The sequence below is a fragment of the Populus nigra genome, chromosome 5 (genome assembly GCF_951802175.1).
Source record: "Populus nigra chromosome 5, ddPopNigr1.1, whole genome shotgun sequence".
NCBI classification, from domain to species: domain Eukaryota; kingdom Viridiplantae; phylum Streptophyta; class Magnoliopsida; order Malpighiales; family Salicaceae; genus Populus; species Populus nigra.
Genome location: NC_084856.1, coordinates 7,246,275 through 7,318,363, shown reverse-complemented (window position 1 = coordinate 7,318,363; position 72,089 = coordinate 7,246,275). Strand labels below are relative to the sequence as shown.

The window sequence follows — 72,089 nt, the reverse complement described above, 5'->3', positions numbered from 1 at the left end:
GAAGGCAATTAAGAACTTTCCATAGCCTTTCCTTTGATAAGGAGGAAGGGTGAGGATACATGCCAAATTATAGGATTCCTCAGAATGCTTTTCCTGCATGATCCATGAAATACAATCAGCTACAGAATTATTTGAAGTTTCTGAAAATAACAGAACCACGATTTCCAGGAATTCTATCTTAGAAAATTGCTTTGCTGACTGATCAAATGTGATGAAAACAGAGGATTTGAAAAAAAGAATGATCAAATGAATATCCAGTCCTTAAAGCAAAAGAAGCTGAAACATTAAAGGAAAACAGAAGGTGCGCCAATATGCTCGACATGCTTTTCAAGTCAATTTTGGTGTTCCTTAAAAAAATTTACATAGAAGCTCTGAGATGTAATTTTTTTGGTGCCACATGCACTATAGCATAAGAAATTACAAGCAGCAGCATTTACCTTGGAAAAATATCCAACCATGTGGCATCCTCGATCATCACATTCGCATAAAACATAAAATAGAAATAGGTCAACATCATAATAAAGGGTCTTGTGATCAAGAAACAACTTCGCCAAATAACAAAGATTCTGCCCATAAACCTTGTTCTTTTTGCCATCTATCTGAATAAAAAAAAAAAAGTAAAAGAAAAGTCAAATCAACTACAGAATTCAGATCTGCAAAACTACAAACTTAAACCTGTGGGATAGCAGAGATTGAGGGAAAAAAGAAAACTGGATTACTACATTTTCATAACCAGAATCACCAACATAATGCTTCAAGGTCAATTGGCTTTTTTGCAACTTGCAAAAATCAAAATCAACTAGGTTGCGGTGAGTATCATTTATGTTGTGAGAAGTGTAGATTATAAAAAAGAATTGAAAACCACCAAAGCAGGAAAATATAAAAGAAAGAAAACAATTGAGAAAAATACTAGCAGCCCAGTAATGTGCTATGAAATCTGAGCAGGTACCAGCAAACTCAGAACAAGATATTTAAAAATCAGATGAGAGAATAACTCCGTCAACATATAATCAGAAACATTATGACATACCTCAAACATTGATAATGTGCCACTTCGATAAATTTCATCACCAGGCGGGTGCTTGAGATCACACTTCTTCTACATGAACCATATAAAAAAAATTAAAAAGACAACCAACAGCCTCATAGCATCTTATGACTGTCAAAAATAAAGATGCTGATTTAAAAAAGAAAATGATCAAGAATTCCAATAACTGAGTCAAAACATTTCAATAAAAATACTGTTTCGTATACTATTTCAAAATTTTGACCTAAGCATAATTAGGCCATTTGCATGCAGAGTACATAGTGAAGCTTTTTGTGAACTAATAGAAATTTGGCTTAATAAAAACTAATTTTGTTTGTCATCATTTCAAACAGATCAGTGGCAAGAAGCTAGTTAAAAGAATAGCACAAAAAAAATCAGGAAAATAATATCTACAAGCAGACAGATCAAAGAGCACTCAGTAGTCGGTGCTCAAAATTTAAAACTCTATTTGCAACAGATATACCACAATTGCAGCACCATAAATCAAGGCAAGCACAAGAATTTTAGGCACGGCTCACCATATGCCTTTGGAGCTGCTCTTTACGCTTCATGAAATTGAGGCAAAATTCACAAAAGTACACCTGCAGACAATCGTTGTATTCTGGTGGGAAAGGCGAGAAGTACCATGTCTCAATCTCATATCTTCCAAGCTCAATGGTGGCTATATTTTTTACTTTTGTGAATTCCTCATGCTCACGTAAGCTGGCAGCATCAAGCTCCTCATGGCCCTAAAAATTTGAGAATGATATCTTCAAATTATAAAATGCAAAATCTCAATAGTGCTTTGATGGACCTTCATACTTCAGAGGTTCACAAGAACTATGACAACATTAACAGTCAGTAGTTTGCTCTGTGCCTTACTCCATCAATTAAATCATGAAATTTTGCATGGAAAAAGTTATTGTGGACACCAGTAATTGTATGTGACATTCAGACGTTTGCTTATGTTAGAAATCATAGAATATGTAAAAGGCCATATTTTGAAAGGTAAAATTTATGCATCATATATTGCTTAAGCTTCTTGCAAGTGTGAAGCATATCATTTTTGTGTCTTGTAAATATATTGAAGACATGCTTCATATGGTAAGTAACTACCAGCATAATTCTATAAAGCAACCTTTCAACAAACAGTTAAGAACAATTTAAGATACCTCCACATGCGTCTCGTCAATCTTCCGTTTCTGGTGGCGTGTCATTTTCAAGCTTGTTACCTGGAATATCAATTGCAACATTTTATCCAATCATTTCAATAGAAAAGAATGATAGAGGATACTGCAATGAAGATTCTAGAGCAAATGGGTCTCAGAGATGGACAGCATTTAATGTCAATGGCAAGGGGCACATCAATGACTCATGAAACTGTAAAGAAACAAAAATGATTACCTTGTCCTCCACCTTTTCATCAACAACAGTCTCCACTGAATCAAGATCTAGTTGTTCAAGTTTCACCCACTCATCAAGCCTCCTATTGACTGTCAAAGAGTAAAAAAGATTGACTTGAATAAATACAACTTCCAAAATCACTACAGTGTATGGTTAATAAACATGTAGAAAATGAGAAAGTAGGCACACCAAATAATTTATCACTGTAACAATATTTGCATTGATGGAATTCCAATTCACATCTATTTACTAGCTAAACAGAGACAAGAAAATGAAATTATATCCCAATACTACTGGAAATCGCATGCAAATGCACATGCCAGTCTGAGCGCATAGGTTCCTGTGCATCAACGTTTTGCAGTTACTGTCTTCCTATGGAATCGTGTGACACAGTTCTACCCTTGAAGGTGTGAGCAATAGGACCTTGAACACGCACACCCAAGAACTCAAGGTGTAAAAGCTAGAATCTTCCACCGTACATAATATTTTGCAAGCAAAATCACACATCTCAGATCTGAATATCACGACATTTTCCCTCCACTTGAGAGGGGAAAAAAAAAGGATGGATGATAGCTGGTATTCACAGATTCTTCACACACCACTCTTAACAGGTGTTATTCTGAAGAAAACTCCAAAGAATCAGTTCCTTTTTAGGAAAAGACATTTTCCCTCAAATGCAGCTACCATTCTCTTCCGTACCAGAAATTGCCCCAAATCATACTCTTATAGAAATATAATTAGACATTACAAGTTGATAGACCAAGTTAATTCGCGTTCTAAGTTTCACTTGAATAAATCAGAAGAATCAAAGGCCAAAAATGACTCCCGCATCAATTAAACAAGCACCTAAATTCCTAAATTCAAATACAAAAACCCTAACCCTAACCATTGAAAATCCGCAATTAAAACCGACACTTACACTCTGTATAATGCACGTAATACTCGTAGTCGTTGGTCCCACCAGACTGCATCTTACGGCGCTCGATGACCTTAACCGGATGGTATTTGCAGTCTCTCCAACGGCACATAACGCGAGTGCCTACCTCGAGCGGTAACATACTCGTTTTCCTCTTCTTAACCACTTCGGATTCGACCAGAAGCGTCATTTCGGTGACACGTGGAGGCATTCCGTTAGTAGGGTTTTGATCGCCGTCGTAGGTAGCGGAAGCGTCGGTGGCGGGAGGCAGAGTCGTGGAGCCGTTCTCTGGATTTTTGGGGGTGTCAATCGAACCCATAATCGGTTGGTGATGAGAATTTGAGTGGGCTCTTCAACCCTTTCACAAGATTTCAAAAGTTTGAGAGATCTTGTGTCGGCTCCTGGGCCCATGGTTGTTCCTCTTTCTTTCTTTCTTTCTTTCTTTCTTTCTCGGATTACAAATATGCCCCTCAAGCTTTTTTTCCTCTTTTTTTCCCCAACTAATGTTCGATTTTTATTTATTCATAAAACCGAGAGTTTCTTGCTCTATTTTTCTTTAGTTTCTTCTTCTGTTCCTCCTTAGATTTGAATTAAGTTTATAATTTAATTAATAATTATATCAAAATCCAATTCAATGTTCATTTAATTTATAAAATATTAAAAATAAATAACTAAAACCATTTTTATATATATTATCAATCACTTTATTCAACTTTTTGATCCTTATCAAGGATTTTCTCTTTTTTTCAAGAACATTATAAACTTTATAATAATAACAAAAAAAAACATTGAGTGGATGCACTCTTTTGAATACAAGAGTTAACAAACATGAAATAATTTTGGTAAACCGAAGTATACACAATAAAGATTCTTAGCCAAAATTCAAGAAATTAAATTTATTATTATCAACAAAAAAACCCACCACAAAACATATTATTACATGAAATCATTCCAACAAAATATATATATATATATATATATATATATATATATATATAAAACAGTAAACTATCATTTAATCCTTTTATATTTAGAAACATAATGGAATAAATTAAGTACCCAATATAAAGAGTCTCTAGGTATGTGTGAATGAAAGAAATGGCTAGTAGTAAATTTCATAAGCGTGTAAAATGTAAGTTAGTTATGGAAATAGAGAGAATGTATGATTCACTTGAATCAACCTTAACAATTATTCATCATTCTTTTTATTATTTTTCTTTTTATAAATTTTGTTACAGGTAAGCCAAAGTATTCTTTTAAAGAAAATGCAATTCTACTTATCTATTAAGCCAACACATGGCATATATTACGGGACACTAATGAAAGGAAACAACTAAATAAAATGATGTGTTATACAATCCATAAATATTAGATCACATGGAATGTAACATACATATTCATTTGAATTAATTATTCTTTAATTCTTCATTCTCATTCACTAATGTTCCTTTCTTAGAATAAACTTAAGATAATTTCTCCTCTTTCAAAGTGCATTTATCCTTAAAGGAGATTTTAGAAAACCTCAAATAAAGATCATCAATAAACTCTCGAGTTGCATGCGATGGTAATAGACCTTTCCAAAGAACTAGGATCTGTGTGGCAACCTAATTCTTTAGTTTCACTGTTTTTATGACCAACACAGCTTGTGGTTGAGAAACTAGAACACAGGGCAAAATTGGTAAGTCAGCTTATACCATTTTATTTTCCACATGCATTTTCAATTAGGAAACATAGAAAGCATGGTGAATTACAACAGAAGAAGGCAAACACGGCTTGTAAGCCATTACATCAATTCACTTCATGATCTAGTAAAGGTTATAATACTTAGTTGCTAGCTTTTGTGAGCTTCTCTGAGTTACTGAGTTTTATCTATAAGGTTGTGATTTAAAGTAGACCAATCTCCAATAATAAATGTCCTCTTAAATTATTTTTTTATTTGTTGATTATTGCTTATAAGGTTGTAATTTAAGGTAGACTCAATCTTAAATAATAAGTTCGCTTTCACTTCTTTTCTTATTTACTAATTGTGACAGTGTGTTCTGAGCTAATTTCAAATTACTCATGATTAACTTGGCCATATCCTCCCTTTTAGTTAGGAAATCGTCAATTCCATTAATTGTAGAATCCTTAAGGAAGTATGGAATGTGAATTGGAGGAGTCTCACTATAAAGAACTTCGTAAGGAATGGATTTGGTTGTGGTGTGGTAATTTGTATTTTATCACCATTCAAACAAGGGTAACCACTTTGACCATTGAGTAGGGGTCTCACTAGTCATGCATCTTAGATAGTTCTCTAGGAATTTGTTTACTTGTCTTTGTCTGATCGTTTATTTAGGGATGGTAAGCAATAGAGTAATGCAATTCCACGCCTTGGTATGAACAAAAAATCCTTCCAAAACTTGCTCAAAAACATAGTATCTCAATCATTTACTATAATGGCAAGTAAATCATGGAGTTTGTAGACATTATCCATAGAAGTTCTAGCTACTATAGAAATAGTATATGGGTTAGTAAGAGCCATAAAATATGCATATTTACTTAAACGATTCACTATTATAAAAACAACATCTTTACTATTGAATTTAGACAAATCCTTCCACAAAACCCAATCTAATATCAGTGAATGGTCCATGAGGTATGGGTAGAGGTTGCAATAACCCAATAGTGAGGAAATTCTTAGTTTTAATTTTTTTTAGTAGATAAGGCACTCCCTAACAAACTATCTCATGTGCTTTTGCTATTTTTTATAATAAAAAAGACTTCTCATCTTTTTTACAATCACAGTAGCACTAAAATGTCCACTAATAAATGAGTCATGATACATTGAAATTAGCTTATCTTGTAGTGTAGAATCACCATTAACCATTATCTCTCATTTCCTGTTTAGATGGTTATTCACCTACTTATAATGGGGTAAGAAGTAGAATCCTTCTATAAATAAAAAAAATGATGGTCTGTATAGCAATATTTTTCTCCATGACTTTTTGTTCTCCTTTATAATGTTATTAGAGATTGTAGACATTACCATTGCATAAACTTCAGCACTAGAAATCTTAAAAAAAGCATTAGTTACTACATTTTCCTTTTCATTTCTTGTACTTAATCTTATAATCAAACTCTAATAATTTAGCTAACCATAAGTGTTGAGAAGGAAAAAAGATACCTTCTATTCTAAGAAGTATTTAAGACTAGCATAGTCTATGTGAATTTTAAAATGTCTATCCCATAAATAATTTCTCTATTTTACAATTACATATAGTATGGTCATCATCCCCCTCTTATAAATTGGTAGAGCATGTTTTTTTAGTCCTAAAAACTTGTTAATGTAGGTTATGATATGTCTCTCTTGCATTAGCATTGCTTTTATACCTTTTATTTAAATATTAGTCTCCACTGCAACCAACTTGTTAAGATTAGGTAAAGCTAAAATAGGTGGTTGAGTCACAACCACTTTTAGATGTCCAAAAGCCTCTGAAACCTCATCAAACCAAACAAAAACATCTTTTCTTAAAAATTGGGTTGATGGTTTACATATGGAATCACAACCCTTTAGAAGTTATTTGTAGTACCTAGTGAGACAAAAAAAAAACACAACCATTTAATATTTTAAAGAACAAGCTAATCAATAATAGCTTGAATCTTTTATAGATGAATATATACCTTTTTTTGAAAATTATACGACTCAAATACTTTGCTTAATCACTCCCGAAAACATATGTGCTCTTATTTACAACTAATTAATGAGACTTTAGTAGCTCAAATATTATTTTTAGATGTTCTAAATTGTCTACTATAAAATTATTATAGATCAGGATATCATCAAAGAACACTAGTATAAACTTTATAAGATGCCTTTTGAACACATTATTCATCAAACTCTAAGAAGTGGTAGGTGCATTAATTAACCCAAAGGACATGACTAGGAACTTGTAGTGATCATTATGAGTATTAAATACAATCTTGAACACATCTTATAAAGCCATTCTAATTTAGTGGTGCCTAAATCTCAAATCTACCTTGGAAAACACTATTGAACCAACTAACTCTTCCAACAATTCATTCACCAATGGTATAAGAAACTTATTTTTAATATTGAGTTTGTTAAAGACTCTATAATCAATATAAATTCTTTATGAAAGTGCTATTCTATTGAATTATACTTGATTCCAACATTTCATAACCTATTTTCTCTATAATATCTTTTTACAACCCAGAATACCTATAAGGTCTCAGGTTAATAGGTTGAGCTCTATCCTTATGTGAAATAGTATGGTCATATATATACCCTTGGTAATGGTAAGTAATTTGGTTCCTTGAACTCTTCTTGATATGACCTAAACAACTTCTAGGGCAGGATTTTTCTACATGCTAGGTGATAAAGTAGTAACTATATAATATATTGCATTATTAGCCTCATCAATAACCCTTAAGCTATATAGGCTGACTTTTGTTAGTTGTGTGAAACTATTAAGTTGTTCAAACATAATGGTTTATATCTTAGCTGGATTATTACCCTTAAACAACACTTCATAACACTATTAAATAAATGAAATCCACAATTCCATATAGTTAGATACAATGTTTTCTAGCATGACCAACCATTACATTCCCCATATTGTATCATAATTGTTTAAATCGACAATAAACATATGAACTACAAAGTTAACTCCTTGCATTTTCCACCTTTTTTTTTCATATAGTTGTCAATTTATTATTCCACCATTTGTTGCCTCTATTGTCAAGGGCTCAATGGTTATAAGATCATTTTATATTTTGCTAGCTATTTAAGTGTTAATGAAATTATAAGTGTTGTTTGAATCCACCATCATAAAAACTGGAGGCTTATCCACCTTTTTGGTTACTCTAAGAGTATGAAACCATATGATACCCTCCAAAGCATTAATTGAGATATGAGGAATGATTCTTTCAACAATAAGTTCATCCTCATTAATACCATCTTCTTCTAAAATACATCATGAATAAAGCCTCTTGTTTTTATAATTGTTCACAGGTATAAACTTCTCATCACACCAAAAGCATAAGTTATTTGCTCTTTTTTCATCTTACTCCATATTCTTAAGGATTTTGTGGGTTTAATGGTTGATTTGTTGGTGTAGTTTTGGGTTAAGATGGATAATAGGCTAGTTTGGGGTGATTTTTAAGAGTTAGTGGTTAAGAAAGTTAGGGTATTGTTGTGTGTTTGATATGGATTAAATTTCATTTAAGTGGACTGTGTAATAGTTTGAGAAGTGTATTTCATGTTTTTCTTGTAGGATGTCTATAAAAAATGTGTTCTTTTATAAACATGCTAGATTATAGACTTGCTTCAATGCCTTAAGCTCAAACATCTTAACAAAAATCTTAATATAAACCTTCTATAAAAAAAACACCATAGTTTATTTCTCACTAATCTCTTTTATATTACACCATATGTCAAAATCCTGAATATAAGCCTCTAGATTCCCCACTTGCTTAAGATCCATAATTTATTCCAGTGGGTCTTTGACCCTTAAATCTACAACATAATACATCCATATATTCATTTGAAGTAACCTCTTGATTTTCTAGGATTGATTTTCTAGGCTCCTCATAAAATTCTGGTACTAGTAAATAGTCATACCATTAAGGTAATATGAAGCCAACATAAGCTTTCTAGAGTCATCAATTTCTTTAACATTAAAGTACTAGTTAAATTTATAAAGCCATTTGTATACATCATCACCATCAAAATTAGAAAATTCATGTTTAGGCTTATGCACCCTATTGTGGTAATGTCTCTCTTCACAAGTTAAACATGTTCTTAAAGTAAATTCATCATTGTGAAAGACTTGTTTGTCCTTTGTAACATTGGTTTCACTTATAGACTGTTACAACTTTTATGGAATAGAGCTTTATTGATAAGATATCTCATTAATGAGGTCTTTTAGTTCCCCAAATTTAGCTTTATACCTAGATTTAGTGTTTTCCATTTTCCAACCATATGCTTCCAACACCTTTATTACTTGCTCATACTTTTGTGCATGTTTTTTATTAGCAGATTCAAAGAAATATATCATTTTTTGAAATATTAGGATCGAGTATCAAGTGTCATGTCTTGAATCTAAATATTTATGGCTCTAGTACAACTTGGAACAAGCTTAATATCAATGGACCTAACTTGAAGTATCTCCAGGATTGTTTGGATGGAAGGAATGACTAGTAACCAATTCCATAAGTGTGAAATCTAATTTAATTATGAAAATGAAGAGAATGTGTGATTCACCCGAATCAACCTCAACAATTACTCATTATTCTTCTTGTTATTCTTTTCTACAAATTTTGTTACATATAAGAGAAAGTATCCTAATAGAAAAAAATGCAATTATACTCGTTTTTTAAGCCAACACATGGCATACATTATAGGACACTAATAGAAGGAAACATCTAAATGAGATGTTGCGTTTTACAATCTATAAGCACAAGATCACAGGGAATGTAATAGTCATATGTAGTGGAGTTAATTCTTGATAATTCCCCATTCCTATTTACCAATATTCCATTCTTAGAATAAACTTATGACAAGTAATTAGTTGAAATCTTTAATTTGAAAAACCTAATATTAAATATTTAAATTTTTCTATATGGTTGTGCAGCTTTTATTGAATGTTCTGTAACAATTTAATTGTTCTCTCTCTGAAATACTCTTCATTGAGCTTTTCATAATAATTTAATTGTTTTTCCCTTAAATTGTCTTACATCTCTAATCACATTTCTGATCTTGCTAACTATAAAAAAAACCAAAAATGTATTTAAAATGGAATTTATGGGATATATATATATATATATATATATATATATATATATATATATATAAAGGAGTAACAATTAACTTGGTTAAGGACCAACAAATAATTTTCAAAACTATATTATAATTCTTTTAAAAAAATTATCATGCCTTGAACATCACATATAATACATATAATAAAATGAAAGGAAACTTCATCTGAGAAGCTATTTGTTTTGCATAAAATAAAATAAAAAATATTTTACATAATATGTTTAACGAAACATAAGTAATAACATGGTAAATACAATGATAATGAAATACCAGTGGAATGATGATGGCTAATAAATAATTATGCTAGTAGAAGTAGAGTAATGACTGGGGATAAAGTTGAGGTTATATTATAGGTGGAGAGGTGGTGATAGAAAAATAATTGGTTATTGTTGCAAAAGCAAAATTGGTGGCATTGAAAACAATATAGGAGACGTGGGTGTGATGTTAGTTAACAAAATAAGATGATTTTGGAGTGAAGATTGACGACAGCATCAATGATGATAGTGATAGGATGCTAGTGGCAAAGTGGGACAATTTAAATAATTAGTTCGTTAACTAGATTATTTACTTGTGTTACTGTAATATTAATTTTTTTTTAAAAAAAATATTTATTTATTGTTAATATACTTTCAAGAAGGAAAAATATTTAATCATGTAAACATTGACCAAAAGTATTATGTAGGGATTGATATGATATCACCTGATCAACTTGATAAGTCTAAAAACAATATAAACAACTAAAAGAAAACATAGTTTGACTATATATACATATATATAGATGACAATATATTAGATTGACTCAATTCAACTTAGATTAATATGTAAAATCTACGATTTGGGTCATGAGATTATAATAACATTACAGAAAACAAATTGAAAAACATATTGAAACTTAATTCTAAATCAACTCAATATTGAAAAATAAATTTGAAAAAAAAATAATAATTAACAAAAAACAAATAAACTTATATCAATTCAGGTAAACCTATCAAACTTGAATTAAAATACAAAGATAACTTGATAGAAAACAAATCAAAACAAACTATAAAGCTCAATTTTTAATTAATCTAATGTTTAAGAATGAAATTTAAAAAAAAAATTTAAAAATAACAACAAAACAAAACACTCAAGTTAACCCGAAAAAACATTAACTTTAATTATGAAACGAAAATAATCCTATAGAAAAAAAAACAAAACAAATTGTAAAGCTTAATTTTTAATCAACTCAAATATTGAAAGATAAAATTAAAAAAAATCAAATATAAAAAAAAATTCAAATTAATCAGATTAACCTACAAAATCCACAACCTGAATCATGTGACTAGAATAGCCTCATTGAAAAAAAATTATAAAACTCAATCCTCACTCTATCAAAAAAATATTAAATGATAATGTTTTTTTTTTTAAAGCTAAATTTAATTATTTTTTTAAGTCTATTTCAATTAACAATATTCTGTGAGCAGGGAATAGTAATCTCCCATCCTAATAATTAATAATAACATTCCAATAAACAGTAGATGAAAAGGGGAATTTCCTTTACCACCAAATAATACACTGTTGGATTAACAGGACCTGGCACAAACCAGCAGATAATGAGTAGGTCACAATGGGAAAGATAACTTCGACGCTCCATCAAACTAGATGAGCGAAATTTCTTTTGAGAAATAATGCTGAGAATATTTACATCGACGTTACAGCGAAAGCCCAGCAGGCAACACCTTCTAATTCCTTGGATCAGGATACAAGAAGCGTTGCTTCCCAGCCAAGAGGGACAAGCATCTACTTGATGAAATATGAGCCGCTTGGAATACATGGTGCAATGGAATAGACCCTCACCTACTGTACAGTTATTCTCATGATGAATACGATGCCAACCCCTCCCAGAACATTACATCCAGCCAAGCTGCTACACAGTCCAGAAACCCATCTTAGCATCTTTCTGCCATTCTCCCTTCATAAATCAGGTAAATTTGGTAGCTCCAGGCAGAAAGCAGTTCTCCACAATAGACAGCTGTTGATTTCCAGTGGGCAAGTCTAAAATCCAGAATTGGCCCTCTTCTACCTATCATGTTCCAAGGGTTCACCAGAACAAGCATCCTGATTGATCTGCTTCTCCTTTGGAAGGCAATCAACAGGAATATAGAAATATCCTTTAGGTAATTTCTGGTTCTTCATCGATGCTTCATCTGAAGTCATTACCAACTCTTTCTCAAAAGTCTCATAATGCTGTTATTTGATTTGGTAGTGAGTATTGGTCTGAATTTATCCCTAACAGAGAAAACCTAGTGGAACAAAACAGTCAATGATGCAGAAGGAACACGCACCTTTGATTTTGAGCTCCATTCTCCCTCTTCCAAAATATTATAAGATGCAGAAGGTCTTTGAGGTATTTGCTTCCCAGCAAAAGGCATCCTCTCTGAAGGTTTTGGAGTAAATTGGTTTTGAGATGTGGAGCTGTCATCTGTCTTTTGGTCAGTGTCCATGGTCAAAGTCACCTTAATTCTGTGCTTGACAGAAATGGTGCTGTCTACTGTGACATCATCTGACCTTTGGACAGCATCACCACATGACTTGTACCCATCTGTATTCCCTTTGAGGGATGTTGTAGCTGATTCTGAACTAACATCTGTAGGGAAAAAGGGACTGCTAACAAGCACCGATGGAGCAACTTGGTCTCGTTTGCAAGCAAGCATGCTGTGTGAGCATAGAACCAACTCCCGCTGCAAAACAATTATATGTAAAAGGCACTGCTATAAAAGTATATATTCTTCAGAGAATGATTCACTTAAAACTGAAGCAGTAAGATAAAAAACAAAATGAACTTCTAGCAAATGAATGTACTGGGGTGAGTGTTACTCCAAACAATAAAAATACAATTTAGCATATTTTACTCAGTTCAAAGTGTAAATATCAAGTAAGAATGGGAAAAAACTCACCCTGAAGTCTCAACAAGGATGCAGGAGGAAGTTCGAGAGAAGTTAAAAAAATAAAGAAGCAAACACAGACTTTAAAGAACACTTTCAACATGGTATTTTCTTAGCTGACTTGCCTACATAATACTGGGTAAAAATAAAAATCACTTGCAACCACTTTGCTGTTACTGAGAAAGTTACCTTTATTTTTTCACGTCTAACAATTCTTTCACAAAGAAGACGCAATCTCTCCAGTTGACCCTATAGAAATAAATTTAAAAACAAAGTTAATTAGGTCACCGTAATTCTACCCCCAAGAATATGATTAAATCTTTCTAGTACAAATGCAAACAGAAACAAAGTATTGGCTATGAACTTCCTATAAACACAAGATGAATCCTTCACAATCAATGCACATGACATTAGGAAAAATTGCTTAATGTTTCATCAGATTGGAAAGAAGCAAAGCCATAGATTTAAATCAACATCATGAACCAGTTGCAAGAAAGTTATAATGCCAAGAAAAATAATTAAGCCACCCAGGCTTTCATAGAAAATAAGACCTCAATCACACACAAAAATAAAAAATCACTTTAAAAGAAATAATGTCATGACCAATGTAAAATGTTATAAGAAATAAGTTGACTGGTCATACGACTTAGAATTACTTTAAAAGAAACGCAATGATCTTATGCAGTACATGCCAAGAGGATAGACATGTACACAACATCTATGGCATTAAAAGTTCTCAGAAAGACATTTTTCTATTCAATTTTACAATTCAAAATAGTAGACCAGTTCCAAGGAAATAGACCACTGTAAACATACAAAAGTCATTAGCATATATAGTCGAACCAATCTTGGAACAAGAAAAATAGACCTGAGTAAGCATTAACATCCACCTGAATGAAGATTAAATGATTAATCAGAGTGCATGCTTACCCTGACTTGCCTCATGCTCTTTATCTCCTCTTCTCCATGTTTTTGAGTTCCAGTCTACATAAATCAAGCAATGCAAAATTATAAAATGACAAGCTGTCAATACTTTTTAGGTAAAAACAACAAATTCAGACCTTTGCCTTCTGCTCCAAGCTATGCTTTTCACAATATGCCATGTGCTGCATCTTGCCATTAAGTGTCTTAACATTCATGTAAAAACCCGCACTTCTAGCACAAGTTGGATGAAATGTGGTCTGACAGTGACCAGCGCTACACTGCATAAAACCATTAATATTTTATTATATGACTTGATGCTATAGAAAAGAAAAGGATAAGTTCTGAAACAATCAAAGCTGGAACTCACTTTTATGCAGACACCATGTCTATGACGGCAGACACAACAAATGTTAATCTCCTTTGCAATCGTTTCCTGGAATTACATTGCAGATGGTAGCAAATGTCAGATAAGAACAATACAAGAATGGTCATAAACATGCCTAGTCAGAAAAAAAACAAGTTAAATTAAAAATATTATATTCCATCCCAAGAAATCTTCAGAAATGCATTCAAAAACTCAATGGACTTGAAAATTTTGACAATATGGCCACCTAAAATATGCACATACCATTCCTTCAACAGGATTTACTTGTCCCCTTCTGAATGTTGGTTCAAAGACCCACTATAAGAAAAAAATAGAAAAATAATCATAATAGCATTTCAACGAAGATAAAAAAAAAAAATCATGAATTGGCCATTGAAGGGTCAAAGCAAAAAATCAACCTCTGCACAAAAGGCATGAACCCATCTACCATCAGTAGATTTCCTGAAAGCACCAGTAATACCACCACATAAACCACATTCCGCACTATTTGCCCTGTCCCAGAAATTGACAGGAGCTCCAGAGCATCTAGATGACAATAATTCTTCACATAATTCACAATGCCATGGACCATTAGATTCCTTCCCACAACGATAGCAATCCAAGTGAACCTCAACCTGTTGGCATAAAAGCTTTTGTCAACAAGAAGTAAGCAGATTGTGCACCCTTAACAGAGAAGATGGTCCATTCTAGAAAACCTTGCAGCCAGAGCAGACTAGGATGTGGTTCAGTATTGTCTCAAATCGTCTGCATATGTCACATGATCTAGGATGATCTTTAGAAAAACCTGAAACTGACTGAACAAAATCAGAGTACTTCTCTAATGAAATCCTTGGAATTGCCACCCTTGAAAGCATTTCTTTTGGACGTGGCATCAACAGAGAAGAAATGCCAGCCCTCACACTAGCAGTGTTATATTTCTGGAACCAGGTAAAAATGATAAGACAGATTACTTCATCGAATAATTGCAAGCTTTCTTTCGAAGGCAAGAAAAAAAATCCAAAAGTGAATGAAAAAATTACCTCCTGACAGGCAGATTCATCAAAGGCATCTTTCCTAAATGATGAAGACCGAGAAGAAGCTGCTGCTGCTGCAGTTGCAGCAGCTAGAACAGCCTGGGCTTCCTTGTGCCTTCTTTCTTTCCTGCCCCGCTTCTTTGCTTCTCTAACATCACAAAGATATTGGCTAACAAGCACTTCATCCCACCTTTTCCCCCTAGCTGCATCTATCTCCTGGGGTAGATGCCTGGCAACCTTAGATATTAAATTATCTGCAAGCACATTTCATCAGATAAAAAAAGGTCATGTAGATGTACATATCAATATGAAGCTGCCTTATTCTTAAATAATTTGGGATGGAATATGAGAATAGTGCAAGAACAGGAAGGTAAAAAAGAGAGCCAGCATATCACAAATAAAAAAAAAAAGGAGGAAAGATAAAGGCGAAAAAGGAAAGGACCAGTGAAGTGCTTCCTTGCAACTGCATTGCCAAGTAGCCTCTTCTGAAAATAAATAATTTCTCCTTCCACTTCATCCACCGGAGACAGTTTGAGAATTCCCAGTTTCTTAGCCTTAGCCAACTGCTCAAAATTTACTTCACTGGAATTAGAGATCAAGTCATTGCATTTTGAGTGTTTATTCTGATGATTACAGAAGACACTGGGATTGGAAGAGGCCTCCAAATGAGAGATTTCTCTGTCTTTTGAACCTGTCCAGTTAGGTTTACTCGTAATAAAATGGTAAAAGTGCTTGGAATTATAAGCAATAAAACAGAAGTACAATTCTTGACCATAAAATTCATGTTAGCGCAACTTCTACCTTCAAGTTCAGAAATTCCTTTCTGTAAAAGCATTCCAATTTGTATATGTGACAGCTTCTCATGGACACATGAATGGACATAAAAATTAGAATATTCTTCTGGTTTTCTGCAGCAAGAAATATATAATTTTGCATAAGAACTCATCAGATATTGTTAAATCAGTGTCCAATACTGAAAATAAAAACTTTTTAGAGCTTCCAAAAAGTATCAGGCGGCACAAAATTCTGCATTAAAGAGCTTTCAAAAATTTTACATGAAATTAGGGATGACTAAATTAACATCTGAATAAAGAGGAACTCCCCCATCTGTGTTAATTGAATTGCTCTTCTCTGGAATAGCTGCATGAACTGCCTTGATTTTTTCAGAAAGGCTCCCACCTGAGACATTATCTGAACTGCCTGAGCAACATAAAAATGCCAACATGTTCGCTTTCATACAGAAGGGGAAATCGGAAAATACATGAAAATTATGCCTTCTATTTTCTTTTCTTTCTTCCATTTGCTTTTGGTCATATTAACAGAAATCTCTGGCTTTTAATATCACTAAATCACATCAAGTAACTTATGAACTAAGGAGCAAACAATACTTGACAACTGAAATTAAAAAAAAAATTCTTCACATGCATATCGTCATCCATGAAGAGAGAAAGGAATAGATGAGAATGAAAACCTCACTTCCTCAATATGAGATGCATACTTGTCATCCTTCTAGAATAAAAAGAAACACTAGGGGTTTCCGATCCCTCCAGAAGGACAGCAAGCCTCCTCAAAATCCCCCCACTATCATACTCCCTAGCAAGTGAAAACAAGAGAGCACAAAATATTTAATCCCATAACAATTACCTCATGATTGATCCTAGACGATCATAAAATTCCAATCCCCCTCCCACCAAAAAGAAAAGGTGTATATCACAGATTTTCACAAGATTATAAAAAATGCCAAACCTTAAAGTATGTGCATACATAAGATTTCCTTCTCAATTTGGTACCCGCCCAAAACTCAATCAGAAAGATGAGGTCTTGCAAGAGAAATTTCCATATGAAGGGAGCCCATAACTAAGATGGTGTTAGTTAAAAAATCACCATCACATTCCATGACATTTTCACCTAATCTATATGCTTGATCCATTCCCTTGAAAGAGGAAGATGGCTGGATTTTTAAAACAAGTGCCATTGCTCTTATGTTCACCAACTTTATGAGTGAAAAAAGAAACACGATCTGATAGTAAAATTTAATTATATCCTAGACTGTCCAAACACATCCGATCAGTGCAGCATTCAAATTTAATTATATCCTTCTATTCTTTTTCTACTTCATCTCTAAGCTTCTTATGGAGGAAGGTGGAGGTTTGGGAGGAAATGGTTGTAAATTAGTTAGAAAGTATCTAGTAAGCTTCCCCAAGGCATAGAGCACCCTTTCTAGAGCAGGAATATTCTTGTTATTTTCTCACTCCAACGAAACAAATCTATGAAGGTAGTAAGGGGCCAACAAAGAAAAACATCTGCTTGGTAAAACATCATACAGCCAAAGAGGATGCTTTCCTAATTTATCAGCAGTAGCTTTACTCTAATGTTAAGACTATACCTTGTCATTGTCAAGAAAAGTAAAGAACAGGTTTAGAGAGTTGAACTCTTCTTCGAACCAACCAATTTCCAGGAAGTTAAAAAAAAAATCAACTGCCTTCTCAAGTAAAGAAAAGTAGAAAAACTCACACACAAAAGCAGTCCAAGCAAAACCAATTAACCAGGATAGGGCAACCTTCTCCAATAGATAGGGCATTGATTGGAAAAACCAAATGCAAAAGGATGATTCTGACAATCATACCTTCACTTTTAGGCAAATGCACCACTGAAGAGTCTTGAAACGCATCAGGGATCTGCGTAAATTAAAAAAAATGGTAGAAATATTGTTAAAAGAGAAAGGTAAGCAGAAAGGATTCATCTATATAAGCACTCCAAATCACCAAATGGTGAGTAGAACCTAAAAGCAGAAGGAACGAATAGAACATAAAGGCAGACACATTGGATCTCAGTACAAATTTACAAATAGCAGTAACTCCCACTACTGTATAAGATAACCGCACCCTGCTTCTTCCCACTCCTTCCAAGATGATATCTTAAAGCAGATAAGTGATTCAGAAAAGGAAAATGACAAATGATACCATAATCACCCTCTCCCAGTCCAGCATAAAATAAAACTCACTGCTTGCTCTTATTGCAATCATTACAAAACCTTCTGAAAGTTGCACATTTAACATGTCTAATGAATGGACAAGGCACCAACTCTATGTCCAACAAACCTCAGATGAGAAACCAGGAAATGTCCATAAAACAACATAATGGTTCTTCGAGAGGATTTCACTACCCAAACTTCTTTCGACACAACACAGCATTGAACACTTCAATTGCTACATGTTTTTTTTCCTTCTGACAAACAAACTTTTTTGCGTGCATATTTTGATGCTAAAATAATTCACAATTTAAATTTAGCAATTCTTACTCTTTTTCTATTTGCATATCAAAAGTGTGATGACAGCGTGTTCATAAGTTCTACACTGTTCAAAAGTGTGAATATCATCTATATTTTTGCAAATACAGCTGAATATATGGATGCTTAAGCAATCCGAACAACATATGCACAGGTCACAGCTGCCTTGGCTCACAAATGATAAGTTGAACAATTTGGGCAGAAACAATAAATAGACAAAAGAATGTATGCAGTCTAGCAAAACAAATTGCTGAGCAATCAATAACTAGGAAATGAAAAAATAAGCATAAACTATCAGTAGAAAAGAAATAACTTCAGTCCCTAACACCACGCCATAAAATGATAAATGGAAGACATAGAAAAGCTAATATTTTATAGAAATGAACTACAAATGGCAGGTGCCTCTGGCATCAGTTTTGCAATTGTACACAAGCATACACTGTTAATAGGAGAAAAAATCTAACTACAGGCAGATGAAAACTACAATCTATTATTCATACCTTCAACAAATACAAGTAATCAAAAATATAAAAATAAACACTACACGTTTAAGCATACAAAAATTGAAAGGAGGATAGTGCTGATGTGTGATAGCTTCTGCATTCTGCCTCATACACGAAGGAAAAAATCGAGTTCACAGGTGCAATCAACAATGTAGCAGTCACCAAACAAGATTGCTGCAAGGGCCATATGGAAAGTCAATTTTGTTCTCAATCGCTATGCTACAGATGTTTTGGAGGTGTTTCCTAACAATATTTCAGAGAGACTGAGGAGCTTTAGTATTTTATCTTGGTATTTTTGTGTTTCAGATTCTCTTTCTGCTTTGGGGAAATTCTCATCCACCATCTCTCTAAATTTCCCCTTCTTTTTCAACAAAAAGTTTTTTCTATATAACAATGTTCTGGATTACCTAATATTTTGAATAAACAAAAAAACAAGTCACTTGAAAAGAAATATAAAAAGCATGACATGAAAAACAAACACTCTTCAAGGTTCTTCTCAGAGCCTTATAGCATAGGTAGATGAGAAGATTTCAGGAGGATGGAGGATGAGGTTCTTAAGAAGGAAGATAACTTGCAAAAAAGAGTTGGCAGAAACCAACTTTCCAAAGACATAATAAATCATATACCTAAAAATAGAATATTCATAATACAGACATCAAAATTAATATCTATACCATTGATTAGGAAAAACAATTACAAGAAACAGATGCTACCAGAGTTTTCTTTTTCCTTCCAAATCAATGTGGTAAACACAGAGAAATTTCATTTAAGCAATGGAAAAAACATGTGGTGGTCATATCATCCTTGTTATGCAAAGTATTATTTGTATTATAACAAGAACAAGTTAACTTAAAAGAATATAATCAGGATACTTTGAGAAAGGATGGCCTACCGTTAAGAATGAGTTACAGTAAGAGAAAAACTGGAGGAGAATCAAAACACAAAGGAAACCACTCCTTAACATCTTCACCACATTCGCATACACAACTGCCAAATTAGAGATCTTTTCCGATACTTTTGTTGTGTGACACGAAGGTAAACTAAGGCAAACAGGAGAACCTAAATAGCACTACAGATATGAACTGTTTAAGGGAAAACAACGGGACCAGAGAAAGGAAAGACATCAGAAAATTGAACTAGAAAATATGCAGAAAAGGAAAAGGCTTACTAATTCAAGTAGTTAATTAAAAACAAGCACAAAAAGAAATTCCAAATATAAATTAGCTCCTAATCACAAAGCAAGTCACATCTTCAGATGGTGACTCAAAACAGACAAAACAAATCAATTAACCTCCTCCTATAAGAATCTTTGTAGCAAATAATTACAGTGCGATAGGACTACCTTTTCAGATACATCAGGGAAGGATGCTTCACTAGATTTTTCAGGTTCTTCACCTCTCAGTTGACTGACAACTTTCATATCTTCCATTAGCATACTGTTGTCACTAAAATCCTCGTGTGAGCAAATTACTCCATTATCCCTCAAAACTCTAATGTTACTTTTGGTTCTTCTCCGAGGGGGAACTGATTTAACAGCAACAGCATCTGTAATATCAGTCTCAGATATAGTTATACCATCAGAATGGTCTGCTGTTACAATCTCAGCCTTTGGGAAAATCATGGATTTTAGTTTAACTTTCAAATATTTACGTTGACTGGCCACGTAAACATGATTCTGAAACCACTTGACTAATTTGGACTGAAAATCAGGGACCAAATTAACTTCCTGCAGAGAAAAGGTCAAGATGCAAAAAGTCAGCAATGATTAATGATGAACACTTGATTCAGAAAATGAACAGAAAGTGAAATTCATGGTCCAGTGCATTACAGCCAATGTTGAATTTATCAAATCAGGTGACGTGCCGATTTCCATTGCCAACTCTTCAGCATTGACTTTTCCTTGGTCAATTAACTACACCATTAAAATTTCCAAAGAGGTCAAATAAAACAATAAGAGGAAAATAACCAAAGAGAAACACTACATGGATGCATGTATGTAATACCTATATATCTCAAAAGTCAAAACCCATGCAAAAAGCATGAAAACTTAAGTTTTTTCAGTACCTTCTTCAAAATCAGCAAAAGATTTCGGGAGTCGGTGCTAGCACCCTCATAGCCACCTCTCTCAAATATCCCTATATCAATGAGTTTGTCCACATCCCCAGATTCTGACAAAGGTTCAGCATTTGATCTGGAATCAAACAATCCTATTTCCCATAACTCACCATCACCAGGTTTACCAGAATTAGTATCAGAAGTTTCTGTGTGGACTGCAAGTTTGTCTCCATTTTGGCCAATATTTAACTTACGCTGTTTGTCCATTTGCAACATTGATGGATTATGGCTGGCAACAGAGCAGTCATGGCTGGCAGACACAAAAGCCTCTCCTAATTGATGGGTATCCCTATCATTAGGGAGTTCAGTGTGCTTTGAGCAAAAGGCTCGTAATTCAACCTGTTGACATATACAGTAAAGAAATTTAGAGAAGATGTCTGACAAGATGTCATAGCATAAAGTCAATAAAGTTCTTGTAGCACTGGTGGTTATGGTGATGGTAACCGTAGTTGTTGTAGTAACATTAGTACGAAAATAGTTCGCACATTATATCTTCAGTGTGATGAAGAGAGAAAAAAGGCTTACATTATCAGTACCATATTTCCCCCAGACCTCCATCCTATGTCTTGCTTCCCTTGCACATATAGGATGGAAAGCAGTTCTACAAGTTCCTGAATAAACCACATGAACAGAAAGGCATTACCAGAAAAGCTAAACGTGCTAAAGCTAAATGAGACACAAGGTAACAGTGCTAAAGCCAAACGAGACAGATGGTAACAGTGCTAAAGGTAACATTATACGACTTATTGATTAATGTATTTCAAAAATAGCTTTGGAAACGAGAAAAGCTGCAGCTATCAGTGCAAGAATGGGCAAGTTAGAGACCTGAAAACTAAGGACATAACATTGGCTCATCAGAGAGAGAAGCAAAATGAGCACAAGTGACAATTGCATGAAATGACTTCAACGTTATATTGTTAAGTGATCTCAAAGATTCCAGAGCAAGCAAGTATATCTTTGAGTGATCTCAAAGATCCCACAGCAAGCAACCCTCAGCAATCAAAATGCCCCCATTGGGTGCAGTTAAAGCATATTATGACAGCTTTGTTTCCCCTCAGTTTTCTACTTCACACCATAATGCAGATTTATCATCGTTCTTGAAGGAAAAAGCAAACTCATCCTTCCAAGACTAAGACAAGACACTGGCGAATGTAACAACTAAATTAAGAATATTACACACTACAGGTAAGTGAACAGCCACAGTAAACCATCTGTGGTCTCCATTATGAACCAGGTGCTTGTGCAAGATCTGCTTTCAATTCTAGTGGTGAAGTAACCATAATCAGAGGTCTAATCACTTAGATATTAAGAATAATGGGACTCTGACAAACACATACGTACTTTTACAAGAGCACTCACACATAGAGGGGACAGATAAAGAGCAGTACTAAAAGGGCCGCTGGAAACTAACTAGGAACAGAAGAACAGCAAGCAGCAGGGCCCTTAGTGGTTTACAAGAGAGCCAAATCCACACCAACCCTTACTAAGAATAATGGCAACTAATGCCAAAGGCTTTAAAAAAGATTTGAGGATAAAATACCACAAGGAATAAAATAGGAATGGTGGCTGGTAAAATAAGTATAGGGAGATAATATAATGAGACATCCAGCATATCTTAGCAATGCAACAGCCATAATAGCCAAGAATTTTTAGGTAAACTCTCAGGCTAAAAACTGCCAAAGGAAGAGGGAGCAGCATCCAAGACTAGCACAACAATGTTAGCAGTCATCATCTCGATTGGAAAAAGGTGAAAGGACCATGGAGAATTGACTCAAGAGTAGAATCAGGAACAAAGAACAAGCCCCACATTTTGTCCTGACAAAAGCCATTACACAGAGTCCAAATCTCAGGGTGTAAAATAGCAGCAACACCAGCTAAAAACCTTAGCAAGGCCCATGAAACAGAAGTTTCCATAACTTGGTACATACTAAAAAAACTTGACCACCAGAGAGCAAGATCCTAACAGACATTGACCACCAGAGAGCAAGATCCTAACAGACATTCATTAAAATAACCGGGGCAAGAAAGTAAATTCATAAGCCAAACCTAATCACAGCTAGAGATACAAACATCACCAAACATGAACCAGTGCTAAATACATCACCAAACATTTTACATAGCAAGTCCTCAATGCACCCAATCAGTGTGTTCTCTGTTAAGAAAATGCAGAAACAGGTCTATTAAAAGTATTAGACTTTAGACCAAGCCCTCGACCTTGTTTTTGCAAAAGTGTCAAAAAGAACTGTGTTAGAGCACACCAACAGACTTCATCACATATGAAAATAACTAATGTCATTAAAAATGATTAGATTAATTGACTTCGCTTACAATTAAACAAGATTCATGTGATCTTCCAGATTGTGCCGATCATTACGTAAATTGTGGTAATAATGTGGGATGTTCACCTAACAGAAATATTTTTATTAATTAATTAATTTTATTGATCAAAATTTAACATGTGATCCAGCATTCAGCAAAAATGTAACTGCAATCAGTAGGCATTTGCATACAGGAAAGAAAGATTCACAAGAGACTAAATTCTAAGATTTCAAGCAATATTGAAGTTGGGCCTATTAATGTCAGATTTCCATAAGTGTGAGATATTTTATGTTTTTTTTTTTTTTTTGAAAGTCACATTGCCAGAAACAAAACATTCCTGAAAAGCAAGCATTCCCATCAAAGAATGCACGAGTTACTTTCCTGGTAATCTTACAGTCCTGCAAATGGCATCTTTTGCATCCTTCTACAAAGCATTAAACTGTTTCAACCCCAATCCCTCTCCAATCTCCTCCCAGCCTCATGAATATGCAACAACAACAACCATGCCTCAATCCCAAATTATTTTGGGATGGCTAAATGGATCCTTTTGTGCCATTCCGCATGATCATACACCAAATTGTCCCATGAATCCAGTTTGAAAACCAAAATATTGGATAAAGTAGCCAGGCTTTAAAGGTAAGTGAGTTAAACAGTGTATGAAGTCATGAATCAACAACCTGATTGCACGTCCAAGGAGAAAGAAGCAAAAGATTGAGAAATTTACTTTGATGACACCATATGATTCAGTTCAGGAGCAAATCACAATTTAAACAAGCCTATCAAACGTGAAAATCATCAACTTGACTTGACAAAATAACAATAAAAGGACATTGTCTTTTGCGTACAAGAAAAATAAGTGAGATCAACAGTGCTATCACAAATAAAAGGAAACTGATTCAATATCAATAATCATTATATATTTTTATAACAAGGGGCATAAATTATCTGTCTTGACTGTTGTTAAATTTCATTTTCATTCCAATAATAACTTGAGCTATAAAATTCAAAAGGAATTCATTCAATGTTGGAGAGACATTATCTCTTATTGATTACTATGATTGTATCCATCCCTTTAAGAAAGAAATATGGTGCACCATTCTATGATTTAGTCCAGGAAGAAAAAACCGGGAGAATATGAGATGCAAATGATCATAGACACATAATCGTTGAGAAATATAAACCAATTATAAGACAAGAAAAAAATAACACTTCTCATCATTCTTTGATTCAATAAAAGACAAATACAATGTAGATTAAAGAACAAAAAGGCATTTGCACAATATAACAATATGACTTGTAAGCTGCATTAGACACTGGTTCTGCTGCCAAACAGGCAAAAGTTGCGATAGACACCAACCCAGTGTACCAGAGGACAATAATAAATGCATAATGTCATAAAATAATGGAGCAACAAAACATACCATGACTGCACCGAACACAGGTACCACACTTCACCTTGCATACATTACACACTAATTTTCTTCGGGTTTCCTTAATTCCACTCACATTCATAATTGGCTCCATCTTTGCTAAGTCCTCTATATAGACCTCAGGCGTCCACTGGGAACAAAACAAGTGCACAAAATCCAGAACAGGCTTACCATTGTCTACATCAACAGGTTTCAAAGCACCACCCTGCTTCGGACAAAGTACACAAGACTGCTTCGCTAAATCACTGCCATCACTCTTCTGCCTGCACCAGGAACACAACCACGACTCGTTTACATCTCCTTGCACACCGTAACACTTAAGATGAACTGCAACCTTGCAAGAAGAGCAAACAATCAACCGGTTTGAATCATTACCCATCTCGCTCTTGCAGCAAAAATCACATAATGACAAGTTTCCTTCACAAGGACAACCAACCAAAACCTTCTCCAACCCTGCATCACTGCCTAAAAGTTTCCGCTTCTTGGAAGGCTTTTCAGAGGTCAATATATCCCTATTTCTACAACCTAAAAGCCACTCTACACTGCTAGACAAATCAGAAACAGAGCACGTCTTTGCTTTCTCCTGGGGAAAACACACAGCTCCATCACTTTGAGTCACAACGTCGATTTCCATTAACTGCTCATCCTCTTGATTGACTTCGTCTTTCAAGACGAGTCCATTTCCATTTCCATTTCCACCCATACAATCCATTTCAAAGTTACCATTTGCATTCTCCACATTGGCCCTTGTGTCAGTTTGTTCATTAGTCTCGCTTTCTTCAAACTTCCCATTCACATTTTCCCCAGTTTTCACATTTGTCACAATGGTCTCGATTCTCTCAATTTTCTCATTTCCAATATATGGAATGTAAAAACACTTACTATAACCTAAAGAATTAAATAAAGAAGATAACTCAAACAAATCATCAATATCAGGCAATGTCAATTCCCTAAAGTAATCTTCAGTCTCAACCCAAATATTCCCTCTTTTAGACCCGTCACTTGCCCGCGAAGAAGACTTCTTATCCGCTCCAGAATGAGACCTTTTATGTCTCTTTGTACTCCCATTTGATTGCCTCAACAAACTAGCCAACCTGCTTGGCAAAGTAGACGCACTTGGAAAACTCGAAACACCAGAACCAGACGCATTCCCTGCAGCATCAAATGGCGAGCGCACACTTAAGACCTTGTGAGCTTGGGAGAAGAAATCAACCTCGAGTGGATTCGATTTCTTTACTTTTGGTTGAGGTATTTCAGACTCCTTCATGAGGGAATTGGATGCCGGAACCCTAGAAATTGGACGGCAAGACCTCTCGCCAGTGCCGCAACCTCCGTCAGGACCCCTACCCATCATCTTCTTTCGCCGGTGGCATCGGCCTTCGGTCATACCCGACACCAGACACAACAACCTTCTTTACCACCGTCGCGTTCCATCACAAAACCACCCTAACCCTAATTTGGCCTCTAGTGAGGCTAATACTTCACGTGCGTAGAGACATGTAGAGATACAGAAGGATAAAGAATTTAGCGGCTAGGTTTAGGGTTTCAGTTAGTCAGGTTCGTGAAGTTGGAGATCCGTTTTGTTTTTTTTTGTTTTTTTAATATCCAAGTGGTTTTTGTTTTTTTTATTTTTTCTGGATTTCGCTGTCGAAGAGAGAAGAGAGAGAAAGAGCGATTAGCTTTTTTGCAGGCGAGAGAGGACTGTCAGTTCTGGGTGTAGATATTTTTATAGTGGGTTACAATACTATGGAGTGACGCGATAAAGTTGTACCAGTGTGGCTGCTGGAATGATCCACGTGGCATCGTGTTATATGTTAGTGTGGACAAACGTCTGTGACCAATAACAGTTTTGTGGTTTCTTTTTTATAATAATTTCATATCCGTTCTTTATTTTTAGAAGGATTCCTCCATTTAACTTTTGGAATGAAGTTTGATAAACCACGGTATCTGTTCAGTAGCTGAAAAATAGTTTTTTTTTTAATCAATTAAAAAATATTTTTTGGTTTTTGACTTATACATATGAAATAAATCGAAATATAAATTTTTAATTTTTTATATTTTTTTATATATATTAAAAGAATAAGGATGAAATCTTATATATAAAAAGGCTGAATAACGATAAAATTAAAGAAAAAATTAATTTCATAAATTATTTTAAATAAAATAAATAAATAAAACATGAATCAAAATAGACATATAAAAAATTAAAAGATAATGAAATTACAAAACAAGTTTTAATTTTATAAATTATTTTAAATAAAATAAATAACAATTGAAAGATTAAGGATCGAACTTAATAGATAAAAAAATAAGATAAAAACAAATAATAATTAAAAAAATAAAAACCATATAAAAATTAAAATAAATCCAGTTTTAGAGGATAAAATTAAAAAGAAAGATTCAATATATATATATATATATATATAGCAATCAAGACAATTCAAAATCAAACTTGATATAAATAATAAATAACAAGATACTTTTTTTATTTTTTTGCAACTTCTGAAAGTTTATGACGTTTAAAATAAAAAAAATACTTTTTTTTAAAACTAAGCTAATTTTTTTTACTAGAAAGTATTTTTAATTGATCAACTTTTTTAATAATAAACAAATATAAAAAAATTTGAAAAGTGGTTTTTAAAGAACAACTTTCTATTAAACAATGAGGGCTAGGATTAAGCAATTGTTTATTTTGCATTTAGAATTATGTTTAAGTGTGTTTTAAAAATACATTTGATTTGAAAAGGTATCAAATTTATGTTTTTTTTAGATATTTTTAATAATTTTGATATGTTGATATTAAAAATAAAAAAAATTATTCTATTTTTTCAATAATTATATATAAAATATATCGAATAATTTTATATCGACAATTGTTCTAATCTAGACTATTTTTTCATAGCATTATAAAGATTAAATATAAAATCACATCTAATCAATTTACTTATTCTATTAAAAGAACTCTCGACATGTATAAAAAGTTTTATTAAAAAAAAAGGACCCTAATTATCCGATGAAAAGAAAACTTATAGCAATTGAGATGATTTTTTCTAACTTTAAAATCTCGGATGCTGAAGAGCATTTTCACCGTAAAAATAATTCACGACATCACACCATTTATCAATAGAATTGACTAGTTTTTTTTTTTTTGGGTAACAATCAAATTTTTATTATTATAAAAAATAAATGTGCAATTATTGTCAACATATTTTTTAACATTGAAAAAAGAATTAATTGGGAATCAAAAAATATAAAATGTATATATTTGATAAATAAATAAATAATTATATATACCAATAAATATAAAAAAGAGTTGTAAATACTAACCAAAATTAAATAGGAAAGTTGAATGATAAATGCAAATTAAATTATCTAATCTTACACCACTAGAGCTCTTAATTTATTTATTGTTTACTTTATTATATGGAAATTGAATGATTTTTAATGAAATATAATCTTATCTATTTAATACAAATATTTCTAATTAAGCTTTAAGAAAAATACGAAGAACTATATAAAAAAAAAAGCGTTTTCTAATATTAAAGAAATTATTAGAACCTTATTTGAAAATAAATTTAAAATCAAAAGCATTTAATGGAATAATGTCCTAAATATTATTTTAATTATTTTAACCTATTGGATTTTATATAAGAAAATTTTAAAAATTAACATTCATAAATTGGATTGGCCAACCTCTAGCTAAAAAAAATAATGTTACGTGTATGAGGTTTTGTAAAGTTAGGCCTGCCAGCCTAACTCTCTAGTTTTTTTAAAAACAAAATGGTCAAACAACATGTCATCTTGAAATATACAAAACAAATTATAAGAGGCAGCCAATCATGTGTTGTAGAAATGTTTTGGCCATCAAAGATGACCAAGAAGTTGGGCCAAATGTTTTTTTAAAACTTTATAGCTCATTTTTAGCCTATTTTTACCATAAAAAAATATTTAAAACACCCTCATAAACCTAAAAGCTATCTAAGCGTAGATCTCTTTTATGGTATTATTGATGAAAAAAACTAACTAGCAATGAACTCTTTTCTCTAAGAGGAACTCACTAAAACCAAGTTTGGTTTTTTTAGTGATCAAAATATGGCCGACTAAACATTCTCTTTATTTGTTATTTTCCGATGATTATCTCTCTCTTCTCTCAACCTCGAAAATTAAAAATGAACAAAATAATGTATTTGACTAAAAATTAAATTTCAAAAACTAAATGAACTAAAAATGAATGAAAAGGAGATTGTTGGATCAAAGAATTTTGTTATGTGCAAAGTTGTCATTGGCTACTAGTTTCTTTGTTTTTTATAATTTAGTCATGTCGCGTAAAATTTTGACTCTCAATTGCAAATTACAGAAAATTGGTTATTAATTTGGCCATAATAGGATGCAATAAAAGAGAAAAAAAACTTTAAAAATGAAATAATTTGTTTTTAAAAAAAAAACAATGAACCCATAATGTAATGTGTTTGTGTCTATAATAAATAAATAGTGAAAACTCACAGTGCAAAAAAGGCATGTTGTTCTAGTTTTTTTTTATAATGGAAGGAAATTTATTCTCTAAAGAAATGTTATTTTAGATTCATTGAAACTTGTTAAATATGTTGTTTTTACTCCCCAAAACATGTTGTTTTTACTCCCCAAAACATGTTAATAATTTCTTATTCATTTACTCTTCACTCATTTAAAATCTTTTATTTCTGCATGCAAACAAAAAAAGTAAATTCATAGCAAAAAAAAAATCAATAGTCATTATAATTTCTTATGTGTTGTTTTTTTCCATAAACCATTCTAATAATTTTTTAGGCCTTTATTCGCCACTTATTTAAAGTTTTTGTTTCCACGTGCAAAAAAAAAATTCAAAATTTTTATCAAAGAAATCAATAGTCGATAAATTTTTATATATATTGTGAATAGTCAATGTAATTATTTATTAGCGATATTGTTATGATCTAAAAAAACTAAAATTACCTAGTCTTTCACAGTAAACATAAGCACGATGCAATGTGAATTTGCACAATGTATTCTTTTTTCTTATTTTTTCTCTCCCGAAAGACATGACTTAATGATTACCATGCATATTTTTTTTTCTTTTTCTCCTCTCTTTCTCTCCTGCTAACAAAAACAGATAAGTGTTTACTTTTCTTTCTTTTCTCCCTCCCTCTTAACACTCTTAACACCAACAAAACCTATCTTTCTATATATCTTCTTTGTGTTTTTTTTTTCAATTTATTAGTTGATATTGACGGGTTTTGTGTTTATTTTTGTCGACATGGATAATCAAAGAAAAAAAAGGCATCTTTATTTAGCCTTTGCCATGGTTGGAGACATAATTAGAGTTGTCTATTTAGAATCTCTAGCTTTTTCTATCATGGTTGATGATTAGAACAATGATACATACAACATGTATAATTTGTTTAGATTGTGTTTTGGTTTTCCTTTTATTTATTTTGGTTGTTTTCTAATTTCATAATCGAAAGAAATTATAGGTTTAATAGGTTATGACGGGTATGGAAAGAGATGACGAGGCAAATAATAGAAGTGGGGTGGGCATGTCAAATCAAATGGAAAAAGGTTAGTTTTGGTATTTCTCTATATCTTGTAATCAATTTTAATTTTCTTCTTTCCTCAATTTGACCTATACGTAGGACAAATTATGTTTATCATTATGGCTTTTTTTTAAATGACAGTGAAATTTCAAAAAAACTTTGTAACAAGCATTTGGTGTTGCCTATTGTTGTCTACCTATTATGGGTTTCTCTCTCATCCCGGTATCTTTCCTACCTTCTTCTTATGATTTAAATTTGGATTAGGATTGATTATTCTAATTTTGTTTTGGTTAGTCAAATTTCATAGATTTTTATCTTTTGTAATGTTTAGAGTCGTGTGTCAATTTGGATTGCAATTAGTTTTCGTTCTATTTGATTTGTGTTTTTTCTTTGGAATCATAGATATTGTGCATTTTTTTTGTCTTTTTCTTGCACAGTTCATGTCTGTGTTGGTCTGTAATAAGTCACCGAATTTGTTATGTGTTTTTGGCTGATGTTCTAATTTTGATGTGGTTTTATTTATTTGTAGAACAAATAATTTAAGATATGATATTATGATAAAGCTCCAACTTTATCACAAGGTCTATGCATCTTGAAATTTAATGATTTTTTTTGTAGATATTAATATTATATAGTCTTTGTTAATTGAGAACTTAACTCCTATTCTTTTAAGCATTTGTTTGTTTTTCTGTTTGATGAAAAATTTATTTATTTTTGTGTTTTTACATGCATTTCACTTCAGTTGTCAACCTTTGAGTAACATACTGGTGCACCTTTATTATGCTCTTTCATTTTTGTTTATTATCTTTTCATGTTGTCTTTTCAGCATCCAATGCATAATTTTATATGTGTAAAGGACGCTTATGTTTGTTTGTTACTCTCTTTGTGTTTCATTTGCTTGCATATATATTTGTTTTTTCTTGTGTGATTGGTGGTCTTTCCTTGAATGAAGATTCATACAAACATTATATGCATAAAATGAAGGTAAGTGTAAAAGTTCATGGAAAGACAATTAAGTACAATATTAAAATCTTTAATGTTCATATTTTTCTTTTGTTAATGCTATTATTGTGTGCTCTTGCTTAGTTATTTCTGACATATAATTGGCTAATATAATTTCATACCAAGGTAAAATATGGTAGGGTGATAAATCTAAAGCCAATTCAAGGTCTATAAGCTAAGGGAAAAAAGAATGTGAAATATTGGGATCAAAGGCTGATTTTATAAAAATGTTGCTGGAAATTATTTTTTTCTAAAGAAATATTTATTGTTATGTGATAAAAATCCAACGCTTGATTTTATAAAAATATCATTGCTTGATTTGAGAATAAGTATATTTACGCTAGACATGGAATTTTAAAGAAAATATTACCAATTTGTAGAGTTTTAGTGTAGTTGTGTTATACTAACAAGGAATAAATCGACATATAGAAGCATACTTTATTCATAAAAGCTTAGTACATATCTCGTTAATTAGACATTAGAATGAAGAGCATAGGACTATGTTTTGGCGAGTCAAAACCAGATTGTTCTATTGACATGAAATCCAAGAATTGCACTCACTTATTATTAATATGGTCGTAAGTCTAAAAGTTAAGGAATTTGAAGATAATTTATCAAAACTTAGTTTGTTTCAACTATTTAACCTTCCAACAAAAGTAAGGTAGAGTGAAGAAGAAATGTGACCACCCTTGCATTAGGTAGCAAGTAAACTGTACTCTAATTGCTTTGCAAAAAAAATTTAAATAAATGAGAGAATTATGACAATATAACACTAAAATGAAAACAAGATGCATTTCACCTTTCCCTAGGCGATTGAATGTATAGTTATAAACATTTCAAATATATCACTTTTGATTTTCACAATTAAAAGGTTAACATGTCCTAACAAAAAGTAATGAGAATTTTGAACATTTTTTTAATGAAATTCATATAAATGTCAAATGATATCACTTAATTTAACTTTCTTTTTCTTCATCATCAACATTCATTTTTTTCATATTTATTTTTAATAGAAAACCTTAATAACAATTTTTAGAAAATAATCTAAAAGAGGTAGAGAACACTATATAGCCACACACATAAGCAATGTGAATTGAAACAATGCTTTCACTTTTTTTTCTCAGCTCTTAAAGCAATTTATACTTCAATTGTTGAACCTTTTTTTTTTCAATTTTATTCTTCCACTTTGCATTGACTGAGAATTCAGCCTAATAATTTCTCTTGATTAGCTTGCTATAGGATTATCGCGACATTAAAAAAAACTTCTCGATATTAAGTTAATGCTTTGCAAAATAGATTTCAATTTTATTTCTTAAATATAATTGAAACTTCAAGGATTAAATTCGACATTTAAACAAAAAAAAAAGTCTTTTCTTTTTTTATTGTTCAATTTTGATCCATATTTATTGAGGTTTTGATATTTAAGTCTTACATTTTATTTGTTTTGTATTTCAATCCATGGTTTTTGTGATGGGAAAGAGAAAGTTATCGAAAAATAATGGAGAATAGAGAAAGTAGTCGGTTGGTCAAATTCCAGGAAAAGAAAAAAAAGCCAAATTTGGTGTAAATATGTTCTCTTATTGAGAAAGTGTCTTTTAGGTGTTTTTGAATTTTTATATTGCTGAAAAAAGTAAATTGGGGTCAATAAAGATTTTTATTTATTTAATCTTGTGTTTTTTAATTGATTTAGGGTTTTTTTTTAAGGTGAAAAATTGGTTTATTGAGATTTTTAGGGTGTTTATTAGGTGTTTTTATATGAAAATATGTTTTTAAATCTAAAAAATATGGGACCTAACTTTTCAATCTTCTCTTTTAGAGTTCATGTTTAGAAGCTAATGGTTTCAGTAATCTCAACTAAATACTATTCAATCTAGGAACCTTACTTAGATGCCAATTATTCCAACATTTTCATTTGGAAGCCAATAATTCCGATAATTTCAACTGGATGCCAATCAATTATGCGACCTTACTTGGACACCGATTATTCTGGTAATCCCAACTAGATACCAATTAATTCAGCAACCTCACTTAAATGCCAATTATTCTGTTTTTCATTATAATTTATTTCTTCGACAAATATATTGTCAACTCAATAAAATCTTGAAATAAAAGAAAACTTCAATTATTATTGACTTTTAAAGAAATGATTTAATAGTTATTGAGATATTAAGGACTTATATGAGATCTACTATTGTCTAACTGTCCTCAATAACCGTGCAACTTCCACTATCTTTCCTATATCATCATAATAAAAAAATCATTTTCAATTCAAGGTTGTTATCATAAAAGTCTCAATTTCAGCTTTCGTTCAATTCTTATCTTATATCTAAAGAACTTCACAATTGTTTTTACTATAACCATAAATGCTTTCATTTTTTTTTTCTATCTTTAGGCCAAACCTAGGTTTAATTGGTTCTAATACATTATTCTCAATCTTTTCATGAATTTTTTCTTCTAATTTCATTTAATAATATACTACATCATTTCTTCTTTTTTGTTTGGCCAAATGTCATATAAAAAAACCGTGGTTTCCAATTAAAATTTTTCATTTAATTTAAAATAACTCATGCCTAAGTCATTTTCTTTTTATCCAATTGAATCGTTCCAAATTCTAGTGTTTCAATTAAAATTAAATGTCCTCTTGATTTACCATGTAGGTCAAACCTACTTCTTTTTATCTTTCTTCTATTAAAAGGTTCTCATTTTTTGATTTTACATAAATTGAACTTAAACTCATTCATTTTTCATTATATTATTTATTTAAACCATGAAACGAATCCATATATGTCAAGAACCCAACCAAAACATCAACCTCTTTAGTTTTCCTTCTAGGCTGAAGTTCTCCCTCTCTAAATTAAATGGAGTATGTTTTTCTTCTTCAATTCTTTTAATTAATATCTTTTTAATGACTTTTCATGCTTACTACCCTCAATCTAACATACAAACATCCATTTTATCATTTATTCATTCAAACACAAATTTATATGACACTTCTTTATGTAAAACACACATTTTTTATTTATTAATAATTCAAACCTAGCTTAAATCAAGGTTCTTTACCTCTTAAGCACAATAGATTGAGGGAATAAAAACAAGAAAGAACAAGTTTTATTCATTTCTTTTCCTTCTCTTCTCTTTCAAAACCACCCTCTCTAGTTAAATAAGTCTTGGAGTTATTCAACTTTTCTTGCTTAAATCCCTTCCCAATCTCTTTTTAATCCTTTAATTCATCACTCTTCGGTGTTTTTAGCAAGAATTGATTTTTGATCAAATCTTTACTCTTTTTCTCTATAATGTGACCGACTAACTTGGCTTCCTTTCTATTTATATGTCCCTCAGAGTTAATATTTATGACATTGCTATTGTTCTTTAATTCAATTATTTTTTTTGTTTAATCGGATATCCCGTCTCAGGCTTCTTTCAAAACTTATCATATCTCAAAGTTTTAAGTTCATTAAACTTCATTTTTGATCATTTAATTTACATATATTTTTCTATTATTATTTATTTCTTTTGATCACCTAGTTAAATTTTCAACACTTCACCAACACCATAATATTTTAATTGGAGTTTTATATTTTTTTATATTTACAACAACGCCACTAATTTAATATATAATGGGGTATATCTATCAAATCTTCGATTATCGTTATTTTTCACATATAAATTTATTTTTTTATTTTATCCAAGGAATTTGTACCAATTAACTAAGAATTTTCACCACTAGTCATAAAAATTCTTTTCTCAATTTATTATTTTTTGATTGGAAATTATATTATTTAACATTAATTTACAATATTTTTTTCATTAAATAAAAGATAATAGCAATTATGTAAATAATCATATATTTTTGTTGATTTTTTTTTTCTTGAATGTTAAGGGTTAATATGCGTATAAAATTTAGGATACAAACTGTAATTTTTTGAAACTCGGTATAATTTTGACCAAAATACAGGACATTGTGGTAATTTCCTTTTTAATTTACAAATAAAATTTGCAGGAAGACAAAAAATGTGTTGACAACCTGACACCATCACTAGCGTATCGTGTAATTGGCCAGTAATCATTCTATTATAGACAGCAAATTAAACGCAATTCATAACAGCCTGGAACTTCAAGCAGCAACAACAGTCAATCACTAACCAGCGTCCAGTGTTTGTTTGTTTTTTCCTTTCTTTTCTTAATTTTACATAGTAGCCAACAAAAAAAGGCAATCGAGAGAGAGGAAAATGGATTTGCCGGCGCTGTGGGCAATCTTCGGTCCTGGAGTCGCTGGCGCGGTATTTGGCGCGGGATGGTGGTTTTGGATCGACGCCGTCGTTTGTAGCTCTGTTACAGTCTCCGTCGTTCACTACCTCCCTGGTCACCCCCCTTTCTCTTTAATTTTCTCTCTCTCTCTCTCAATTTCAATATACAATTACATGTGTTTTTATTTAGATTGATTGATTTTTTAGGGCTTCGCAACTGCAGGCATATTTGCATCTATTGCTTCTCTGATGTTTAATTGCGTTAGAAAAGAGGATATTGATTACTCTCCTTACGAGGAAGGCGAGTGGAGGTCTGCAATTTTCCATCTCTCGTTGTTTCTCAGTTGCTTATTCCTCTTTTTGTTTCCTTTAGTTGATGCTATTTTAATTTTTCAATTATTTTGATTTTCTTCTGTTAGAAGCCCCAGTGAAAATTGGATTGTCTTATTAAATTGATTTTTTTTATCTGCTGGTTCCGGGGGCTTTACTTTGAAGGGAGATTTTTGGACTCTCAGTTTATGTAGCACACCGTGTCTTGTAACACCACGAGCGTTTATTTACTATTCTGATAATGATTTTGCTATCTTGTGTTGATTCCTGCAATGCTGATGCGTTAAAAGCTGTGATTTTAATATAAATTAGCGTTACCACTCTTAGAGTGGAGTTTAGTGGTGACCATTGCACATATTTTCTCCAGTGTATTTCTTAAAACCCACTGCTATGCTTAGTGTTTTTTAGTGGACTGCCTGCCCGCAGATGGGCATCACAATCTTTCTGATGATTGTTTTGTTTTCTCTTGTTGTTTCAACCTGTACTACTGTTGCTCTTGAGATTTTTGGTGCTGTTTTAATCTTAGTAAATGATGGCTAAATGGGATCTTTATCACGTAATTGAATACTACATTGATGTGATACACAAGTATGACCCTGAGAACTACCTGTTCTCATGTACAGGAATTTCTTATGTTGTTAATAATTGTATGAAAAAGAACAAATAAAGGAGATATGGCAGTTTTTGTTTGAGTTTGATGTTATTTTCTCTGGATCATGACTGCTAGAAGCTCTTGTTTTTCCTTCCTTTCCAAGGGCAGAGGTTCTCAATGGAATTGACTGTGGTTATGTTAGAATGATTTGAAACCTTTGATGATACAGCACAATTAATTTATTATGTCTATTCTTTTATGCTAGAAGATTTGGATAAAAAATTTAGACTCTCTCCCCCTATCTCTTTTTGAAATAATTGTGAATCTCTTCTAGCCATTACCACATTTGTTTCATTCTGTGGTTTCTAGATGGAAATGGTTTAACTTTCCATTTGGCTTTTGGGCTTCCTAATCCTTCTCTTAATTGCAGATTGAAGCTCTGGCTTTTCTTTGCATATGTTGTCTCCTTCGTCTCTTTAGCAGCATCAGTGGGCTTATTGATACAAGATTCCATTGTCAAAACTGGCCCTTCAGTGTGGACAGGAACTGCTGGCATCTTGCAGTGCGTGTTTGTGCTGATCAGGTAAATGGTTTACTGGCGTCTCTCATCTGTTGCATATCTTTAGGTCGTGATGTTAGCGCCTTTGCTTAGCCATAAACTGCTTCTCCTTTGCCTTTATTTTTTAGAAGTGCCCGAAGAATTTCCCGAGTTATTCAGGTTCCTGGTCTGACATCTTTGGATGGTCTTGTTAAAGTGGTCCTTTAATTTTTCTTTCTCATAATTACTTTGGCTAGCCTTTGATAAACATGCAGTTTTAGAATTTAGATGATAAATCTGTGCATGTTGATTTGAGCAATGAAAAGGTTGCCATGTGGATCTGCTGGTCCACCTCACTGTGTGACGATAACACATTCACACAGGAGACACAAGTAGGCATAACGCCTGCATGGAATTCACATGCACAATCATGTCCATTTTAGAGATGTTATTTGACATTGCCTGAACGAATTTGGATTTACCATTTTCCTCCTGTCTTTCTCATTTTTTAATCGACATCTCCATTCTTTCTTGTTTTCTGCAGTGGGCTAATTTGTTGGACTTCATACTCGGAATGAGTTATGTGATATGTGCAGCCTGTTGGAGCTTGGAATTATGACAGAGGGAGTTGGCTGTGTATGTATCAGAAATTATTCAATCCACAGGACAGAACATAGTTCCACCTCGTGCAAATGTTTATCCTGTGCTCACATTCTCGAGCATAAAAAAAAAAAAAGACCCGTGCAACTTTTCTGGAATTTGAGATGTTTGGTACATAAGAAAGTGAAATCTCATAAACTCTGGTGTTTCTTCAATGCTGCCTTTGTGCAGAAGCCAAATTCAATTGTTTTCAGGTTGGTCACACGAATCATTTAGTCTCAGTTTGAACCGAGAATGCTGAAAATAGCCATGTCCACTTTCAATCCTCCTTGGATCTCATGCTCTTATTCTTGTCTGCTCCCTGTTTTGTAATGTCGTTTTTGTTCTTGTTATGGCCTTTCCATGTGAATTCTAATTGCTGGTATCTTTTTCAAAGCTGCAACTTCATATTCGACAGCCAAATCCCCCCTTTCCGGTGGAACGAGTATATGATGAAATATTATATCTTGAATTCCAGTTAAGTTGTGACAGTTAACAAGCCTCAGCTGCATTTCTTACGCGCGTGAAAGAGTTTGATTCTCAATTTTATAGTCAATTCCTAGATGTTGACATTAGCTATGCGGCACGGTCGGGGTTTTCCCCCCGTAAAATATAATCGAAAATGAATTAGATTCAGATAATACGATATAATCTCTAAAACTTACAGTTAAAATTATGAAACTGTTATAATCTGATAAAAAATAATATGAATAAAACCTTAAAAATAAAATTTTTATTAAAAAAACTAATGCCACATAATAAAACTAAAAAATAAAATAAATAAAACGAATAACGTGAACTCGTGTTAAGTTTTTAAACCCATAAATTAGATTATTAGATCATAAATCACTCCACCTAAAAAAATCATGAAGTCTAATCCCCAATCAATAAAATATTAAATAATAAAATTAAAAAAAAACTTTAGAATGATAAAAAATAAAAAAATATTAATTAATAGAACGAGAATCAACATTGAAAAAAAATAAAAATAAAGGATAAATATTTTTTTTTATTGAAGGTAAAATTAAATAATTAAATATTAAAGGATATAATTGGAAAAAAAAATTGTTTACAATTAATTTTTTCAAGGAGTTTTAACTTTTGTTTTAACTTAAATCTGGGTGATCAATAGTTTTTCAAGGAGTTTTAACTTTTGTTAATTAAGAGTATGCTATATATAGTTTTTAAATTATAATTTTAAACTTTGAGTTACAATTAATTTTTTTCATAAATAAATTATGTGATAAAAATGAGTTTAGTTACAAATATGTTCGGTAACAAATAATTTAAAATAAATTTTTTAACGAGAAAAGGTAGTAAAAGGTCAAATTTATAAGTACGAAGTAAAGATTTTTAACTTTTGATTAAAAAACATTTTTAACTAAATTTTGTAATTTTTTTTTAATTTAAGTCTAAAATTAATTCTAACCAAATATACTTATATCTTTTTTTTAAATCAAAATTCAAAAAACAACTTAAATCAATTTACAAAAATCATATCAAATATAGTATAAATTCACTACGATTCTATTTCCAAATAAAAGTCGTGTTTTGAGAATGTGCATAATAGGCAAAGTGATAAATGATGGATGAAAGAAGCATTTTACTAGTTTTGGAGGAGTTAAATTTTTTATGTAAAAGAAGTGTTTAAATTCAAAATTTCAAGTTGTTGTATGAAATTCTTGAAATATTTTATATTTATTTTTTACTATACATTTATCTTCAAGTAAATGTATTTTTTAGTTTAAAATTTCTTATATTGATCTATTTTGAAATTTATATGGATGTATCAGTAACTTATAATGAATTTTTAATTTAACAAAAATAAATAAAAATAATATGTCTTGAATGTTAAATAATCATTTCAATTTAAAAATTCAAGAATTTGTTTAATTTCTACTTACCATACTATAACTATTTTAATATGTTGTGCTGTATTAGCACTAAAGTCACCTAATTATTTTGTGATTTATAGTCATAATAATCAAATTAAAATTACTATTATAGATATAACTTAAATTTAATATTTTTTTTAAAAAAAAAACAGCACGAATTCTTCTTTCATTGACAAATTAAAATTTCTTAAATAATACAAGTAAAAAAAGAAAAGAAATACAAGTTAAAACATTATAAATAGGAATAGTGTATAATTTAATAATTACTTTTAATGGCACAAAGAATCTATCAAATAAAATAAGCGAAAGAAGAAGAAGAAGCAAGAATTAATACGTTACATGTTTATCCAAGTAAATAAAAATATCGTATAATTTAATTAATATCATTTATGCACTGTATTTTTGTTTTTAACGATTTTCAACGTTATTTCTATCTTTTAAATATAATAAATAACTTTTTATCTAAAAAATCATAATTTCTCATTATTATCAAACGAAACTCTAGAATGATTTGCTATTAATTCTTTAATATTATTTGGATTTCGGTTTTTGTTTATTTACTGATAAATCATTTCCAGATGGTCAATCCAAGCAGGATAGACTAAGGGCATGCATGCACCTTACAGCATTAACAGCTCGATTGGGTACAGCTTGCTCTCATTTCCTTGTAAGCAAGAATGGAGCTGGACCTCACAAAATCTAAACCAGAAGCCAGTAAATAGTTAAATTTCATAATGGTCTTGCTAGAACTGGCACTAAACTTAATTACTCATGTTCAAAAGCAGAAGATGATGATTTAAGGATGTACAAATCATTAAAACACATAAACACACAATCTAGAGTGCAAGCAATGGCATTAAATTGTCAGAAACAGCCGTCTACAGGGGTAAAGGGCACTCCTTCTCCTATATATACACTGCTAAATGTAGATGGAGAGGCATGCGGTGTTCAGTTACATCCCTCGCATGCTTAAATTAGAGGTTGAGGCTAAAAATAAACAGATGGGGTTGATGAGCTCAATGTGCAGGTTGATTCTCGTTACAATAATACTGGCGGCTCACCAGTTTTCCATTTCTAGTAAGATCTCTCTCCTGCAACTAGTACTGAAAACACGCTCGACTTTGTTTTAACCAGATAATCACAAGTTTTCAATCTCTTGTTTTCACATAATTAATTAGTTTATCTACCAGCATTAGTACAGAAAGAGTTTATATCACAGATTATCAACAGAAAGATACTTGGTTGGAAGTTCTTCTCTTAACGTTTGATATATTATGTTGCAGGTTCTCTCCCCATTGGTGTTTGCTATGGACTAAATGGGAATAACCTTCCACCTCCAAGTGAGGTGGTAGGTCTCTATAAGAGATCTGGAATCGAATTCATTAGACTTTACGAGCCGAGATCTGATGTGCTTGAAGCATTGAGAGGATCAGGACTTGCTGTTGCTTTATGTCCTACAAATGAAGACTTGGCAAACATTGCTCAAAGGCCTGATGCAGCCGACGCGTGGGTCAACACAAATATCGCCCCTTACATGAGTGATGTGCTATTTCGTTGGATTATATTAGGCAATGAAGTGATCCCAGGCCCGCTTGCCAATTACGTCCCCGCAGCAATAGCCAACACCCGCAATTCACTTGCAGCAATCGGGCTGGCTAATGTCACAGTGACGACTGCAATACCAGGAAATGCACTTGAGGCCTCCTACCCTCCATCGGCTGGCGCTTTCAGTAGCGATGTAACTGATGTTATGATAGCTGTTGCTGGCATCTTAGCCAGTTCTGATGCACCACTCATGATCAATGTGTATCCTTATTTTGCCTATGCCTCAAATCCATCACAAGTTCCCGTGGACTATGCCTTGTTTGCTGCAACCACTCCTGTGGTGACCGATGGGAGCTTCCTCTATTATGATCTCTTCGATGCCATGGTTGATGCGTTTCATGCTGCGTTGGAAAAAATTGGCTATCCTGGTTTAAGAGTTGCTATAGGGGAGAGTGGATGGCCAAGTGCTGGGAATGATCCTTACACAAGCATTGATAATGCAATGATTTACAATCGGAACCTAGTGAATCATGTGCTGACAAACGGGACTCCAAGGAGGCCAGGAGAAATCATGGAAACGTTCCTGTTCGCAATGTTCAATGAGAATTTGAAACAAGGCGCAGTTGAGCAAAACTTCGGCTTCTTTTATCCGAACATGAATCCAGTCTATCCGTTTTGGTGAAATGGTTGCGGTATTTGTTGGGAAACGACCACCTCCTTCTAAGACCTTGTAATCAGACCATTTTAGAGCAAATAAACAAACAGAATAACAACAGTTTTTCATGTACTCGTGGTTGAGTCAAAGCACTTCCATTCTTGTGTGAAGATATTTGAGCTGGCATCGGGAAGTAATGGTTTAGTTGAAATCTTTCTTTAAAAAAACTTGAATTTTTCTAGTTAAAATTAATTATTTATATATTTTAAAATTATTTTAATATATTAATATTAAAAATAATTTTTTTAAAATAAAAATATTTTTTTAATATATTTTTAAACAAAAATAAGTATAGTGCTTGTTAATGGGCTTTGGAAGCTGAAATAGATTCTTTAGATCAAAAAGCCCATAACGTAACCTCCCAACTACCATAGGTTTTTAGAGACTGACGAAGCTTTTATGTCCCAAGCAAATTCATGGTAAAAATGTTATCATTTTTTTCTTGGTTGATTATATTCTTCAAGAAAATGGTATTAACAATCACTTGTTAAAATTAAACTAACATGGGAAATTTATATTAAAAATAATGCTCCTGGATATTTATTAAAAATAAAGTATTTATTTTGTTCCAACTTTTTTAGATTAATTGTTCTTCGCCTTTTCTTTTATCACCATACCTAAACATGACCTGAACAGAGGAGGGTGGGCGCATCAATCTCTGCAAGCCAATTGAGATTTTTTATTTATTTATTTATTTTTTTTTGGGGGGGGGGGGGGATGTCTAAGAACAATAGGGTAATATGATAACGGAAAATAAATTAAATTTAGGAGTAAGATTTCTTCTTATTCATTTGCAATTTGTGCCTAAGAAAAATATTGACAGCACCAAAAATACTTGGTATAAAACATGAACTAAACTAAAAATGGAGCCCTTTTGATTTCCTTTTTTTTTTTCCCGTAAAATTGACAAAAACACCATAAGCTTTTCTTTGTAAAATCAAACCCTCTAGAGATGTAAAGTAAAAAGACCAAATACCCCCCCAAATGACGCAGCAATCTCTCCCAGACAAAACAGCCTCTAACCTACCCTTCTCCCGAACCAACCGTAACACCTTGAAAAATTACCCTCTATTGGGAAGGCAGGATTGGGGCATCTGTAACTTATTGCACTATTTGCAAAATGCAAGGGTTCCAACCAAAAATCCACCCCCTTCTTCTATTCGCAACTTACCAGCCTTCTTAAAAAGAAAGCAAAGGGAAAAAGAAACTAGCCACCTGTCATCAAAAAATGGAGTTTCTGGGTCTACTATTTCAGAGAACAGCATTAAGCATCTGATCCAGAGTCAGAAGAGCTGGATGCAAGGGAAGATCCACCCAAACTCGCAGCATGACATTCATTCAGCTTTAGTTCCATGCCACGACACACTTTCAGGGATGGCTTCTTTGTAACATACTGCAAGATGAAATCATGAAAATGAGTACAGCAGCAATTAAAGATTCGTAACAAGAGACTTCTCAATACAAGCCCCTGACCAGGATGGTTTTAAATAAAATTCGCAATCACTGTTACAACTCTCACCCCACGAGTCAAGTGACTGCACTTGGTTGCATGAAACTAAAAATGGGGTTGACAACCTGAAGCAGTTGCAACCAAAAGTTTGACAAATTTATGCCCAAAGTAAAAGTGGAAAAGAACACAGACACTCCACATAAAATATCAAATGGGCATTTTTAAACTTCTTAAAACCTAAGCAGAACGAGGACACCTAAGCAGAGTGAAATCTTGATGGAAAAACAAGAAATAAGCTCGTGGTATTTACCTCCTGAATGAAGGCATTGATTTCTTCCTCTGTGAGTCCTTCATCCTCCCCTGAATTTTCCTCCCACCCAAGAGAACGAAGGAACTTAGCCTCTTCTTCCTCGGAAAATCTTTGAACCTCTTCTAAACTCCCACCATTGCTAGTCAATTCAGCACCATTCTGAATAGCATGAGGACTTGTCGGGGCACTGACAGCTTCCTTGTTTACTTCACAAGAGTTCTCACTGGTGGGAGACAAAACAACAGACGCTGAATATGCAACCGAAGAAGTGTTCATAGCAGTTTTCTTCTTCAGGTCATTAAAGAAATCATTCCTGCTCTGGGCTCTCTTTTCCCCACCAAATCCTGAATTTAAATTCAAGCTAGTTGGCTTGCGCTCCCCTAGAGAAAGCTTTGGGTTGTTTGGACTCCTCACAGGTGCAGATGGAACTGAAGGAGCAGCAAGTTGGCTATTCGCGGTTCTGCTGGAAGTATTTGTCGGACTAGCAACATCCTTTGGAGAAGGGGAGACACCATTTTCCCATACTGGTTTGAGAACAAAAAGCTTCCCATGAGATGTCTTTGGAGCATCAGATTTGACATTTACCCCTACAGAAGATTGATTAGCCAGGTGCAATGAAGAAGACTGCTGGTGTAAGCTCTTGGCAGCCGTATTCATCTCAGCAGGTCTGATTCCTGTTTTAGGCTTTGATTTATCAGAAGAACTGGGAACCTGAGGAAAGAAAATTAGCAAATGGTTACCCACAATTTTTGTGGTTCACAAGGTAAGGAAGAAGAATCAAGGGCTGCAGTAATCACAAATGTCAAATAATCAGTGTCTGCACGTGTCATCATTCAAACTTGGTTATTGACATCTTGGACAACTAGCTAACTCCATACAAACCGATGCATTGACATTCAAACATGGTAAGTTCAGTGTAGTCAAAGGCGACAGACGTTAAAAGGCGCCATGCATGTAAAATGCCCGAGGCACTCGCCTGAATGAACCAAGGCGATATGCTATAGATTAAAAAAAATATTTGTATAATATCATATTATATTATATAAATCTAAAATATATATCTTCCCAATTAATATTAGATCATTAAAAAATCAAAAGAGAATATAAAATACCATAACATTGTCGTATAAAGTTATATTTTTCATCCTTAAAACAAAATAGGTCAAAAAATATATCAATTAAAAGAAAAATTCAACATGGAAAACGAAGTATTTCCATCAGGCGCTTGCTTTAACACCTAGCACCCACTCACGAGGCGCTCGCCTAGGCAGCACTTCATTGAAATTCATTGCCTGAGGCTAATAAAGGCATTGTGGCCTCGCCTGGAGCGCCTCGTCTGGAGGGCATCAAAGCCTCTTGATAACACTGGGTAAGTTATAAACCTGAATCATAAAGGTCAAATACAAAGCAAAAAAGGAACCTAGACAATTCACAACTCGGAAATCAAGCAGGAGGAAAAGGCTAACTTTAGTAGACAAGGAACTATTGTCTACTATAGATAATAGTTCCTCAACATTAACAAAGTTTTCATACTTGCACAAACAATACACAAGATCTGTTCGTGAAAAAAAAAACTTTATACTATCCTCCAAACATCATTCTGTACTCCATATACATGGTTATCTAAACCCATACCGAAACTTGAGAATTAACATAACCTAAGCATCAATGCAGAAAGGCAACAGAAACTCAAAGGTTTGCAAAAGACACAAAAGTGAGAACATGCTTCAAGCTTTACCAGTCAAAAACACACACAAAAAAAGATGTATTAGAAATAAATGACATTAATTAAGGTTTCATGTCCCATGCTTGAATATCCTTTACTTTCAGTGGTATAATAATGAGTCCATGCTAAAAAAACCTTCAAAATAAGTAGACGGGGATACAAAAAGAGGTGACCATAAGAAATGCGAGCTAATGAAACTTATCCCAATCATTTCTCTCCTTTTCAATTAAAAAAAAGAAACTCAAATGAACACTAGAAAGAAGGTTTCCACAAAAGCCAAAGCAAATCACACCCAAAGAACTAAGAGACTGAAGTGCACTAGAAGCCTAAACTTCCAGCATTCTGAGAAAAACATAATTTGAAATCCCCCACGGCAGTTTGATCATACAACAGAAACACAAGCATTCAGGTCTATAACAGAGCATCAAGCCAGCAAAATGCATTTAATCATAAAATACCCGCTGGATGTTTGAAGATGGAAATGTACAGTGCAGAGTGCAGCATGCATGCATGTACACATTGCCTGTATAGATGAGTGCAAACTACATGAAGAAGAGAGCAACAGAACATAGTCTCATACTCAAAAGGATAATCGGGTAGCCTAGATAACATTCCATTAAAAATAATCATAACGAGGAACTACAGAAATCATTAAACTAATCCAACTAAAAGGTATGCTGTCAAAAGCAATTGTATTTGTGGTTTTGATCAAAAGTAGTTTTATTAGCAGGCAAAATTCAAGATCAATTATAGATCAGAATTGGCCTAAATTCCTCGCAAAAGGAACTACGGCAATCAATCAACTAATCCAACTAAAAGGTCTGCTGTCAAAAGCAACTGTATTTGTGGTTTTGATTAAAAGTACATTTATTAGCAGGCAAAGTTCAAAATCAATTATAGATCAGAATTGGCCTAATCACACAAGGACTAATATCCAAAGTTCCAGATGAAGACCGGAATCTCTATTAGTGAATGCTGATCAGCATGCAACATACAAGATGTTGAAAAATGGTAAATTAGCAGATAAAATGTAGAGCACATGGTATGATGATTTATCAGTGACCTACAAGGTCAAACTACCAAATGGGACAATTATGAAACAAGCTCTCTTAAATATCAGATGCTGTTCTCTTACCAAATTCTTAGGCATCGAGGGAGTCACAGGTATTAACTGCCTTGATTGCTTAATAGCCAATTCCTCAAGCCTTTGTGTCTGGACGGACAGCTGTGGATTTGAAATATATCTCATTAGACAAACTATGGTCTATAGTTATGAATGACATGATAGAAGGAAAGGCATAGGAACCCTGCTCAGTTACCTGTGGTGCAGTGCGAGTTCTTGATGGAGCCTGAGTCAATGTTTCAGCCATATTGAGACCAGCCAGTCCACTTGAAGTCCCGGATGAAGAAGCAACAACAGTCTGAGCAGCAGATGAAGAACTTGTACTGCTGTTTGCAATAATAGCCGGCACCTCTGCCAGAGCTGATGTCCATCCCTCCCCGCCGATCAAAGCAGAACTGCCAACAGGCAAGCTCTGAACACTCGAGCTTAAACCAGGAGATGAAACTCTTGCTATATCAGGCACTCCTTGCCTATCTTCACTTCCAAGTGAAGGAAAATCCTTTTCAAACACTGCCTTCTGACTGCTACTACCAAAACTACCCCCGGAAATCAAACCATTGCCGTTGGTGTGAGTGTTGCCACTCCCATTTTTTAAGTCCGATGCAGCTCTGCGAGGCATCAGCTCAACATGTTTCCTCGATACCATTGAACTGGAACGTCGCAAGGTATCCTTCTGAATCCTGTTGGTTAATAAGCCTCCCAAGGGATCAGAAGAGTCCCTGTCCCAATTATCCATAAAGCTAGACCTCTCTTTGTCCCTTTCTCGATCTTTATCGCGGTGGCTTCTACTAAAACTACTGTAAGGATGCTTTGCAGATCCATTGCTAAAACTTCTTCGTGAATTAGATGAAGATGTCCGGTCCAGAAAACCAGGGCGAGGGGAATCAAAATCATTTATGCTCTTAGAGCTCCTATTTCTCGTGTGATTTGCCAATGAAGGGACATCTATACAACAAATTAACCAATTAGCACCCATAACAAAAGCTATCAATTAATGCAAGCCGCTTAACATGACCAAACACAAAAAACGAAACAATACCATATGAAATTTATCTAACACAAAATTGCAAAATACCTGAGTGAGAAGAAGATGATGCGAAGTGGTGGGCTAAACTGCCAGCCCCAGAGACAGTGCCTGTACTTTTCAGCCATTCTGGTACTAAAGAGGGTTCACTTTTTTCCATAAGGACGAGCACTGACCATCATCAGATTCAAAAAGAAAAAGAGAAGACACTTCTTCACCCCCTCCAAAGAGAATTATTATCCTTCCAAAGAGAACTATTATCCTATACAAAACCACTACCTTGTAGCCCCTAACCCTACTTTTCTCCCCTAAAACAACCACCAATCTGATTGAACAATCACCAACAAACCAACGCACAAATTATGTAGCCTGTGGCAGTTTCCACCACAAATTAATCAAAAGCAAACAGAATTCAAAACCGGCACCACGCCACTCTCTCTTCACACCTCTGTCTTTTATCAAAAGATGTATTTGCAGATGTATATAATAACACCACACACTCAACAGGCCCTCGTCTTTAACAAGAGTCCCAGTTCAGCAAAAAGCCTAAGGCACCAACCAAGGAAAACCAACAATTATAAACCAATAATACTTCACTTGAAATGCAATGAAAACCCCCAAAAAAGCCAAAAAAGAGAGTAGAAACCCTAGCTAACACACTTGAATGTCTCTATTCGCGTAACTGCAATATTCTAGGGTCTGTTACATGAACAAATTCAACAAGAAATAGAGAGAGCGAGATGAAGGCACAAGGTCAGAGAGATAACAGAGAGAAGTGCTAACCCTAACAAAAGGAAGGCTATATCCCAAAAACGCAACCGTTTAAATAACCGCTCCACAAAAAGTAAAGTGTGGGTATCTTGTATTTTAAATATTCTCCCTCAGAAATCTTTAACCAATAGGTTTCGGAAGAGAGTTTCAGTGTTATAGAGAGAAATAACACAGACAAGGAAGAAGCAGATTTCAGTGTTAAATGCGAGAGACGATGGGTTTTCTTTCTGCTGTTGCTGTTGCTGTTGCTAAGAGGAAATTAGGGTTTTGTTTCGTTTGTGTGCTTATATGAGGAGGGGGATGGAGAGAGGCGTAATTTCTGTTAGTTTTGGATACTCAGAATGGAACGTATGAAGAACAGCCTCCCCTCTTTCTCTTCTTCTAAAATATCATTAATTCAAAGGAAAAAAAAAAACCATATATTTTTTTTCTTTTTTTATTTGTTTCTTTTATGGGCCTAGTCCGAATATGTACATTAAAATTGACCTGGACTTTCTGGATTGTACTGATAGATTATTATTTGTTAGATGAAGTTTGTTTTTATTTTATAAAAATATTTTTTTTATATTTTAAAATTATTTAGATGGGTTAATATTAAAATTTATTTTAAAAAAATAAAAAATACTATTTTAATATATTTTCAAATAAAAAAATATTTAAAAAAACAATTACTATTATTTGTTTTGATATTTTTCATGGAATATATTATTTTTTTATTTTTTTTAACATTTTTATACAGGAAATAAAATCCAATTATAATGTGGGCAGTTTTTTTATAACTAAAAACGGTGGCGTGCATGGTGTTAGGTCTAAATAGGTGCTTGGCTTAAAAACAAATAATGGATGGTTATCTGTTTGGTTAATGTCGTACATTAACTTGCACGTGCATTGCACGTGCCATGATGCTGTGCTGGTGTGATTTCGTTTTGTGGTGTTAGAACTGGCTGCGTCTGGTTTTCGGATCCGAAGATAAACCTGTGTTTATTAACTACAAAGGTAGTGAAAGGTTGTAATTAATTTGAGCGTCTTTTATTTGTTTCTTCAGTTGGCAGAGTTCATCTATGGATGGGTGAAATACAGTTAACAGTATAATGATGCTTGAATTACGAGGTTTGAAAGGCTATGTTTGTTTTCTAGTTATTGTTTTTTAAAAGTTTTTGAATTTTTTTTAGTTTTAGATTAATTTTTTTTTATGTTTTTAGATTATTTTGATGTGTTAATATTAAAAATAAATTTTAAAAATAAAAAAAAATATTACTTTAATATATTTCTAAGCAAAAATTACTTTAAAAAACAATATTTATCACATTATCAAGTGCTGCCTAAATTTTACCATGGCGTTGTGTTTCTGTGTCGATGGAAGATGGCGGTGTAATCATTTACTAGAAATGCAGTAATACATTAATGACAATTATTTTATTTATTTATAATATAGCTGGCTAGCGCTCCGCTGCAAATCAAACCAAAAATAAATTTAACATAAGAAAACATGTTCAAGTATTGCTAATGAATTTTAAAGATGCAAAAAATATCCTCGGCTCAGATCACCCATTAAGTCCAATAAGATAGTTTCATTTAATTATATGATAAAAAAATAATAATAAATGGACTGAATTTAAAAAGAAAAATAATCATGATGACTTGTACAAAAAATATTTGCTAAAAGAAAAAATCATGAAACTCAATTCCAAAACATCTCAATACTAAAGGATGAAATTGAAAAAATTAAAATAACAAAAAAAACAGCCTAAGTTGGCATGATAGACTCGCGACCTTGGTCGTTAGGCCAGAATAATCTTATAGAAATGAAATAATAATAATAATAATGCCCAATTTCCAACAATTCAAATATAAAAGGATGAAATCGAAAAAAAATCAATCAATAAAAAAATAAAACACCAACAAATCCTAGTAAGACCATCAAGTTTTTTGAGTCGGATCATGCGGTCATGATAACCAAATAGAAAGCAAAATGGAAAAATATTTATGAAATCCAATTTTCAAACAAAATAAAGTGTTGAAGGGTGAAGCCGAAAATTTATTCAATCTTGAAAAAATTACCTAAAAAAGATCAGAGTCAACTTAAATTAGCCCACCAAACTAACGACCTAGGTCATAAGACTGACATAACTTTATAGAAAGAAAAGTAAAAAAAATCATGAAACTCAATTTTTAATAAACCCAAAGTTGAAAAAGAAAATCAGCGTCAAAATAATATCTAAATAAAGGCTAATGTCAATCTGAATTTACATTTTAGACCCGTGACCAATGTTATGAGACCAAGGTTATTGCACTGAAAAAAAATCATGAAGCTAAATTTCTAACCAACCTAATATTAGAGGATGGAATTGAAAAAAAAAAGTAATTTTAAAAAGCATCTAAAGCAAAAAAAAAATAGCAATTAAGAAAATAATGATTAAATTTCAAACAAAAACAAAAGGACAAGATATCTTTTATTTTTTGTAGAGCAGTGGAAATCCTAATGAGAGGAGAATGAAAAAAAGAAGAAGAAAAAGGGGTCGCCACACGCTTCCAACATAGACACTCGCATCTCATCAAGAAGATCTTGCCTCGATCATCTAACACCACTACAACACAGTCGTGTTCTGCCATTATAATTTGCCTCATGCGCTGCTAAAGCACATATGTCATCTTTTACATGTTGAAGCGTGCACCACATGTGCCAGCCAAGTTACCCTGCTTGCTTCCCTAGTCCATCACATATGTTTTAGTTTTAATTTTGATCCCTTTAACATTTAATTGTTTTTTTATAAACATAATTTTATTTTATTTTTCCAAACTAAATATCAATCGAGCACCAAACTTTTTCATCAACATTGGGAAAAATCAATATCTAGGCAACCACAACACATTATCATGTCAAATCTCAATTAAAGTCGTTGTGAAATAATTAAATTAGAAAAAAAAAATTGAGTGATAATAAAAACTTCATAATATTCCCCTAGCATTGAGAGGTTCCTATATGGAGTCATCAAAAATTACTGTGATCAACCCTAAACCAATGTATGTTTAAGAAGTAAATTTAAAAAATAAATTAAGAGATCAAAGTAAAAAATAGAAAAAAAAGCTTTTTTTACTATGTAAATCTATAATGAAAACTCTCCCGAGGCACAATGAAACACAACTAGAGGGCTAATAACCAAAAACTTTAGTAGAATTGTGCATGTTGGTAGCCATTCGGTCTATTAGTTGAGAGTTACTTTTCTTTTACTATGACACTGTGCATGTGTTTTTTTTTTTGGTTTGTGTTTCTAAAGCCATAGTTTTTTTTTCACTTTACAATTATATTATATTTATAATTACATTACATTACCAAAAACACTAAAATGAAACCTCTTTTTACCGTGGGTTTTATCTTAAAATACTATTTATTTTATAATACTTTTATTTCATCCAACACTTAATGTTTGCTTAGATTTATGTATTATAATTCACTTATATTTGCATTATACCACATATGTGAAGTCTCGGGAAGTGTTCAATCCATGAATTAAACATCAATTTTATATATATATATAAAAATTTAGTTTGTTGCTGAAATTTTGTTTTTGAAATAATAGGGATCGGTTTTATATCACATTTTATTTTTACTATTCAAGAGCAGTAGAAAAATACAATTTGATTCCTAGAGTTTCAAATTTATACATATATGGTCCCTATTATTTGAGAATTTTATGATTAGATTCTAACTTGAATCGATATATGATGTTTTGATGTTAAAAAAAGTTTAATTGGGTTTCTATGATGTTTTTTTTATATGTTTTTGGAACAAAACAAGTTGAAAATAAGTTTATTTTTCATCCAAAAACCTAAAACCCAAGTTTTTGCTCATGGAAGGTAATCAAAATTTAAATCAAGTTACAACATGTTGTCTATCTTTTTTTAAAAAAACTATTTGGTGGATAACATGTCATTCATCCATTTAAAAAAAAAGAAAAAGAAAGAATGAGTCAAGTAAGAGAGCTTGGTATTACATGCTCAAGGACACCCAAGCTTTTTTTTAGACTACGCAAGCAGACCAATCCTCTGGGTCTATCTTTTGGCCTCTTTTTATATTATGATCAATTAATTTTAATTTTTTTCTTAATCAAATTCACTATGAATAAAATAATTAAAATGATATTTAAAATATTATCCAATTTTGCCATACTTTTCAAATAAGATTTTTTTTTATAATAATATTAACCATTACTTTATGGATTATTATATATGAACCTAATATGAAAATTTTTAATAAAAAATACTCATGAAGATTAACTAAGAATATCATTTTTATTTTTTAGTGTAAATTTCTTACATGATTTTTTCAAATTAGTTATTCTTTTGTTTTTTTCTTTTATCGTATACAAATTATTGAGACATGATTTTTTTTTTATTGAACTTGCTTTTCTAATTATGATAAGTTTTTCTTTATTTTTTTTAATTTAATCATTCAACAACTTTTTTTTTAATTTTATCCTTCAATGTTAAGTTGTTTTGTGAATTATGCTTCGTAATTTTTTTCAATTTTCTTTGTGCTAGGTTATATATCAGTCTCATATATTAAGTTTTTTTTCCTTCAATTTCAATATTTAATATTAGATCGGACGGTAGATGGCAATAGAAAAGTAAGGGTTGGCTAAGCACTAGCTACCTAGCTAGAAGAAGAGAGTTAGGAGCTAATAGAATTGGAAATGAGACTTCATAATTTTTATCGATTTTATTTTTATGAATTTATCTCAATCTCATGATCTAGGTCGCAAGTTTAACAAGTTAACCCGAGTTAACTCATGTCATTTTTTGTTGTAGCCTTTTCTAATTGATTTTTTATCTCATGATTCAAAATTGGGTTGGTTGAAAATTGAGTTCGCAATTGTTTTTTATTTGCTTTCTATGGAATTATTCTAATCTCATGACCCAAGTTGCGAGTTTGGTAGGTTGACTTTATTCATTTTTTTTTGTCCTTTTTAACTTGAATATTTTTTAATTGGGCTTTATAATTTCTTTTATTTACTAGGAACCCTAACTGGTCTTAGAGATCAAGCATGAGGACTGGTTGCGTAAAAAGAAGGTATTAGCACCCTAAGTACGCCCTACCTAAGGTAAGCTGCAATGTTTAATTGTTTGATATATGCTAAGGTGTTATTGTATTTCTAATTGTTGGTCCATCTAAGGTTTAAGAAAAGTCCTTCTTAGTAAGGAGATCCTTATCTTATCAGGTAAATCCTATTCATTTTAACATCAACAAACAAAAAGAACTAACTACTATTTAATATTAGGAATACGTCTTACGTATAAGTTTGTAATCCCAGATATTAAAAGAAAATAAAATAATTTTTTTGAAATGTTGGTCTGGTTCTCATGGCTTTAATAAACTGGTTATTAAAGTCAAAATGCATGTTAATACATATTTTTTGATTTTTTTTTGTTATATGAAAATATGATATAAAAATTTCTTATAAGCTTTAAGAGACATGGTTGTATACATGAAAATAAAATATTTTTTTTGTTTTAGATTTTTTTTACGTTTCGAAGAAAAAACTAGATATTTTAATATCGGATTTGTATTTTTACAGTATAAAAATACAAACCGATATTAATAAAAAATGGTGGAAAATTCTACAGGAAAATCACAAATTTTTCCAAAGGATTTTTGTATTTTTTATTAAATATATTATATTATAAATATATAATAGAATGGGTTGGCTCAAATGTAAAGGTTGGGCCGACTCAACTAACCAACCTATTGGGCCATCATCGGCCCAATAGATCTGGGCTTTTCTTTTTCTTTTTTTTTTGTTCTAGGCTGGCATAAGTCCCGTTCAGATGCCGGGGGGGTTAATTATTTCCCTACCCCCCTGATGCCCTGCATGCAGGACGAGGGGAAAACAAAGAAAAAGAGGGGGGGTGAGAGAGGATACCCTGTGTGGGGGAAGCCTGGCTGTGATGAAGAGGTTCAACTGATGGCTCAAGAGGCTCAATTGGAAGGAATGGTGGCCGATGTCGGTTGCTGGTAAAGGAAGAAGAAATGTTCTAGAGGAGAGAGAGAGGCTTAGTGATGCACTCACTATATGAGGTGGTCGGGCGGCTGCTTGTGATGGAGATGGAGGTGGTGAAGCCGGTGGTGAAGATATTGGTGGTCGAAGGCCGCAATGGAGAAAGAGAGAGAGAGGAGAGAAAAGGTTCGGCTGGCAGCAGAAATGAAGGGGGAGGCTAGTTTTTTTATTGATTTTAACCTAATCCTCTCTTCCTACAGGCCATGAAAATCAAATCTATTTATAAGAGATGGAAGAGGGACACATTTTCTCTTGTGGTGCCAAATCTCAGCCCTTGGTTTAACCTGAAAGCATCCCGACCATTGGTCCAAAGTAGCAATGATGAATTGTTAGTTTTGTGCAGACAAATAGCTGGTCAGGTTGGCCACTTTGGGACGGTGCCACCGTATCTGAAGCCTCGATCAGCCTGAACGGTTCACACTAGCATGTAGTAAGGTGTCTGGTGATCATTTTGGTAAATATTTTGTCCAATTTGGGGGAGAAATGAGGTGTCAAATGTCTTGGGAAGGAAGCCCCTTGAACAGCCTCTCTGAAGAAGAAGATGAATAGTCATCTTCAAAACGACACTGTTTTGGCCAAATGCATTTTAGTCCCTTGATGTGTGATATATTCCTAATTACACCCCTGATTGGCTTCAAACTTTTGATTTTATTCAATTTTACCCATGTGAACTTCAATACAAGCCCTGAATTTCAGAGCCTTTTTCTTTTCGGTCATTGGTTTCAAATTTATACAATTTGACCCTCAATTGATCAATAAACTTCAATTTTCTTCAATTTGGACCCTGATTCGGTCAATTTCAGTCCCTCCATTTACGTGCATTTTCCAGTTTGATCCATGGTTTAAGATTTCTTCAATCAAGTCCCTAATTAGCTATCAAACTTCAATATTTATGCAATTAAGCCCTTGTTTTGACCAATCAACTCTTAAAAATTATAATTTGACCCCTGAACCTTAACTTCTTCCAATTAAAACCCAAATTGACTTAAATATTAGTTTTTCTTGTAATTAAAGCCTCCATAAAATCAATTAAACCTCCAATAAAATTTAATTAAGTCCTTGAACATCTGATTTTTTACTTTTCTTCCTCCATTTGAATTTTCTTTATTAATAGGGCTTTCACCAGTCAAAATATACAGTCAAATTTCATTTTTTTTTTATTTTTAAACCTCTTCATCCAATTTATGGGCGCTTCAACATCTTCTTCTCACTGCTATTATTTCTTTGGATTTCTTCCGCATATATTTTTTGATTTGTTTGTATTTTTTTCTTTTTTATATGGGGACCCAAAAAAGGATAACAACAATGATAATGTTCAAAACCAAAAAAAGAAAAAGGCCAAACCTGGGGGGGTACCATTTTGCGAATCTAAGGAATCCATGAACTAAAAAAGGAGGTTGGGAAATAAACGCTAGTGGTTTTTAGTCTTAATGTCCCCTAAACACCAGTTGAGCCTATAAATATCCTTTTTTTTTCATAACCAAGAGCCCAAGCCTACGTCACGTGCCCAATCAAGCCTTTTTTGATCAAATACAAGCAATCTGGATCGGTAAGCAATGCTTTCTCTTGCGAAACAAGCTCCATTATTCATACAAAATGAATACTTTGAAGAATGGTTATTTGAAACCCTCAAATTGAAGTTTGAATCTCTTTGACCAATAAAATATCACTTTACATTTTTTTTCCAAAATGGCAAAACAAAGACTTTCCAAACCTGCCCATGAGAATCACTTGAATTTTCCAAGACAAGTTTGTTTTAAACGAGCATCAAAATGATTTTTTGTTTGGAATAGCTTTAAAATTCCAAAAATTCTTCTAAACAACTACTTATAAATAATCAAACTTTCTTTCATACAGCCTCGTCCCTTAAAAAACCTGAATTGAATGCTTGAGGGTATAATTAACCTAGAAGGCAATCCGAAAAACACATAATAAGGTTGGCTCTTTGATTCCTTTCTAAGAAAACAAAAAAAGTAAGGCAGAGCTGACAACCCTTTAGATAAAGGTTTGTGGGCAAAAAAGTATAATGATGTCATACCCTCCTAGAGGTCAAGATCACAAGATGTAACTCAAGTAAACAAGAGAGAAAAAGCCATCAAAGCTTACTATTAGAAACTCAAACATTTGAGAAAAAGGAAAACTCCATGAAAAAAAAGGGACCAATGTATCTTAGGATACATATAGTTTGATTATATTGCATTGCTTTCATCATTGACAGATCAGTGTCTTACCATCACCTCTCGGGTGGTGTGTTTTCCAACTCTACCTCCTTCTTTTTTAGTGCACCTTTGAGCCTTTAACCATTTCAGCTAGAGTGCTTTATAACCCCACCTCCTTTCCTTTAAATGCATCTTAGAGCCCTTGACCATCTTAGCTAGTGTGCTTTACTGCCCTACCCTTTTACCTTTGAGTGCGCCTTTAAGCCATCCACCATCTTAGGTTTTGCGCTTTACAACCATACCTTTTTTTCTTTTGAGTAAGCCTTCAAGCCCTTCACTAGCTTAGGTTTTGCGCTTTATAGCCCTACCTTTTTTCTTTTAAGTGTGCCTTCGAGCCCTTCACCATTTTAGGTTTTACGCTTTACAGCCCTGCTTCTTTCCCTTTTGAGTGTGCTTTTGGGCCATATCATCATCCTTTCGCGTGTGCCTTATAGTCCTCACTTCCTAGAAAGTGTGCTTTCAAGCCCTACCTCTTTTCGAATGTGCTTTTAAGCCATCATCTTCCAAATAATGCGTTTTCTAACCCTACCTCCTTTCAAGTATGCTTTCTAGCCCTATTTCCCTTTCGAATGCGCTTTTAAGCCCTCATCTCTAGGTTGTGTGTTTTTTAACCTTACCTTCTTTAGAGTGTGCCTTTAAGACCTCATCTTTCAAGTGGTGCGCTTTTTAGCTCGATCTCTATCTCTATATCTCATCTCTTTTTAAGTTTGCCTTTGAGCCCTCACCTCTCAAATAGTATGCCTTTAGGCTCTATCATCTCCTAAATAACATGCCTTTGATTAGTACTTAAAAGTGCATTTTTATCAAGGTTTTATATCATCATATTACACATAAAGTATCATTAAATTCTCTAACTTAAGCATGTTTTATAATAACAAGTCTGATAATATAAGATATCTTTAATTTATGATAAATGCTCATATCAAATACAGGCATATTATATAATTCAAAGAATTGATTGATTTGTTTAACTATTGAAATTGAGAAGACAAAGAGAGGTTAAGCTTGGAGAAGAGATATTGGTTCAATTCAAACTGGAACACCATTCGGTTATTAGATCATAACTGGAGCTGTAGAACTTGGATTTAGGTCTGGTTTATATGGATAGAAAGCTAAGACATAGACCTAAAACTTTCATGAATAGTCTAAGATTCTAGACGGCCATTTTCAAGCTCAAATTGTAGCAACAAAAGAGATGTCAGAATCTGTTCTGTAGCCTAGACACTGTTCAGTGTTCAGACCATATCTTGAGTTCTAGAAGTCTAAATGAGTTCATTCTTGTTTTGTTAGAAAGCTGAGACAAATGCCCAGAACTTTCATGAAGACTATTTGTTCAAATTCAAACGTTAGGAATGTGTTTTGTTTAGACAAGAAGATAATGGTTTTCACCAAGTCAAGAGGTGGCCATCCACTCAATAATTAGTCATCAAATCAATAGTTTTGAATTTTAGCCTATAAAAGGAGGTATTTGCCATACATTTAGACATCTTGTTGTTCAGATCAAGATCTTGCTCTTGCTCTTTTTCTTTGTATTTTGTAATGTTCAAGTTTTATTTCATGTTATATTAATATCTTGTTTATGCTTTTCATTTCCTTTCTTTTTCTTAGTTAATGTATATCATTATTATGTTTTTATTTTGTTTATTTATGTTTCTTTTCTTCATTATGTTTAGCTAAGTTTATTTTGTTAAGGTGAAAAGGGTACACTAATGGTGAAAGAATAAGTATAGTATAAACTCAACATGGATTTTCTTGTTTGATACTAACATGTTTTGTATTTGTTATGTTACTCGTAATACCTTGTTTGTTAAATGGTTAATCTAGATTTGTGTTGTACAACCCTTGGTACAACAAATACTTGATCCTTTCATAACTGATGAGGACACCAAACTCGAAATATTATTTATGCGCGTGAATGATCATAGACGATAGAGGATAGCCCAAACAATTGAGAGATTGGGTTTTACCTTATGTTTTGGGTTTAATTTATATGAACTTTTAGTAGAGTTCTATTAATTTGTTGGGTTGGATTTAATTATTGTTGGATATTTTATTTAATGGGTCATAAGCCCAATTGCTTATTCTAGTTAGGGTTTTAGTATAAATACCCTACTTTTCTAAATGTTAGGATTATTATTGACGATTAATGAAAATTTGTAGATTTTGCATATGCCTACTCTCCTCTCCTCTCTTCTTTGGCTTTCCTCTTCCCCTAGGCTTTTTTCTTTTCCCCGCTTTAATTCTTTTGTTTGTTGTCCCGCGTCAATAACCAACTGTATGGTATAACCGACACTTGTGTTATGAAAGGAACTTGATTTGTTGTTAATATAAGTTATCATCATGAATACCTGACCATATTTACAAGTATTGACATTACTCAAATAAGATAATTAATATAATCATGTTAATAATTTATAATCTGATTGGAACCTCCTTTGTGTGTGGTTTCCAGTTAAGTAATAAAAGGAGTTTATATTATACTTATTTGAAATACTATTAATGGATCATTTAACCTTGACATTTGTTTTATCCTAGTTTAATCCTTACATCAAATCATATCTCAAAAGTTCTCTTCAACGCCTTTTCATTTATTATTTGTAATTTTATATAGTTGACCCTAGTTTTACCGGGTTATTTATTACTTTGACATTCCTGCACTTGGGATAAGACATCAATCTTTTGATCGTGTCAGCCTTCAAGCCCTTTCCTGTCATCCCTTCAAGGCATCTCTGGCCGAATCTTTTCAAGCAAATTGCATTTTTCATATGGGTAGGTCTCCCATTACAAAGATTACTTTGAAAAATCTTCGTAATTTTTACCACTTTGGAAACTCTTTTCACTTTCCACTTGGACAAGTCACCCATTATAACAAGACCACTTTGAAAAATCTTCGTAGTTTTCACCACCTTGAAAACTCATTTTCATTTTTTCTTCGGGCAGGTCATCCATAACAATTCGACCATTTTGAAATCTTTAAATTTTACCAGAATCTAGTCTTCTTCTCCCAATTCTTATGTAATGGTCTTAGTTCAACCAACAAGCCCCTCTTGAACATGAATTAGATTAATTACGGCTTGCTCCTCATTATTTAATATCCTCTTGAGGTCCACCTTAGCCCATGTATCTTGAAGAAGTCCATTAAAAGCCTCTCTGAACCTCTTAGCTCTAAGCTTTGTAATTGGACCAACTGGAACCTCCAATAGATCCTTTGGTGTTTGGATCACATCATCTCATCTCTCCTCAAAATGATTCGACCTCGAATCATCACCTAAATCAAACAAAGAAAGATCAGCAACATTGAATGTAACACTAACACCATACTCACCTGGTAGATCCACTTTGTAGGCATTATCATTAATTCTTTCTATGATTTGAAAAGGACCATCTCCTTGAGGCATCAACTTTAATCTCCTTTGTTTAGGGAACCTTTCCTTCCTCACATGCACCCAAACCCAATCACCTGGTTTAAACCTCACCAATTTCCATCCTCTATTAACCTTATGTGCATATTATTGATTTTTTTTCTTTATTTGTTGCCGAATCTTTGCATGTAAATCCTTCACCACTCATGCTTTTTAATACCATCAAGATTAACCCTTTCATCCACAGGTAAATGAATCAAATCTAATGGTGTCAAAAAATTAAAACCATAAACAATCTTAAATGGTGAATAATTAGTAGTAGAATGCACATTACGATTATATGCAAATTCAATAAATGGCAAACAATCTTTCTAATTTTTTAGATTCTTTTAAATGATAGCCCTTAACAACTGAGTTAAAGTTTGGTTAACAACTTTAGTTTGGTCATCTGTTTGTGGATGACAAGTAGTAGAATATAAAAACTTAGTCCCTAACTTACCCTACAAAACCTTCCAAAAGTAATTTAAAAACATAACATCTCAATCAGGCACAATGCTCCTAGGAACACCATATAGCCGAATAACCTCTCTAAAGAATAGATCAGCTATATTTGTTGCACCATCAGTTTTATGGCAATCAATGAAATGTGTCATCTTAGAAAATCTATCCATAACAACAAATATAGAGTCTCTTCCTTTCCTAGACCTAGGTAGACCCAAAATAAAATCCATAGAAACATCAACCTAAGGTTCCTTAAGAACAGGTAAAGGTGTGGATAACTCATGAGGCATTACTCTAGACTTAGCTTGTCTATATATTATGTACCTATCATAAATTCTTTGCATATCTCTTTTCATGTTAGGCCAATAAAAGTGTTCATGTAAAACATCCAAAGTTTTAGCAATTCCAAAATGCCTCGTTAAACTACCCCCATGAGCTTTCCTAACAAGTAATTCATGTATAGAACAATTAGGCACATATAATTTATTTTCCTTAAACAAAAATCCATCATGCTTAAAAAACTTATCCTTGGCCGAAACTTTGCACTCATCATATATAGAACCAAAATCATTATCATCAAGATACAATTATTTAATATACTTAAATCCTAATAATTTAGTATTCAAAGTATTAAGAAGAACATACCTTTGAGATAAAGCATCTGCAACCACATTTTCCTGACCTTATTAGTACTTAATCACATATGAAAAAGTTTCAATAAACTCATTCCACTTGGCATGTCACCTATTTAGCTTATATTGACCCTTCAAATGTTTTAATGACTGGTGATCAGTATGTATAACAGACTCTCGGGGCCATAGATAATGTTGCCAAGTCTCCAATGCTCTCACTACTGCATACAACTCCTTGTCATAAGTGGGATAGTTAAGAGCTGTACCATTGAGTTTCTCACTAAAATAAGCAATGAGGCGTTTCTCTTGCATTAGAACAGCTTCAATACCTATTCTTGAAGCATCACATTCAATCTCAAAAGCTTTATTAAAATCAGGTAAAGATAGTAATGGTGCCGAAATTAACTTTTATTTTAACAAGCTAAATGCATTTTCTTTGTAACATCCCCCATTCCAGGATAAAACGACAATCTCATGTCAATCGAAAAACAGAGTAATATATATATATGTTCATGGTCTTCGTATTAAAATCTACAGAAATTTTGATGGAGTTCCCCTTATACCAGAAGGTCCCAAGTTATTGACATGGAATCTTTTTACACTTCTAATGGCTCGCATCTCATAACTTAATTCCCGACCCAATCATCCTGGGTTTCAATTCCACACTCGTACTCACACCTATCAACCACAATATTTATGATATGCATTATATAACAAAATGTCATTATGGATGGATAAAATAAATAAATATAAATACATAGACATGAAATATGGTTATATGAACGACAGGGTTAAATTCATTCAATCAAGGTTAAACATTAATTATACAAATTAAGTTATACAAACATTTTCATGTTTACAAAATACAGGGGTATACTCCCTAGAACCTAGATTACAAGAAGGGAACATAAGCTAGGATCTACTCCTGTCATGCATGCGATGACCCTGAAACAAAATACATATTATTGAAAGGTCCATATAACAATAAATATAACAACACAAATATCTAACAATTTCAATAGGGTAAAATGCATTCATAGTTTATTCGCTTCTCCTCTCTAGTTTTTATTAGAATCTCTTCCTTATTCAACTATTAATAAATGTTCCTCTGCCACTTTCACCTTCATTCCAGACTTTATGAGATCGACCATGATTATTCTTGCTTATCACATTACCGATACCAATTTCACTGGTATCATCGTTATCACCCTATAGGAGTCGATACAAGGTGATCCCCTTACCCAGGATCCTAACATACACTAAATGTATGCTAGCCAATACATGGTGATCCCCTTACCCGGGATCCTAACATACACTAAATGTATGCTAGTCTATACATGATGATCCCCTTACCCGGGATCCTAACATACACTAAATGTATGCTAGTCCAATCGTGGCGATCCCCTTACCCGGGATCCTAACATACACTAAATGTATGCTAGTTTACGCCTCAAATCACACTTCTCATATTTCTTTTGTTAGTGATAATTTCATCATTTGACAATTCACATAACAAGTTTTCACCTTGAATACACATACATTCAGTAATTCACATTTCACATTGGTAACATAATTAATTCATGGAATTAACTAGGAAGTACAGGTACGATTCACCTACCTGCAATAGAAGCTCTACTCGTGCTCCATTGCTACTGCTGCACCACGCCTGTGGTCCCTCCTGCAATTCACAGGTTTATCTCATAAATTTTCCTTACCCAAAGATATGTTTTATTATAACCATATCAACAACCAATAAATCTTTCTTGTAGTCATTTCTTAATATTTTACGTTTTTCTCATTTCACCCATTAATATTGTCATTCTTTGTCCAACAACAGTTATCATTCCTTTTATATATATATATATATATATATTAACCGTTTCTGTTTAAATCCCGAACTGTCACTGTCTTGTTTTTTTTTTTTAACTGTTACTGTTTCATTTTTGAACTGTTACTGTCTAGTTATTGAACTGTTACTGTCTTGTTTTTGAACTGTTACTGTCTAGATATTGAACTATTACTCTCCGACCTCTCCTCAGATTTTTAACTATATCTAAAGTTATAGAACTCCGATTCAAGCAAGATTAGTCTTGTTGGAAAGCTAAGACATGAGGCTACAAGTTCTTTGAGGAAGGAGAACCTAATTCTACCTCTAAGACAGTCAAAATTTCTCATCAACGAACCAGACCTACTACCCCATAGGGTCTATCATGACCGAGTCTCGGTTGGTGACCCATAGCTGGAGTTTTATAACTCCAAATTGAGCAAGACCAATTTCATTAGTTAGCCAACATCCAAACCTACAATTTCTATGAGGAACCTGATCCTAATTCCTTCATCCTCCTACCTGAAATCTATCTGAAAGTCAAGAGACGAAACTGTCCAGATTCGCCAATCTTTTCATTTACATACAACACATGAAGTTTTTTAATTTAGCAACTCATACTTTTTCCTCAATTCAAGTCTAGGAACTCAAATCTATAAATTAACATCCGACATCAATTCATAATCGACTTGAAATGACTTATAAGAGCAGGTTTAGAATACCTTACCCGGTACGAATCAAGGTTTCGATCCCTCATTTTCTTTCTAATGACAGCTGGCCCTCCCCTCTTCTCTTATTGTTCAATTTCTCTTGTTAATCCCTTTCCTACCAGTGTTTATTCTACCTATAACCCTTAATCTTGGATGAGTTTTTGAAATTTTAGTGTTTCTCTCTTGATTTGTAAAAATGAATATAAAAACCCTTCTTTTCTTTCTTTACGTTATCTACAGATCTGTTTTTGGTGAGAAAATAAATACTTATGCTTTATAATTATTCTTATTTACATTTAGGCCCATTTTCTTTCAGTGTATTCGTTTTGCCCCCACTTTTTTTAGTTTAGTTTATTTCCTTTAATTTAATCCAACCCCTTTTTTCTTTTTCTTTTTTTTTCTCGAGATTTACATTCTTATTCTTCACCCCACTTGAACCCTTCAGATTTCTTAATGATTTTAGTTAATGGAGAGGCTATTATACTAAAGTCTTTAACAAATCTCCTATAGAAACTAGCCAAACCGTGAAAACTTCTAACTTCTGTTGTTGATTTTAGTGTAAGCCATTCTTAACCTTAGTGTAATAGCCCGACCCAATTTGCCATATATTGTCCGCTTTGGGCCTTACCTCCCTCACGGTTTTGTTCCTGGTGACGTGAGCCCACTTTTGAGCCTAACGCCCCAGAACGTGTATGACAACTCAGCAACCAGCACTCTTTATAAGGCCAGTTACCACTCCATCACCTGCCAATGTAGGATATTACAATCCACCCCCCTTAAGGAGCCCGACGACCCCGTCGGCACAACCAGACAGCTATTGAGGTCGGCTCTGATACCAAATGTAACAGCCCGGCCCAACTTGCCATATATTGTCCACTTTGGGCCTTATCGCCCTCACGGTTTTGTTCCTGGTGATGCGAGGCCACTTTTGAGTCTGACGCCCCAAAACGCGTATGACAAGTCAGCAACCAACACTTTTAATAAGGTCAGTTACCACTCTCTCACCCGCCAATGTGGGATATTACGCTTAGCCTCATCCATCTCTATACCTTTTGTACTAACAACATATCCAAGAAAAATAATTCTATCCATGCAAAATTAACACCTTTTCAAATTAGCATATAAGGATTCTTTTCTAAGAACATCAAGAACTTGTCTTAAATGATCCATATGCTCACCAAACTCCTTACTATAAATCAAACTATCATCAAAATAGACAACTATAAACTTACCACACAAAACATGATTCATCAATCTCATAAAAATATTAGGTGCATTAGTAAGTCTAAAAGGCATAACCAACCACTCATACAAACCATATTTAGTTTTAAAAGCATTTTTCCATTCATCCCTTCTTTCATCCTAATTTGATGATAACTGCTTTTTAAAACAATTTTTGAAAACATTTTATAACCATGCAATTCATCCAACATATCATCTAATCTGGGAATAAGATGTCGATACTTTACAGTGATGTTATTGATAGCTCCGCAATTGACACGCATTCGCCAAGTCTTGTCTTTCTTTGGGACAAGAAGCACAAGAACTACACAATGACTTATGCTCTCACGAATGTATCCTTTGACATCAACTCCTCCACTTGCCATTGGAGTTCCTTACACTATTTGGGATTACTTCTATATACCGGCCTATTTGGTATAGATGCTTCTGGAACAAAGTCGATTTGATGTTTAATTCCCCTAATTAGAGGCAAGCCACTAGGAATCTCTTCTGGAAAGATATCTTCAAATTCCTGTAAAAGAACTTTAACAATACTAGGAACACATGAATCTAAATTATCAGAGTTAAAGTATGCCTCCTTATTCACAAGTAAAATCACAGACAATTCAGAAAGATAAGCATTTTAAGATCACTAGATTTTGCAAAGAAATTAAGGTTTTCCCCACTTTTTCTACACACTCTTCTTTTCTCACCCTTTCTTTCTTCTCTGCACTCTCAGCCCCCCTTCTATTTTTTTTCTTTTTGGCCATGACCTTCCCCTAATTTTCTAAAGGCCGAAACTTTGTCCCCTTTTGTTATCAACTCAAGGGTCACTTTATTTTCACTCTTCCTCACATTCTCACCATGTTGTTCGACTTGTTCTTCCGCTTTGACCGAATTTGAGTGCTCCTCCTCATAACTTTTCTTCAACTGAATTTGATCTTCATACACTTGTTTTGATGTTAGTGGGGGTAAGTGTATAAATTCTACCATCCTTCTCCAATGAATACTTGTTTTTAAACCCATCATGCTTGGCTTTTCTATCAAATTACCAAGGCCTCCCTAATAACAGATGAGTAGCATGCATAGGCACAACATTACATAACACTTCATCCTTATACTTGCCTACTGAAAAAGAAATAATCACATGTCTATTCACCCTAACAACACCACATTCATTCAACCATTGAAGCTAAGCTATGAGGCCTCTCATGCCTTATGGTATTCAATCCCAACTTTTTAACCAAAGTAACACTAACAATATTAGTACAACAACCACTATTAATGATCATACTACATACCTTATCATTGATTAGCATCTAGTATGGAAGATGTTCTCCCTTTGTTTCTCCACATCCTCCTCCTTAGTCTAAACACTAAACGACCTTTTAATCACCAAAACTTTATCATCAACAACATACTCTAAATCACTAGCATCTTCAAGTGGTGGCATATCATCACAATTAGACTCCTTACTAGTGGACACAATCTCTCTATCATCCCTTAGAATCATAACTCGATGATTTGCACACTCTGATGCATAGTGTCTTAATCCCTGACACTTGAAACACTTTATATCATGATTACGCTTCGGTTGGACTTCTCCCTTAAGTTTTTTATCATTGGCTGAAACCTGCTTCTTCATGGATGTAGGTTCGGCAGCTTCAGAAGTCACCAAGGGCTTCAATGGCACACCATCAGCTCTTCTACAGTTCATATTCCAACCCAAAAAAGACCCTGAATAAGCTCCAGATCGTGTACTGCCCTTCGTTTTCAATTGTCCTTCAACCTTAATGGCTAAATGCACTAACTCTTCCAATTCAACATAAGATTACAACTCCACAACATTAGTCACGTCTCTATTCAAGCCATTTAAAAACCTAGATATAGTAACTTCATCATTTTTATTAACATTAGCTCTAATCATAGCCACTTTTAATTCTTTCTGATACTCCTCCACACTGTTACTACTCTGTGTAATCATTTGTAAATGATTAAACAACTCTCAATAATAGTGTTTAGGAATGTACCTCTTCTTCATTATTGTTTCAACTCCTCCCACGTGCTAACTGGTCTTTCTCTATTCCTTCTTCTTTCTACCACCAATCCCTGCCACCAAGCCATGGCATAATAAGTAAACTCCTCTACAACTAAACTTAACATTCTTTTCTTCAGAGTACCTTTGGATGTCAAAAATTATCTCCACCTTTTTTTCTCAATCTGAGTAAGCTTCTGGATTAGTTTTTCCCTTAAAGGCTGGGATTTTTAACTTAATACTACCTATATTTCGGTCTACATCCCTCAAATGATCAAAATCCCCTTTATGCTCAAAATCCCTATGTGGCCAAATATGTCCGTTCCTTGGCCGATTCTCATACCTCTTTCCCATATGTGTACGGAACCCACTACCATGGTTAAGATCATCCTCGGCTTCATCTATAGAGTTTCCAGCAACACTCTCCTTCTTCATAGCCCCTCTACCCTTTTTACTGCATCCCCTATCAGACCTAGTCTCTAATTTTTCAATCCTAGTCATTAGCTCACCAAACATAAATTCCACCTTTTGTTATATTCTTGAAAGCTAATCTTCTGGGATTTCACCCTTCTATTATGGTACACTATTAGAAGACATTATTTTTCTTTTTAAAAAAAACTGCACAAAAATCGTTAGCAATAAAAAAAAGTCATACCTCACACACTCGTGTTTCACATAAATTTATAGGCTTTTCACTCTCATATGCTCCCTACGCCTTTTTCCACTCAAATTGCCTTTCTTTAATTCTTGAAATAACTTAGCAACAATTCAGAAAAAAAATACAACCAACTACATAGTGAATTTATAAATTTGATATAGATTCAAGAAGCAAGAAATTTACGAAACTAACAAAACAAAACTACGATGATAAATTCACGAGTAGCAATGCAAATTTGTGCGAGTAATATGACGATTTGAAGACGCAAAATAAACTAAATTGAAGCAATAATACTAAAGAGATTTACCATCCAAACTGAAAATTAAATCAAACAATGATAGAACCTGAAAAAAAAGAAGATAAAGAGCAACACAAATTCCTAATGATCAATTTTCTTTCCTTAGCTCTAGGTCAAACTCTAGAATGTTGATTTATTATTTTTTTGTTTTTTTTACGACAATAATTATAATTTTCAAGATCAAGCCCCCTTTTTTTGTTTGTATACCAATTCGACAATCAAGAAAAGAATTCAATAACACATTTGTTTTATGTATATATTATGGCAAGATCAAGAATTCAACAAGAACACTACCTTATGATTTTGTGTTCAACAATTCAAGAGGATGCAAGAACCCTAATTATTTTTTAATAAATATGGCCGAAACTAATCAAGAAAAAATCAAGAAACAAAAGACACAAATTGAAGGATATAACTTGTGATTAGATCTTCTCTGTTACTAACTGATATGAACCCTAGCGGAATTGAATGGTTCGCAAACCTAAGATCTATCTAATTCAAGTTTGCTGAAAATAGGATGATCTTATCACAATGAAAGACCTGTTCCAAGGCAACAAGACTATAAACCAACCCAATCACAACGCCTACACCTGGAGATGAGCAAAAGAAGTATAAATTCACAACAAAGATTGGTCAATTCTTTGAAGAGTTAAAAGTTTAATCTAGAACTAAGATTGACAACCAAGGTCGGCAAAATCAGAATATAATTAGCCAAAAATTTGATCTGAAAATTATTCTCAAGAGTATTTATACTCCAAGCCAAAAACCCTAGTTCCCCTAATGGGTCACATATAAACTCAATTAAAATAATAATCAACTCAAGCTAAAACTAGCCCAAACTAATTAAAATAAACAATTCTGGAACTCAAACAAGTGTTTCCTCATAAAATAAAGAAAGTTTAATAGCCCATCTAATTTAATAAGACAAGTTTGGATATTTTCGCATTCTGCCTAGTAGCAGCAAAACCCAACTTCAAATGGATGGTTCTTTCTCGTCCTAAATAATTAGAAGGCGTGCTATATACCGTTGGAAAGGTATGGAAGTCTATTTTCCATGCCATTGGAATCACCTCAAAATTTGACTTGTAGCTCCAGCTATGATAAAAAAGGTAGCGAAAGGTCAAATTGACCAAATCTAGTCTTCTTCTCCCAATCCTTGTGTAATGGTCTTGGTTGCACCAATAAGCCTCTCTTGAACATGAATCAAATTAATCATGACTTGCTTCTTATTATTTAATATCCTAAGATCATGTTTGTTGGACTTCAGGGGAAATTGGGAAGATTTATTGCCATTATTGGAGTTTACATATAATAAAAGCAAACAAACATCTATTGGGATGGTTCCGTACGAAGCATTGTACGGGAGGAAATGTCGTATCCTAATTTGTTGGGATGAAGTAGGAGAAAGGAAACTCCTGAGACCTAAAATGGTACAGATGACGACTGATAAAGTAAGGATAATTAGAAAAAGAATGAAGGAAGCTCAAGACAAATAGAAAAGTTATTCGAAAAATCGGATAAGACCCTTGGAGTTCCAAATAGGGGATAAAGTGTTTTTGAATGTGGCACTTTCGAAGGGCATCATTCGGTTTGGAATGAAGGGGAAGCTTGCCCCGAGATGGATTGGCCCTTTTGAAATCATAAAGAGGATAGGGCCAGTTGCTTATAGGTTGAAATTGCTCATATATTTGGATAAGATTCACAACGTATTTCATGTGTCCTTGTTATAAAAAGCAAAGATGAATCCCTCACGAGTGTTATAAAACTAGTCAAGATTGTGGAGTGGAGTGAAAAAGTGCTAACGAATTAAAAAGTTCCCTTGGTAAGAGTATTATGGAGGAACTCTCAGGTAGAAGAAGAAATTTGGGAGGGGGAAATCGAAATCAAGCCAGAGAAATACACGCATCTATTTACCAACACAGGTATATAACCTAAATTTTAAGGATGAAATTTATATGAGAAAGGGAGAATCTAAACCCCAAGAATAAACTTTTACAAAAAAAATACAATAATAAAAGGTGGGAGTTAAATGTGTGAAAAAATCAAATAAATTCAATTACTAAGGGGGGATTTTAAAAGATGAAAAGAAGTACAACTCAGATTGTAAAAAGGGAGGGAGAATGGACCAAAGTGCAATTAAAAAAGAATGGGACTATAAACACCGCATTCTCTCTTCCATGTGGCCGGCTGCACCAAGACAAGAAGGAGGGGGGATTTCAGATTTTCCTTCACCAAAATTCAGAGAAAAACACTAAAATTACTAGGGCTATACTAACTCTGGACTTCTAAGTAGAGAGAACATTCATTGATAAAGGAATTAACAAGGAAACAAGTGAAGAAATTATGAAGAAAAGAGAAGGAGAGGGTCGACTGCATGCAAGGAGGGAGGAGCTAAAAATCTTAAACTAAATTTGAGTTGAAATCCAAATTTCCTCCAGATAAGGGCCCTAAACCTAATTGTGAAAACCAATTTAATATTTGATTAGGAATTGTACACCAATTTCAGAATTTAAAAATTAGGGGTCTTGAGTGAAATTTGGGGGAATTGCAAAATTTGTTGGAATTAGGTTAATCGAAGTGTTATAAGTTGCGTTGAATATAAAATCATGCAAGAATACCATAGAAAAAAAATCAATGACCAAGGGACATGAGTGGTCGGCCATGTGAAGGTTGAATGGGAGGAAAAGGAATTGTGAATTTTACTTGATAAACAACCTTTGTGATATGCTGTTATGAGGTGAGCAATGAGTAAATGAGACAAACAATTGCATAGAAAGGAAAAGGGGACCCTTGGTCCCCTTAGGCCAAGTTTTGGCCAAGACCAAATTGAAGAGAGAGAGGAAGAGTTTTGGGATTTCATATGTTAATGATGCATAAATTAGGTGTGGTAGAAAGTTCACTAATGAGGGAAAGCATGATAACTTGGTAGTATGGAACTTCATGAGTCAAATACGCGTGTTATGTGAAGAGAAAACAAGAGTATTAACCTTATGTATAGCCTATGACATATCTTAGGAGGAGTTACGACATGTAGGAATCGTTGTCTTGAGAGAAGAAAGGGAAATGATGATAATTGAAAGTTCATCTAAACACCGTTGACAAAACTAGGCAGATTCATCACTCTAGTTCTAGAGAGTATTCGAACCTAAAAGTGATGAAATTTAGGGAAGGTTTCTTCATAGGAGTTATAGCCAGGTATGTTAGCTTTCCAACGAGTCCAACCCCGTTTAATTTGGAGCTCTATAACTCTAGGTATAGATAAATATATGAGGAGAGGTAGAGCTGCCACTTTTGTTGACAGATTCGGCAAATTGACAAAACAGGAAAATCTAGTCATGTTAGGGGCATAATCCAATTTCTTTCCCCTCAGAAAATGCGTAGCGTCATGTCTTAATGTTTGAAAGGAAATAAACCATATTTGAAATTGAAATTGTGATGCTAGTTATGATTTGATAATGAGCCCTAATCTTAAGGGATGTAATGAAAACACAAATGTCAAAAAAAAAACAATTGTAAAAAGGGGAATAAATGTTGTTGTTATTATGCAAAATAATTGAAAAAACATGCAAGGGAACCATAAATATTTTTAAAATGTCATTTGAAAAATTTGAATTTTTTTAATTAAATATTATTATATTTAATATATTAAGTTGAACCCGGCCTATCTATATGGGTGGGCTGAAACAGGTCCAACCCAACTTAGACAGGTGGGCCGATTGGTGGCCAAACAACCATTCTCTCTCTTGTTTTTAGGTTGGGCCAAAACTGGTCCAGCTCGACTCAGTCGGGTTGGGTCGATTAGCGACTGGACTCGCCCAACCATCTGGGTTGGGCTGCAAAGGGTCCAACCAATTCTTATTAATGATATTTTTTCATTTGCATGCAGAATACATTCTGCATGCAAATGGCTAAGGGGCTTGGAGAAGAAAAAGAATAGGAAGGCTTACCTGGTCGAAGGAGAAAAGTTGCTAAAGGCATTCCTAGTGGTGCAAAGAAGTCTGGTGTATTGTTGGCGGCGTTAATGATGGTAGAGGAGGAAAAATAGAAACA

At 33.2% G+C, this 72,089-nt stretch overlaps 5 protein-coding genes across 10 annotated transcripts in view; 2 read left to right on the top strand and 3 right to left on the bottom strand.

The window, feature by feature from the left end:
* Positions 1-3,758, bottom strand: part of LOC133695350 (histone acetyltransferase of the MYST family 1-like) — a 5,789-nt gene extending 2,031 nt beyond the window's left edge. Inside the window, exons 1-7 of one of the 2 annotated variants that reach the window (XM_062117294.1) lie at positions 3,351-3,758; positions 2,432-2,520; positions 2,200-2,259; positions 1,567-1,776; positions 1,031-1,096; positions 438-599; positions 1-93 (exon numbers count right to left, since the gene is read on the bottom strand). The exon at positions 1-93 is cut by the window's left edge and continues 1 nt beyond it. In XM_062117294.1, coding sequence (XP_061973278.1) covers positions 1-93; positions 438-599; positions 1,031-1,096; positions 1,567-1,776; positions 2,200-2,259; positions 2,432-2,520; positions 3,351-3,666 — 996 coding nt within the window. In that variant the 5' untranslated portion in view covers positions 3,667-3,758. Of the gene's footprint in view, positions 94-437; positions 600-1,030; positions 1,100-1,566; positions 1,777-2,199; positions 2,260-2,431; positions 2,521-3,350 lie in introns of both variants that reach the window. The other variant, XM_062117293.1, reaches the window with a different exon arrangement.
* A 7,918-nt stretch (positions 3,759-11,676) lies between these two features.
* On the bottom strand, positions 11,677-26,777 carry LOC133694658 (uncharacterized). 4 transcript variants are annotated; one of them, XM_062116283.1, is made up of 20 exons: positions 25,058-26,777; positions 21,843-21,928; positions 21,512-21,656; positions 21,267-21,409; positions 21,031-21,114; positions 20,545-20,928; positions 18,037-18,088; positions 16,466-16,610; positions 16,212-16,318; positions 15,853-16,101; positions 15,417-15,664; positions 15,093-15,314; positions 14,796-15,011; positions 14,641-14,694; positions 14,380-14,445; positions 14,150-14,290; positions 14,019-14,072; positions 13,278-13,337; positions 12,489-12,884; positions 11,677-12,390 (listed from the first exon to the last, which is right to left on the bottom strand). In XM_062116283.1, exons 1-20 carry the CDS (start codon positions 26,451-26,453, stop codon positions 12,223-12,225), a joined length of 4,416 nt encoding a protein of 1,471 aa, XP_061972267.1. In that variant the 5' UTR covers positions 26,454-26,777; the 3' UTR covers positions 11,677-12,222. The 4 variants fall into 4 exon arrangements, with proteins under 4 accessions (XP_061972267.1, XP_061972265.1, XP_061972268.1 ...); XM_062116281.1 differs by having other exon boundaries at positions 21,267-21,656; XM_062116284.1 differs by having other exon boundaries at positions 11,677-12,350; positions 21,267-21,656.
* Positions 26,778-35,634: 8,857 nt separating this feature from the next.
* Positions 35,635-38,250, top strand: LOC133693614 (uncharacterized). The gene is made up of 4 exons (XM_062114858.1): positions 35,635-35,979; positions 36,088-36,175; positions 37,217-37,369; positions 37,869-38,250. The coding sequence occupies exons 1-4, from the start codon at positions 35,847-35,849 to the stop codon at positions 37,900-37,902; spliced, it is 408 nt and encodes a 135-aa protein (XP_061970842.1). The 5' UTR covers positions 35,635-35,846; the 3' UTR covers positions 37,903-38,250.
* Positions 38,251-41,131: 2,881 nt separating this feature from the next.
* LOC133694333 (glucan endo-1,3-beta-glucosidase-like) lies at positions 41,132-42,085 on the top strand (the record flags this gene model as incomplete). The annotated part of the gene is made up of 1 exon (XM_062115827.1): positions 41,132-42,085. A coding segment is annotated over one exon (954 nt), but the record flags the coding sequence as incomplete, so codon positions are not given.
* An 886-nt stretch (positions 42,086-42,971) lies between these two features.
* Positions 42,972-48,909, bottom strand: LOC133694716 (endochitinase A1-like). Of its 2 annotated transcripts, none has more exons than XM_062116385.1 (6): positions 48,535-48,909; positions 47,803-48,450; positions 46,924-47,672; positions 46,740-46,829; positions 43,879-44,589; positions 42,972-43,511 (listed from the first exon to the last, which is right to left on the bottom strand). In XM_062116385.1, the coding sequence occupies exons 2-6, from the start codon at positions 47,909-47,911 to the stop codon at positions 43,383-43,385; spliced, it is 1,788 nt and encodes a 595-aa protein (XP_061972369.1). In that variant the 5' UTR covers positions 47,912-48,450; positions 48,535-48,909; the 3' UTR covers positions 42,972-43,382. The 2 variants fall into 2 exon arrangements, with proteins under 2 accessions (XP_061972369.1, XP_061972370.1); XM_062116386.1 differs by having other exon boundaries at positions 47,803-48,297.
* Positions 48,910-72,089: the final 23,180 nt, after the last annotated feature.

Coding starts and splice junctions, on each gene's coding strand:
- LOC133694658 (XM_062116281.1), bottom strand. CDS start 26,453: ATGACCGAAGGCCGATGCCACCGGCGAAAGAAGATGATGGGTAGGGGT. Junction 14,291..14,379: donor GACATGGTGTCTGCATAAAA/GTGAGTTCCAGC, acceptor GGTTTTATGCAG/TGTAGCGCTGGTCACTGTCA. Junction 13,338..14,018: donor AGAGCATGAGGCAAGTCAGG/GTAAGCATGCAC, acceptor TTATTTCTATAG/GGTCAACTGGAGAGATTGCG.
- LOC133694716 (XM_062116385.1), bottom strand. CDS start 47,911: ATGGAAAAAAGTGAACCCTCTTTAGTACCAGAATGGCTGAAAAGTACA. Junction 46,830..46,923: donor GAACTCGCACTGCACCACAG/GTAACTGAGCAG, acceptor TCAAATCCACAG/CTGTCCGTCCAGACACAAAG. Junction 43,512..43,878: donor TCAATGCCTTCATTCAGGAG/GTAAATACCACG, acceptor TTCATCTTGCAG/TATGTTACAAAGAAGCCATC.
- LOC133693614 (XM_062114858.1), top strand. CDS start 35,847: ATGGATTTGCCGGCGCTGTGGGCAATCTTCGGTCCTGGAGTCGCTGGC. Junction 35,980..36,087: donor CGTCGTTCACTACCTCCCTG/GTCACCCCCCTT, acceptor TCGCAACTGCAG/GCATATTTGCATCTATTGCT. Junction 36,176..37,216: donor TACGAGGAAGGCGAGTGGAG/GTCTGCAATTTT, acceptor TCTTAATTGCAG/ATTGAAGCTCTGGCTTTTCT.